The following is a 60948-nucleotide window of genomic DNA, read 5'->3' as shown; positions in this document are numbered from 1 at the left end:
AAAGTTCTGCTGATGCAAATTATTACCAGTACAGGCAAGGACTTGGAATCTCGTTTTGTTTAAGTTTTTAGACCCGTACGAAGTACTGGGGTCTTATGCGTTTACGCATACGTCCGTAACACGTCGAATTGGACTTCCTGAGTAAGGGGAAACCTATTGTGGTTGTCTAGAGATGCCAAATCAGTGAAAAAAAATATGTCCGTCTGTCCGTCTGTCCGTCTGCACGATAACTTGAGTAAAACGCATCCGATTTTGAAAATTCTTTTTTTTCCCGTTTGGTAATGTCAAAAGACAGGTTAAGTTCGAAGATGAGTGATTTTGGATCGACCCTTCCCGAGCTGTGGCCCAATAAGTGCTTTACGGTTTTTCGAAGATATCTCCGGACATTCAAACGTTACACTTGTAAGTGATACGTCAAATAAAAGGTATTTACAATACCGATCGACAAAAAAAAAGTTTATGGAAATCGGATGACCGACTCGTGAGTTAGACCCCTTGGTGTGGAACAGGCACAGGGCGGCAAGCAGTTTTTGCTTGTAGGTTGGCCACATTTGAACATATTTCGTCTGTTTTAGCTTTATTAGATAGGTATTGACCGTACCAATCAAGGAAAAAAAAATTGTGAAATTATGTTCTCCGGAGCGTGAGCTAGGTCTCTTGGAGTGAGCTCTTATCTGGCTACTCGGCCGTACAGTGAACGTGGAGTATTTTGTCAATATCTCGAGTAAAAATGATACTTAGAGAGTTTCTGTTAACATGGAAATAATTTGTTATGTGTGTGGGGTTTCAGGGATTCCATATACGGACATCTATATATACCTATATACAGCTATATTGAGCTATATACAGGCATATAGAGCTATATAATAGCATATATTTATCTGTGAAATGTTTATTTATAGTGAAATATAGTTAAATATAGCGGTATATAGCTGTTTAAATAGGAATTTATGAAATTTGACTTCGTACGGGGCTGTCTATATTGCCTCCGGCAATTTAGTTGTATATGATAACAAGGCAAAGAGTGGATAATGTAAGTGATTTTAAAGGGCGAATAGCTTTTCAGTAGAGAATGAAGTAAAACAAATGAAAGAGTTTCACAGTAAAGGCTTTTGATACGAATAGGTGTTTCGTACGGGTCGGCGTTAGCTATGTTTTTTTCTGTTGTTTCATTGAAACAAAAATGCTTATGTCTTTACATAGATCAGCTGCTTTGGATGGAATGTCGAACGATTTTGAATTTGGTCGAGATAAAATGTATTGAATTCTCTCTCAAAAAACCAGCTGTCTTTCGACACGTTCCTGCTATCATCCATCGAAACGACGTCGTATCCAAAGTATATAAACATACTGAAGGTAATGCAAATCCACAAAAACTCACGGAACCCTACTTTCGGGGGAATATAATTTTTACCATGTTGGCCACTAGTTAAATTCACTTTGTTAGGTTGCATTCTTATACTCAACACAAAAAATTGTATGCAGAACAACACATTTCTACCAACATTAAAACCCGAAACTTGGGTTCCGTAAAATTTGTGATCCGCTGAGCATTTGCATTACCTTCAGTATGTTTATATACTTTGGTCATATCAGCATCACTGACAGCGCCATCAAAGTATATAAACAAAGTAATGCAAATGCACAGTTGCGTACAGATCCCTACTTTATCCAAGGTAAATATACATACTGAAGGTAACGCAAATCCTCATTGAATAGTAAGAAATACGGACCCCAAGTTCCGGGTGAATATAAGATTTGTTATGTTGCATCCGTGACGTTTGGCGTGATAATGTTGATGGAAGTGTGTTGTTTAGTATTGAGTTTTGGCATGTGTTGCAACCAGTGCCTGTATTCGCGAAAATATTTTCACGAATTTTCTCAAAGTTTTGCGATTTTCTCAAATTTTCACAAAAAACTTTTTGCGAAAATTCACGAAAATTTGACAAATTAGTGAAAATTTGAGAAATTTCGTGAAAATATTTTCGCGAATATAGGCACTGGTTGCAACCTAACAAAGTGAATTTGACTTGTGTCCAACATTATTAAGATTATATTCACCCAAAAGTAGGGGCCCGTGTGTTCTTGCGGATTTGCGTTACCTTCAGTGTTTATATACTTTGACTTTATCAGGGTAATTCAGTTTCGTTATATTGCACACATAGTGAATCCGTTTGACTCAACATTAGACGAAAATGTGATGATGGCAACATTACAAAAATGAATTCACTTGCGCCATGGCCTGATATGGAATTTTTGACACAATAAATCTAGGCCTTAAAGTGTTTCACAAACAATATAACGTAACTTATGAGAATTCTCCCTGCCCCGTAGGACAGAATTGCATAATTTTGGAATGGGATCACCGTAGGTCTTCGGAGAGCCACTCTAAACAATTTGTCTTAATGTTAATAGCCAGTGAATATATTCTGGGGAAAAAAGTGGCTTGTGAAACACAACGATCCTATATTTGAAATTGTAGCTAAAAACAGAACCGAGACCTTAAACATCCTATATATCATTTTGAATGCGTATGCGAATATAATTTGGGATAATTTATTTAATATGTTTTTTATCAACATTTTGATATACATACAAACATCTGTTATTTAACTACACAACTTAATCCAGTGGAAAAAAGTCTAAAATTTATTAAAAACAGAAGGCATTCTAAACCTTTTAATCTATCTAATACCTTTGAACAAACAACCAACCATATAACACCGAAAATAATTTTTTTCTTCTCCTGAAACATTTCACACATATTTGTTTGATGTCCAACACATGTTTCACATTTTTTTTAAGTCGTTGTTTTCGAATGTGTCTCCTCTAAAAAACACTCAATCTTTGTAAGCTGTCACTAGCGAACTAATTACGAATCGTTATATTATTATAACTATGTTTTATGTCTATACATATGTGCACCGTACAGTACATTATTGCACAAAAAGCAGCGAAAGAGTGCTGTGATACTTATATATATATAATGTTATTATTTTAGACACAGTTAGTGGTATACCAAATGTGCATATTTTACGGTATGTTGAGCTTTGCATTAAATTTTATTTTTATTTTGTTGTTGTTGTTGTTGCTACTGGAATGCTTTATTAGTGACAACAAATGCTGATTTTACATGAGAAATGACATATTCACCAAAATAAATAATAAAAAAAAAATCCCGAACTGCGAACATTTGGCATTTGATGGGACTAAACATATCAAAGATATGCTCACCGCTTTGCCATTACTTTTGTTGTTGAAAACATAATTAGGTAGGTAGAATACACAAACAAGAGTCGTATTGTCGTATGTTGCAATAAAGTGTGAACTATGCTCTCAGAGAAGGTGCGTTAAGCACCTTGTTATTCTGAAGAGTTCACAGGCTCAAAGTGACAAGGAGCAGTGACTTTTCGTTGTTTTTTAACTGTTACACTAGAAAAGTTCAAACAGCAATGTAACGAATAGCTTTTTGTTGACAAAATATTAATTTTTTTTGATTTGCATTTGTATGGTTCATGAGATAATATTGTCGATTCATACAGAGAAAATACAAATGAACCAATTTTGACAACAACAACAACAACCAATTTTGACTGAAAATGTATGGGCCATCTGTCAAAATTTTCACCTTTTGTCATAAGAAAATGACGTTTTGCTGCTGAAAATTCAGTAATGAAAATTTCTTTGTGCTTTCTCTCTCGTGTGGAGAAATAGTTATTTACATAACAAGGGATAAAAAGCCGAATTTCTTGTTTTTAATAGGTGTGTAAAAAGCCACTTTCGACCCTAGGGAAAACAAAAGCATGTTAATAGGATTTTTCTCATGTTAACTGACATTTTTTTACGAAATGGTGTCTACGTTTCTTGGAGAAAATTGGTTAAGGCGGATACACATTAGGTTTTATTTTCGTCGTATTCCCAACAATTTTGTACAAAACGAGCCAACAGAACAGTCGGAGCGTTTGCGTTAAAAAAAAAATTTCAAATAGCCCTAAAATTTTAATTTATTGAGTATAAATACACATAGGGCCTAGTATCGGCCTCAGTCCTAGGATCCAAATATATTTTTTTTTTCAACTACATTCTATTCGGCCTTTGATTACCTTCCAAATGAAACAAAAAATACGAAAAACGGATGAAATTTGCTCGAGTTATATGTAAAATACACATAGGGCCCTAGTAGCGGCCTTAGTCCGAGGACCCAAATTTATTTATTTTTCAACAACATTCTATTCGGCCTTTGATTACCTTCCAAATCAAACAAAAATTACGAAAAACGGATGAAATTTACTCGAGTTATATGTAAAATACACATAGAGCCCTAGTAGGGGCCTTAGTCCAAGGACCCAAATTTAATTTTTTTTCAACAACTTTATTCGGCCTTTGATTACCTTCCAAATCAAACAAAAATTACGAAAAACGAATGAAATTTACTCGAGTTGTATGTAAAATACACATAGGGCCCTAGTAGCGGCTTAGTCCAAGGACCCATTTTTTTTTTTCAACAACATTCTATTCGGTCTTTGATTACCTTCCAAATCAAACAAAAATTACGAAAAACGGATGAAATTTGCTCGAGTTATATGTAAAATACACATAGGGCCCTAGTAACGGCCTTAGTCCGAGGACCCAAATTTAATTTTTTTTTCAACAACATTCTATTCGGCCTTTGATTACCTTCCAAATGAAACAAAAATTACGAAAAACGGATGAAATTTGCTCGAGTTATATGTAAAATACACATAGGGCCCTAGTAGCGGCCTTAGGCCAAGGACCCAAATTTTTTTTTTTCAACAACATTCTATTCGGTGTTCGATTATCTTTCAAATGAAACAAAAATTACGAAAAACGGATGAAATTTACTCGAGTTGTATGTAAAATACGCATAGGGCCCTAGTAGCGGCCTTAGTCCGAGGACCCAAATTTAATTTTTTTTTCAACAACATTCTATTCGGCCTTTGATTACCTTCCAAATGACACAAAAATTACGAAAAACGAATGAAATTTACTCGAGTTGTATGTAAAATACACATAGGGCCCTAGTAGTGGCCTTAGTCCAAGGACCCAAATTTATTTTTTTTTCAACAACTTTCTATTCGGCGTTCGATTACCTTCCAAATGAAACAAAAATTACGAAAAACGAATAAAATTTACTTGAGTTCTATGTAAAATACACATAGGGCCCTAGTAGCTTTTCACTTCTAAGGCCCTTACTCACGGTCCACTCACCCGATTTTAAAAAACTTTTTTTTCCTGGATTGGTATTGACAATACCTATCATTTGCCGTGTCATTTATATTTCCATCGTTTATTTTGCCATAAATATCACCAAAAGACCTTAAATCACTTAGGTGGCCCTAACTCACGAAGGGCCGACCCGAATATGCCCATCTTCGAACTTAGCCTCACTATTTTGACTATCTTTCAGGGAAAAAAAAAATTTTGAAATCGGATTTGATTTACTCAAGATATTGACGTGACAGACAGACGGACAGACGGACAGACGGACAGACGGCCCAAATTTTTATTGCGGATTCGTCATCTATGAACATAGGCAAACACTTTGCCCTTACCGTCTGCTTCGAATTCCATCAATTACACACGGCATCGTAATCCTATAAGCCCCTTCGTACTTCGTACGGGGCTAAAAATACGACGATATTGAATGATACGATAGTTAGATGTGACGCACCAGATAACGAAGCCGAATATATGAAAACAGTTCAGAACAATCGACAAAATACTGAATATTCAGAATTCTGCGATTCTGCATATTTCGCACGAAATGAGAATACGATTTTCTCGCTTTTGTTAAATATTGCGAAATATTGTATTCTCAACTGACGGTTGCTACGAATTTCGCGCCGCGTCATTAACAATAATTGACAAAATGACACATTTTGTATAAGAAAAATGTCACTTTGTGGGTCATTGTGAATGACGCGGCGCGAAATTCCTCAACACCCAACTGACACTAGATGGTAATGTGTATCCGCCTTTAATCACAACACGCACACATAGAAAACGTATTGTTTGACTAAGAGAAAAATAGAAAATTCGAACTCCGATTTACGGTCCTCGCTTTTCTTTTGTTGGAACATCCTATTTTCTCCACTCGGTAAACAAATAACTATTCTGGCGAACCTTGTATTAGAATTGTTTCTGATTTTTTGTATTTATCTTGAATCAATAAAATTAAATCAAAATTTGAACAAAAACATTATGCCAAACTGAAAGTTGCGTATTTCCCTGCCAATTATTTTTTTTTGGAAATAAAATTAATTAAAAAAAATTTCTTTCCGTTTCGAAAGTACCTATTACCCATTTACATACTTCAGTGAGATTCTATTGAGACTAGAACAGTAAATTTTATGTTATAAACGACTTAATCATCAATCTCATCGAACCAAAGAGTTAAGTTGTAAAAACAACAACAACTGTGAATTAAATTGGACATTAAAATGTTCGATTGATTGGTACAGTTTCTTTTTATGTCGTTAGTCACTCGTCACTCAAACGCAATGCGATAAAGAGCACACAAAAAACAGCCAAAACAAGAATACATTTCTTTAGGAACTTATTTTGATGACAATATAATGGCTTAATTAACATTTAGTTTTTATATCAAAAAAACTGGGAATGGAATGAAACTGAGATATGAATTTTAATGATTCATATCAATAGATCTATACTTGGCGGTGTAAGGTGATAAAAATGTTTAGATTTTTAATGGCTCAAAGATTGCTTTCAGATACTCTATTCGAACAACGACACTAATGAATTCGCGTTTGATTAGCTTATGAATTCTACATTTTATTACTTTTGCTTGAGTAAATTTAATTTATTTGAATATTAATTTGGTGTGAATAAATTGTTGCTGCCTCTATGCGTTAAAGTGAATGACCTGGACAGGAGAACAAAAAAAAAATGAGTAAGTAAGTTGTTATAATGTCAATTCGTATGCAAAGATTAAAAATAACACCAACCTCCTATATGTATTCCTGTATTGGCTGAATTAGCGGTCTCTTAAGTTTTGCATTTTTCTATCGTTTCATTGAAATTTATTGCTTTACAGATTATATCTGACTTAGTGTCTTCTTCAGCATTCGCAAGATCTAGGACTTCATTATAAATTCACTAAATTTAGCTACAAAATAGTTAATTTTAGAGGGTGAAACATCTTAATCCAAATCGGAATGAAGCTAAGGGATCATTTATAAGTGACATCCGCTTTGTTTAGTGCTGCCAGCAGATTTAAATCATTAATAACTCGCTAAATATGCGCTCTGAAGAGTCTGATAAGGGGTGTAAGTGGTTTTGTTCACGAAAATGCATATTTATCGAGTTATTGATGATTTAAATCTGCTGGCAGCACTGAAGAAAGCTGACGTCATTATGAGTCCGTTGGGATCAAAAGTAGGTCTATTACATATGTCAAAGTGACGTTTTAAACGTCAAACATAAGAAATCTTTTAAGTAGTCAGTAATATCGTTGATTTTTCTTAAATTGTTTTTCACTACCTGGATTTTTTTTAAAAATAAGGAAGAATTAACGGCATTACCGACCGTTTAACAGAGTTTCTAATGTTTGACGTTTAAAACGTCACTTTGACGGATGGAATAGACCTACTTTTGAGCCCAACGGACTCATTTATGAGTGATACCTGAATGAATGACATTTCATTTTTTTTATTAATCGCTAATGTGACATGTCCCTTTTCAGTATTTAACTATCGACGTGACAATGCGAGTCGCATTTAATTAATGTGTTTTGACGTTTACAAAAATGATTGCGGAGCCCTGCTCTCTATGTTTTCCAAATTAAGTGAAACTTCTATAGGAGCGGAGGTCACTCAGATACATACACGCGGTTGATGTATGACACTTGACACGGTAATTTGGCATGGTTTTCATACAAAAAGTACATCTATTGTGATGATTGTCGTCGTTGTGGTGATGAGACGAATTTTTTTAATTTGCGATATGTGTGACCTCCCCAAAGTTTACAGCCTTGTTTGCGTTTGTGAACGTTGCAGAGTCTGCAGAGCAATTGTGAATTTTTCCAACAAAAAAAGGAAGTTCGACTATATAAATTCCTCGGCATCCGTTCCGCAAAACGTGTATACCGTAGCAGATATTTTGCATTTCCAAAATATTAAATTTCTTTGTAAACACGATATTGAAAGTTTATATTCATTTTTAACTTAATACACAAATTTATTGCATCGGTGTATGCTCCATAAAATTTAACTAAAATTGTTTCCAGAAACTTTTGCTTTTTCGGCTGAAATATTTTCATGATATTTTGCAGTGCTTCCGCTCATAATATTCTCGTTTTTTTTTTGCGATATTTTGTTTTTCATTTATTTTGACTTGTTTCAGAAGTTTACATATTTGTTGCAAATTTATTTTTATTTTACCAAATCATTTTGATTTTTCGCAATATTTGATGATTCTGTGCATGTTATTTCATGTGAACGAAAATATTTTGTTTTGTTTTTTCATTGTTCTTATGTTTTCGTCTCCTTGAATGAAAAATTGATTCGTTGCTTTGAGCAATACAATGACTGCTGAGAGTGAAACGTTATGCGAAACAGCAGTTTTTTTATTCTTCTTTTTATTCCGGAACACGGAAACACTCCTAGGACGGGAAACATTGTTTTCCTGAATAATGGCATCGTTCATATACAATCGAATGATGTGAGTGTATATAGCCGTTTAGTCTACTCTTTAGTTCAGATCTGAACTTACGATTCAATTCAATTATTCAATTCAAAGTATAGATCGGATGAAAGCGCCTTTTCAAGCCAGTCCGGCCCTGATAGTAAGTAATAAGTAATGCTGTTAGCATCATAATATGTAAAATTTAGGCTTACGATGTGTATTATGAGACACTCTATTGCATAATAGTACATTATGATACCGGGGAATGTTTCAAAAAACACGAGTCCAACGAGTGTTTTTGTCATATACAAGAGAGTATTACGCGTGCAATCTCTGGTTTCATACAAAGTTTTATTGTATTGGAGGAAACGACCAACTTATCGACATATTAATGACGGCTTATGAACTCTAGGTAAATAATAATGACGTCACGCATAGCCATGACAGAAATAATGTTCGGTATAATACTCCAAAAAAAAACAGTGTTTAATGTTGATATATTCACCGCAATGCAATCAATAAATATTTTTCTAGTGAAACAATGAATTCATTAATTGCTGTCCTGTCTTAAACGTCATACTAACGGGCTGGGCCAATGAAACAATTTAGATTTCATTTTGCTTTTGTCCCATTAAAAACTTAAATTAATAATGAAAATATTTACATTATTCAACAAGCTATACTCACAGTTCCAGTTCCATTTCCATCCATTCAACTAATAAACTTTTACTTACACATCGATATACATACCAACGTTGATACAAATGATAATAATTAATTTGTTTCAATAGCTAACTTCCAAGTAAAACAAAAAGTTGCGTCACTCTTTCGTTTTGTGACCTTTCGAAGTGCAAAAGTATAATCAAAACACACAATTGCAAATCGTTAACTTGTTCGGCTCGCTAGCTAACACGTATAGTATAACCCAAACGTATTTATTCCGTGACCAAAATCTATCTTATTTTCACATTTATTTTCACGCACAACTAAATTTTTCAATTTTAATATCGGGAAATGAGAAGGAAAACACAGCATTTTCCGAATGTTCTTTTTTTTTCTCGGGCAATATTTTCATGTTTTACATTATTTTTAGTTGAATTGTATAGCGGGAGCAACATGTAAAAATGTTAGGATATACGGTGAAAAGCCATAGTGGATTTACAACGTTGAGGGGCATTATGGAAATTTCTTGTCTATATGATTCGCTTATACATAGGAGATTGCCATAGTTTTACATTTAGAAAAGATAAAAAGAAAATTTCGAAGAAAAAGAAGCGAGGAAAAAAGGTGAAATGTTTTGCTCCATTTGCAGAAAATTTTTATTTGCCAAATTGCATTTATATCGGAAGATCGGTCGATTTGGTTGTTGTTCAGGAGATAACCATCATTCTTGTTGTTACAGATATTTATATTATTCGGTTGTGGAATGTGTACACTGGTGGGTACGTATATCTATACCCCAGTACAATATTATTTTAGCTATATTCTCCACCACACCAACGCTGGCGATATATATATCGTTCTATCTGCTCATAGCGTGTCAATATGAGACGAGAGAATATAGAGAAAAAAAAGGTTTTGTAATATCTCGTTCAGTTATTGAAAGTTGTTAGCCGGAGGTTATGTAAAGTGTTTTCTATTGAAATTTCAATAATATGATAGTCACTGTGTAGTCACTGCTGACCTATCTGAGCGTGGGCTAAATCGAATACATTGACCATTACGAATAGAAAAGAAAATAACGATAAATTGATTGAATGTAAATGATATCGATCTTTAATGAAGAAAATAGAATCGAGAATTTGGGTTAGTGTTATTTGATTTGAATTGAGAGATAGAAATCGAAAACATTGTGCTTTTATTGTGTGTTTCGGGCTATTGTATTGTGCTGAACAAATTCTGTAGTTTAATTACTCCGCGCGAATCGAAGTAAAAAAAAACACATTTCTCATCAATAATTAATACGGGATTTTCGGTTTCACATTTGATTTCTTCTAATCATCCAATATTACACAGGCCGTAAAATCGATCTTTGAATTAAATCGACTTTTCACGCAATTTCGAATGTTTCGTAGCATTGGAGCGCGTACAAGAATTCTATTTTACGCAATTACGTTATGTTTTGTCGCTTAGTTAATCTTGTTAAAGTGTCACAGACGGCACGCAAATTAACAGTTTTATTATCTGATCTATTACTTCATTTGATCGAATATTTTCATAAATTGGTTTCAGAAATCTTTTACTTCATTTGTTTTGAACATGCTTTTTGCTATATAAGACCTCAACCTCTTTAGTCAGAGCTTGTCGTTTATTATTACTGTCGTTGTCGATAACAGATTACAGCCGTCTGTAACAGGTACAACAGTTAAACGGTGATAGTTGACATTTAAAGCCCATACAGAAAATCTATTTTTTTTCGTCGCCCAGTGAATGCGCTGACTACTCTCAAAATTTATTCCATTTCATTTCATCTAAGGTCAAATTGGTGAAATGAAATTCTCATACATTTTTCCACACGGACAGAAAATTTTGACAAATGGCCCATACATTTTAAGGCTTACTATCGGGTCAGGTCAACCTGAAAATTTCAGGTCAGGTCAATTAAAATCATGACCTGAAATGACCTGAAACCTGAATTTGACCTGATAACTTGACCTGAATATTATCAGGTTGACCTGAAATTTTTCTAGTTTTTTCTAAATTAGTTTTGTTAATATGAAATCGATGAAATCGAAAAAGCAATTGATTCCTGATAAGGCCTATTATTAGGTTTTTATTGTCGCAGAGCGGACATGTCTTTGTAAACAAACCCAAAGGTACGGAAAGTCGTACAATCTTCACTAGGATCATTAGCTTCACTTCGAACATTTTACATTTTTTTATGGGGTCAGGAAGTAACTTCTAGGACTGAAAGCTCGTATCAGCTAACCTGATAAGATTTAATGACTCGTTGATGCCAATAAAAATTTAAAATGTTCAAAGTGTCGATACCTAATAAAGATTGTGCGACTTTTATGGATGATTTGCGTTCCGATTCAGAGGCTTACACACGCGGAATTCTGAAAACCGATATATTTTATGTTTTTGTGTTTTACGCGAGTTCTTGATTTCTCCCTTTAAAAATACATGCAAAAATAACAAAACACTGAAAAAACACAAAACTGAAAATGTGTTGGTTTTCAGAATTCCGCGTGTGTAATTCTCGAAACAAATTATTTTTTCGTTCCTTAAGTTCACTCTGATATTACAGAGAAATTGGTTAGAGAACTACCCTGGAAAGGTGAATATTGTGGGCTCAGGAACCACCTATGCGCCAACTTATTATTCCAAAGTACATGACCAATATCAGGGTACATTTCAGAACTTGCATTCTGATCACTTAACTCTAATCTGTTGGTAAATTATAACGTCAAAAACCACAGACATCTACATTACAATGGCAATTATGTGAGTACGAATGAATGATGTTTCGTAGACATAGTGAAGCTTGAATGATTTCTGGTTCGATGGAACATCTCGTCAGCGTTAGAATATCAGCTCCAGCCACAGGAACTGATGTGAGGACAAGAAATCACGAGTCATGCGACTGAGGCAGTTGAAAATGGAATTAAATACGAAACTGTATTTCGGATTAACGACTTTTATTGAAGACTTTGATTTTTTCTAAAATTCAATTTCAGGTCATCAAGTCATTTCGGGTTATTTCAGGTCATGACCTGAAAACTCAGGTCAGGTCAAAGTCAATTTCTATTTCAGGTCAACCTGACCTGACCTGTGGTAAGACTTAACATTTTCTGTTTTCAATCGAAGTCTTGATGAAGAATCTAATCCCTCAGTTGACTTTGGCAGGATTAACTGAGCGACAAAAGTTAACGTCAGCGAATTCTAGTACGTGTAGATACGTGCTCTTATTGTATTATTTATCAAAAATAATTTGTAGTCAATCGATAAATCGTAAAAGAAATGAAATTGTTGCTTGCATCGCCATGAGATTTAGTTTCATTAACTCAGAGCGCGTTCACTGGGCGACGAAAAAGTAGATTTTCGGTACGTGCTCTTGCCAAGAGCCTTTTTGTATATGTTTTGGTATAAATGTGGTTTCAATAAGATCGAGATGGACTGCCCGTTTTCCAACCCTATGGATGCTCCGTCATTAAACCTACAAATCACTATGTTCATCTTAAAATTTTGAATTTGAATATCGACAATTCATTTGAACATGTTGTTGCCACATTGTTCTACAAAACTAATTCCTGGTTCCTGGAATGTAATGAAGATTACTCACATCAATCACGTACACACAAACAGTTCTGTTTTGGCAGTTGCAATTTGAGCGCTCTAAATTTGAGTTTAATTTATTTGTTCCATTTTCTGTACCATACAAAGTCTATCAATTATAGAACGGTTGTCAATCAAAATATATCACAGGCATGTGTTACTCTACGTGTATCTGATATATCTGATGCACCCATATACTATATTACCGAACAAGGTACTCAGATGAACTTTCTTTAAAAACTATCGACACAAGTAACATTGTTACAATATTTTTCACATGTCCATACTAATGATTGGTGGTATGCGGTGTGTGGTTGTGAGATAGTTTAGCATAATATGTTCGAGATGTAGATCAAAGACTCCGAATATGCAGAAATTGAATGGAATATTGTGTGTTGACTTTTCGAATTCTTTTCAACTTTCATTTCGTGAACATTGTATGTGAACATCTATATTTGGCATTTGAACTTTTCATATTAGATAGGGGGCATTTGGTCTAGAGAAAAAAGCAGTTTGCGTGCAGGAAAATATTTTGGTTCAACTATTGCATTGATGAGGTCATTTATAAGGTGAAGAAACAAACACTAAATACAAATGAATCATGTCCGGAGCGATAGCGGAGGACTTGACGCAGTCTAACTTCCAAAAAAAGAACGAAGAAATTTTTTTGAGACGCGACAACTATATATAGGCGAGAATTTCAGTTTCTTTCCTTTGGCCTGTATCACCACAAATCCTATTCTATCTTATTCGCTTCAAATACGAGCAAAACGAGCTATCACTCGACTATGTAACTTTAAAATTGCCGGAGATACATCGTTTTGAAGTTGGTCATTTTGATAGAGAATGCACCAAATTGACTTTTCCCAAACAATCAAAATCTTTCAACTTACTCTGTATGTTTCTATCTATCTGTCTATCTATCGACGGTCGATCTCGGAAACTAGTCAGCCAATATCCATGAAATTTTGCAGGAACCTCAGGGTGGGCATAAAAATGAAATTGTGATACGCCATTACCCCAGGAAAAACCAGAATTTTGATTTATTGGCCTCGAAGTGGTTTCTGAGTGTGGTTTTCGAGGGTCGGGAACGCGTTTTCGGCTGTAGCTTAGCTGTATTGAAACCTACAGAGGCGTGTGACCCATCAAATGAAAGGTATTCGTAACACGATTCGAACAAAAAAATAATTTAAAAAATCGGGGCAGATTCGTTTGAGCTAGAGTGATCAAATTTTGAGCTACTCGAGCGTAGGATGAAAGGACTAAAATTTTTTTGGGTTATGAGAGATAGAGAATTACTTTCTTCGGCAAAGTCTCAGAGTTTTACGGGTAGAACAGAGGGGCATTTGTGAAAAATGTCGAAAATTGGAAATGGGTGGGTCAATTGGGGTTTTAGAGATATTTCTTGAATGGTGGCAGATAGAGAATTACTTTCTTCGTCAAATTTTCGATTCTCGTCAGATTTCGAATTTCGTCAAATTTTCGATTTTCGCCAAATTTTCGATTTTCGTCAAATTTTCGATTTTCGTCAAATTTTCGATTTTCGTCAAATTTTCGAATTTCGTCAAATTTTCGAATTTCGTCAAATTTTCTAATTTCGTCAAATTTTTGATTTTCGTCAAATTTTCGATTTTCGTCAAATTTTGCATTTCGTCAAATTTTCGAATTTCGTCAAATTTTCGAATTTCGTCAAATTTTCGAATTTCGTCAAATTTTCGAATTTCGCCAAATTTCCGAATTTCTGTTGTAAACAGTTATAAAAAGCAGTGTTCTAAAACTTCTAAAACGACTGATATCCCAACAAAAATCTCTTCGAGAAAAGTGTGACGCAGTCTTTGAAGTACAATTTCTAAAATGAATGATATCGCTAGAGTTGACGCTTTCAGCTTCGTTACGCAAAAATTAAATTTTACACCCAATTTTAGTTCAAACAAGCTGGCTTAGTTTTTCTCATCATCTGCCAAATAATTTTTACCAAAAAAAAAATTTGACTGGAAACAACCAAAATTTTACCAAAAAAATCTGCGTCGCAAAGTGGCAAATGTTCAGGAACAGACCAGCAAGAAAATTTATCTGCCACATGCGACGCAGATTTTTTTGGTAAAATTTTGGTTGTTTCCAGTCAAATTTTGTTTTGGTTAAAATTATTTGGCAGATGATGAGAAAAACTAAGCCAGCTTGTTTGAACTAAAATTGGGTGTAAAATTTAATTTTTGCGTAACGAAGCTGAAAGCGTCAACTCTAGCGATATCATTCATTTTAGAAATTGTACTTCAAAGACTGAGTCACACTTTTCTCGAAGAGATTTTTGTTGGGATATCTAAATGCAGAAAGTGGACTAAATTAGCGAATTATAAGAAAAATGATTTTTCATTGATTTAAACTTGGATGAAGGAAGTAGCTGATTTAAGTCAGTTGCCTGTAGTGATTTCAGGACCTGGATTCATGTCTTTCGTCAATAGTTGGACCAAGATATTCTCCTGCGCGCAAACCACCAAATGGCCCCCGTCTATCGTAAGGACAACGACAAATGATGATATTTCTTTTAAAAAAATTGTTTTGATTTTATCTTTTTATTTTTCGGTAATAACTTTCATATTCAGTCAATATGTGGGTTTTCTCATTTCTTATGCCGACAGTGCAAAGCCTGTAAATGTGATATTCTCTTAGACAACTTTTTCATACTTTGTACCAAAGTTGTATTGTCTTAGCCAAAGTTTTCAGACAGTCTATCGAACAGTTTTTATTTTGGTAACCCACACTTCTTCCATATAGTGATTGTGGGTTTTATCTGGAACTTTTACACTACAAGTTCATCGGGTACGTAGACTTCATTGAATCGTTTCATAAACCTTTCATAAACGACAAACTGTGTCGATACCATTGCGATTAAGAGCAATGGACAGTTAAGTAGTTTTCTTACAGCTGATCGAATCGATGGACTGACAGTTTTGTTTTTTTAAGCTAACACATTTGTGGTCGTCATTACGGTTTTAGACTTTCCAAAAGAATTTGTAGGCCAGAACTTTAGGGCACTGTCCATTAATGATCTTAAGAGCAAAATTTTCAGAAACGGCTCAGTTTTCTCAGAGCTGGCGAAAGTGAATAAAGCAAAATCTACTTTTTAGATTCCACTTCCAGTTAACTGTGAGCCCGAACTTTGACGAAACGGACGAAAACGATTTCATCCACATAGATGAACATAACCTAAACGTCAAATTACTTTGTAAATTTTTCGTTTAAATTTTTGTCAACTTGAAAGTTGAGGTCGTTGTGGTTAAGTTGCCTTATGTGGATGACATTTTGAAATGACCTTGGAACAAACTAATAGATCAACTCCAAGGTTGTTCGAAATGTCAAAAATCATCAACAAAGAACCTAACCTGGCAGGCACTTTGGCTTTATTGTTAAATAATGAACTTAATGTACGCCAAAGAAGAAACAATTATAATTTCACTTTTCATACATTGGAAATCTATTAAAATTAACTCTTTTGTTGATCCGGACAACACACAATTAAACGGCAGCTCAATAATTTCATTTTTTTTTCATAGAGTTGAGGTTAGGATTCTCTATGGATGACTGTGTAGCTGTCAGTGTTCGGGTTTACAGTTACACTGACTTGATCTATTGCTTCCGTACATTTTTCAAAAGGGATTCTGGTGGTGAAATAAAGTGACTCCTGTGGCAACTGAATGATTTTAACGGATAGATATGAATAAGCGTAAAAACTAACTTTATTTCTCGTAATTTTTTTTTTTTAACTTTTTCCAGAGAATGACGGATGTTTCAGATATAATTACATTTCTCAAAGCAAAAATATTCCCATGACTATCACCCGAATTACGTTCACATTTCTCGTCGACAACTTACCTATTTCTGCTTCAATTTTCCTTTGATGTCTGAGTAAATATACGCAGACGAGACACGACCATTTGGTATTGGGAAAAGAAGATAAAAGTGTAACATTGTTTATAACAAAAAAAAAATTTTAAATCAGACAACTTTGTCGAATCAGAAACCCTGAGGCGGGAGAGAATCAAACCGCTAGAGAGATACAATTTTTTTTTTTGTTTCGCACTGAAACTTTTTATTTGCAGACGGTAAAAGTTTTCCCGGACAGAACAGAGCCCATTTACAGAACAACAGAAGATAATTCAACCAAATTTTTGTTTGGCAAGAGATTAAAATTTCTTTAATTCTTCGGGGAATAGCCAAACATGCATGTATGCTGGAAGGATGAAAAATGTAAACGAATATATGTAAATTTTAAAATGTGATTTATTATCATTCATATCATTTTTTGTTGTTGTTTAAAGTTTTATACGATTTTTTCTCTTTGGCGAAATATAAATACTTATATTTGATTGATATACAAAAATATTTACAAAACATTAAATTTTTGTTTTTGTTTTTAAAAACTTTTTTTTTAAATCATAGAAGATTTTTAGGATCAGTCGTTAAATGAAAGAATTGGTTTTATAAATTAGTTTCTTGTTTCTTTTTTTTTGTTTCATTTAATTTTTGTTTTACTCTTAGATCCGAATTATAATTTCTATTTTACAAAATCTTATTTTCTATTTCTCATCTTCTTTTTTAATTATTTTTTAAAATTATTATATTTTTACGAGAACTTAATGCTTGATTTATGGAATATTTTAATCGTTTATTCAGCTCTGTATCTGTACATTTAACATCCATTTTTTTTTATTTATTTTTATTTAAAACTTCATAAAATTCTGGTGATTAGTAGCGAAGCAGTTTGTTGAACTATACAATTAAGCTTAATGCATTTTAATGTCTACAAATTTAAATTCATGAAAATAACCAACATGTTCCAGTGAAACTATGAAATTTCATTAGTTTTGTTTCCAAAAACCAGTTGAGCCCACAAATGAGCGAATGTTCTAACTCAAAGTAGCACCGAATGTTCTTTAACGAAAACTTAACAAAAACAAAAGTCTCCCGTTTCTACTACAGTTAACGACAACCGTATTTGTGCGAATAATTTTGCTTCAGTTGTTTGACCAGCTGGTAAAATCATACAGACTTTATCCGGGTTCCATAATCATTATGCGCTTGATAAGACTGCACAAATACGTTTAAGTATGGCGATTGCACTAGTGAACCAGTCGGTAAAACAGCTGAAGTAAAGCTTGAATCAAATTCGGTTGAAATTAACTGTATAACAATCAATAGAATTTATATTAAAAAAACGTTGCGTGAAAGATTTAAAAAAGAAAAGAGCAACAGAAAAGGAATACCGGGGAATAAAGATCAATTGAACCTATCAAAAATTTATGAATGGATAACAAATCGAAATTCAAAGTTCGAATTTTCGAAGCGTGAATCTTCTCTCATTTTAACATTGACCTCGACGCCAGTTAAGTTAACCTGAACCGATATCGCTCACCGTTAACACTTCATAGACTGTTATGATGATAGAGAATTGAATATAATTCGGACCAGTTAATTTACCCTGCCTAAGGGTGTGTCCAAAATTTGAATGAAAGACAAGTACCCGAAGTTAAGTTAAAGTCTTCAGTATTCTAGCTTTAATCATGACGGTCTATAGACTGTTAACGGAGAGCGAAGATCAGTTATAATTAAATGGTCTTGAGTTCAATGCCAAAAATATATGAACAGAAAGAATCGAAATTCAAAGTTCGAAAGATGTGTGGTGTTGGCTGTGTATCTTCTTCCATTTTGACCAGTTAAGTTTAACTAAGCCGAAATGTCAGATTTTGATCCGATTTCTAAATGAGACATTCTTTTGACACAGTTTCTCTAATAGTAGATTACGTATCTATGGAAGATATGATGGAAAATTGATTGTGACACCGAGCCCTGGTCGCGGGATAAATTCACCCGATCAAATTTTTCGTCACGTTACGTACACTATTTCACTCAATAAAGTAAAACAAATTTTTATAGCATGGATTAGTGTCCTATTTATGTCCCTGGAGAAACACTGTGCTGAGTAAATCTCTGTAATTATTTGGATTAATTTTGTAAAAATTGATTTTATTACTGTCCCGTTCGTATAATTTGCAAAATTTTCGTATATTCCTCTCTATTAACAGTTCTCTCTTTTGTCATTTCGAATAACATTAAAGAAAGAGAGCAATCCTCTTAAACGAAGAAGAACAGCTTAGACAAACAAAATGCTTAATTTTATGTGTGCGGAAATTTCTTATGAAACTGATGAAATTGCGAAATTCTTACAAAGCCCTGCCTGAGCTCTTAATTTTTTGTTTTTTCAATAAGCATCTAAGAGATAATATTGATAAACGAAAAATGACGAGACAAACTCAGAACTCATAACATCTTGATGTCTTGAATCGCTGCAATGAATAATTTGTATCAGCAATTAACTCTTTTTTTATGAATAAATTAGTTAAGTGAAATTGATGAGTGTGAGAGTTCTTGCAAGAACTCGAAACGCATTTGCTTATTTGAAGAATATCGTCCAGTTTAATTGGTTCAGTTAAATTATGGTTTAGTTGTTGTTGTTAGCGAGCAATGTTCGTTTATTGGAGCCATATTTTCATTTGCTCGAATTCGAAAATTATTTCGAATAAAAATTTAATTATCGTCCGCATTGGATTCTCGTCTGTGGAAATCGGAGCGCGCTCGAGAGTGGTGTGTTTCGTTTTCCATATACCGACTATAAGTTTTATGTACTTCGTGTGATACAAAATTCGATATTGAATGATTCATTACGAAAATAAAACAAAAAAATATGTTTTTCTATAAATAAAAATCGTGAAACGAAACAAAAAAAAAGTTTTTTTTCTTTCACCGAAAAAAATATATTCGATTCAACACCACACACTCGTTATAAATCGATATCTTAGAACGAACGCTGAATTTATGAAAGAACATATAAAACGTTACATAAAACTAAAAGTTATGATGATATAAAATTTGTGTGTTTTTTATGTATATTTTCGTTAGGAACGAACCCATCCGCAGAATATAGTTGTTCTTGTTTGGGTTTTTCGGTACATTCGGTATATTTATTAATATAACATTCCCGATATTTATTGGTGTTTGGTGTGTTTGTGAACAAAAATATTTTATTTTACGGATAAGTGGTTTGATTGTAATTAAAAGATAAATATTTGATGAAATTATTGTTATTGACTGTTTTTCGAATGTTTCCGCTTGTTATTTTTGATTTCATTTCAAAATATAACTTAGTTGAATGTATATATAGTGTAAGCTCCGCTTTTGCAACGAAAGTCGTTATAATTCCTCCACACACACAATTTGTAATTCCACCAAACACATTCAACTCAACTGAAAATGATTCAAATTAAGTGTAAGAACATTTTAGCGAATAAAGCAGTCTTCGTAACGATGGGAAGGGCTTAGTGTTAAACGTTAAGACTAAATTGGAAATTATATGTGCATTTTGGTGATATACGCATTTGAACTGGAATGGAAACCAAATTTCACCACATTTCGCACATGAGGCCACTTACATGTGACTTTCTGATGGTATTTTCCAAGGCAGATAATAGTGTGGAGGTAATGCCATTCACAGGCGCGGCTTAGCATATAAGTTCGATGCCAATGACATCTTTTTGTAAAACTGGTTCTATCTCCCGAATTTCTATTCCATTTTTTGCTTTGTCTGTTCACTTGGCGAAACTAACGACGAACATTAATTTGTGTAAGCTACGAGTATGAGTAAATAACTGAGCGCGTTTAATTACTAATAATGATTCATTATTAATGAATGAAAATGAAGTAAATGACAAGGTTCTGAAAGAGTACGTTAGTCTACCCACGAAAGCGGATGGCATCAAATTCGTTAAACGCACTCATTTCATATTGTGTGAAAAGTCAACTTGTCAACCATTTGTTTTTATTAACCTGTGACAGACGGCAAGCATATTAACAGTTTTATTATCTGATCTATTACTTCATTTGATCGACGATTTTCAAAGATTGATTTCAGAAATCTTTTACTTCATTTGTTTTGAACACGCTTTTTGCTATATAAGACCTCATTGGTCGGAGCTTGTCGGTTATTATTGCGGTCGTTGTCGATAGCAGGTGACAGTCGTCTGTAGCAGGTTAAGCTTAAATCGTCACATAGGCTTTTACAAACCTAATTGGCGCCACAGACAAACTTTGATGCAACCGCTTTCGTGATCAACTAAGAATTGTCTTAGATTCTATCTATGTCCAGGTAGCTCAATCGGTAGAGCATAGGACTCATACCCAAGAGGTCCCGGGTTCGACTCCCGGTGCAAAAATGCTTGCCTGGTTTTATTCTAATCACTCGGTGATTAAGCACTCGCTATTAGTTATCTAATGGCTGTACGACCGTAACAAAGTCGCAAATTTCAGAGAAATCCAATATTCGATTTCTTCGCAACAATCACGCCATATTGACATAATGTCAGTGACACAATTCACAATATACAACAGACTGTAGGATAAGCGCCGACTAGTCGCTCATTGGGAAAATGCATGAGTCATTAGTGATGGTTGTGGTCTTCGCATACCACTCGTGGCTTAGAGAATTCACAACGTATGGGACGTTTACACGGTCGATTTGTGAACTATCTGAGTCCGGAGAGAGATGATGAAAAATCACAATTCATATGATCAAGTGACTTGTGCAATAGCACTACAGGCCCACTAGAGGCTTAGGCGCTGGGCTAACCCCCTTCCCATTCAATCCAATCCAATCCAATCAAAAACTTGCTAAATGAGTAAAAACCTACAAAAGTATGACGTTAAGCAGGTGTAGCCACCTGTCAGTTAACCACGAAGGCAGTGACAGCCAAATTTCTCTGTTGTGCCAGATAGGTTTATGAAAGAGAAAGAGATGTAATAGAAGCGTTTAACAAGTTTTGCTGCAAACCTGTTCTTTCAGAACCTTGGTTGGTGTGGGGTTTGCACCCGCAAGTGGCCAAAATTGTTTGCTTTACGATGATCATACTCATTCAAACAATTTAATTAAAGCACAAACCAACGCTTTTCATTTTTCAAATTAAAGCAGGAAATTTTGGAGCATTGGACTTCTATCGAACAGAATAATCGCGGAAATGTTCTACGTGACGTTGACACCAAAGTTATATCAAAATATACAGTAAATGAATGGTGCAGCGCATTTTAAGTGGTCAAATGCGCTGCCTTCTACATTATATACCGGAATTGACACCCAATTTGTCAACAAACAAAAACGTATCCGAAAACGTATCCGTCGATATATCAGCGACTGTAATCTATGATGTTCGCTTTTCGGGAATTTTATTCAAAGTCTGTATGTTCGCCCTGTCTTTTTGAAGCTATCTATTGAATTCTATCATCATCTTGTCGCTACCGTTCGCTCCCGTATAAATATGGAAATTTCTTTAGGTGAGTTTTTACTGAAATTAATGTAAAAAAAAAATCAAAATCAAAAGACTTACATAATCGGAGAGCACAGTTTGTATTCCAACAATTTTTTTACTAAATACAAAAAATTAAAATTAATTATTTATTTGCATAAGCCAATTCTTTATTTATCACAAAAACTATGTTTTTCGAATTTCGAATTTCATTTCATTACGGCCTATTATCCACTATATCACAGTTCATAATTAGAATTAAATAAATCTACAAGTAGAAAAAAATCGGCAGAAAAAAAACCAAAAATTTATTTTACATATTCGATCAGAGTAATTCCGCTTCATCATGCGCTTAATCAATTCATTTATTCAGTCTCTATTGTCTTTTTATACGGTCGCAAAATTTCGTATATATACCTTTTTGCCTAGCACAACACAATTATTACACATAGAAAACATATCCGATTTACACCATATATGGCGATTGTGCACTATTGTTTTTGTTATTATGAGAATGGATTCGCCACGATTGAGGTCGATGTACATTTGGTGTTGCCTCACCTGCCATACCACCATTGTAGTCTGATTCAATGCTAAAGTAGATGTGTTCTGACGGTGGTCGATGATGATTTTGCGAGAGGTGTTGCTGGTCAGATTGAGCATTCGTGCTACTGCTACTGGTCGCACCACCTGTACAGCCACTCCGGCGACTCTGTCGTGGACTTGGTGTAGCTGTGGTGGCCGACGAATAGTTTGCATCATCATTTTCTTGGTAGTACGATGGTGGTGCCTGTTGCATGCACATCGCTTCGTTGTTTGATGTTTTCGGTAATCGGTCGTGATGATGAAGCGTATAATTGTTGCACGTTTGCTGGAGTTCGGCGGGTAGAGCGTATCGCAGTTTCTCCCAGAAATGTTTGTCGGACAGTTTGATGGTATTGACGACACGAGACCGGATGTACGGTAGCATTTCCAGGTCGTTTTCAGCCTCGGCGATCGCATCGTTCTCCTCTAAAATGACTAATTTCTGCGGACGATCTTTGAGTGACTCGTGCACCGCATTTCTAACTTCGTATCGGCTCCATTCGGTCTGAATAAAATTTCTGGACAACAGCACCACAACCCTTTTCGATGCCCGTGCTGATTCTAATATTTGTAAATAGGTTGCATCGTGCGACAAGTCTCTATGCTGTAAACATAATCGTAATGGTGGCGGTCTTATTTCCAGCTCAGCTGCAATTTCTCTTGTCACCAGTTCGTAATCTTTTTCCGAATACAATAGCACCGCATCGTACAATTTCTCATAGTCTTCACATGGACTTTCGCAAATTCGTACTCCGCATTTGGCAAACAACCATACACGCAACGATTCTCGGAAAACAATTGCCATAATGAAAGTAATGAAAATCAATATAAAGAGAAATGCGGCCACCAACAACGGTATGTGTTCGTTGATGGTAAGCTCTGGCAACAGTACGGAACGTCCTTCGTAAAAACCGCTGCAATCCGATGTTGAATTTAAATCCAATTCATGTTTAACGGCACCATCGATACAGTATATATCTTGCGAGTCTTCAATTATCATGGAATTGTCAGCGACAAAGGTGGTTAATTCACGGAGAAACGTACACCTACACGTCCACGAATTTCTACCGATCGACAACGATTTCAAATTCTCAAAATGCGGCTGCAATTGACGCATAGACAGCATGGATAGACGATTTCCATCGATTCGTAGTAATTGCAATGATTTTAGCGTAAAAAACGTTTCGTTTCCTATCGATTCCAGCTGATTGTTTTGTAAATGCAACTCTTTCAGCAGCAGCAAATTATTGAATTCATGTCCCAGCAACTGTTTGAGTTGATTATTCTCCAAATGAATTATTTCAATTGTGTGCAGGCCGACGAATGTACGCTTTTGTATGCGAGCCACACCGCTATTGTTCACAAAAAGACTTTTCAAATTTTTACGTCCGATGAAAGCGTTGCTCTGAAGCTCTTTTATGATGTTACCATCCAGATACAGAACAGTGGTGTCCATTGGCAGTTTTTTCGGTAGCGAAGAAGCGTTTTGTCCACCACAGTCAACCACATTCGTCGTCCATGTCTGATCACGATGACAAGTGCAATTTGTGGGACAGGTCATTTCACAGTCACATGCGTCGAAATCACAACAATGACACAGTGCAAAGCAATGGGACTCATAGTCGCACAGAAAATCATGTGAAGTCATTGTGGAAAGTGGTCGCACTGGTGATCCTCGGGAATGGGGCATGATGCACTCAATGTTACTGACATCCTTAATAAGCGGATGCTGACGACCGGTAAGATTGTTTATCGATTGCAACCAGTCCATCGAACAGTCACATTCAAACGGATTGCCACCCAGATAAAAATCCGGTAGTGATTTCGTTTCGGGTATCGGCGCAATGCGAAGTGTGTGAAGATGTATCTTAGACAAAGCATTCGAATATAAGTCGACGCGAGTCAAATTCGTCTTATCGATGAAAGTATTTGGCTGGACTGTGGCAATGAAATTGTTGTTCACAAACAGTAGCTCCACACTGTTCGGCACGGACATTGGGCCAATTTCCGTGATTCGATTATGACTAGCGTCCAACGTTTTCAAATTGATTTCCTCTTGTAACTTGTAGTAGTTGCCCAGATCTTGAATGAAGTTACCATGCAAATCCAACCACTTTAAATTGCTCGGAATGAATGCAAAGTCAAACCATTCCATGTGATTTTCACCTAAGTTCAGCCACAACAATGATGTCAGTGTTGCAAAGACACCGTTAATGTCCGATATAAAGTTTTTGTCCAATCGCAATGCTTCAATCTCTGGATTCTTATCGAACGACCCTCTCTCGACACTCTGAATACGATTTTTAGCCAAATTTAGAACGCTCAACCGTGGCAAATTGACGAACATATCCTTGGTTATATTTCCAATTTGATTATCAATCAATCGCAATCCAGTTAGTTGCGACAAACTCCGGAACGAATCTACAGCAATTTCACTGATTTGATTTTCACCCAAATCCAATGTTCTCAGCATTGATAAGTTTTGTATCGCTCGCGGCACATCTTCCAGTTGATTTGTACTTAAATCCAGTTCCTTCAAGTCTGAACAATTCTTGAATGCATTCGGTTCGATAGAACTAATTAGATTGTTGTTGAGGGTAAGCTTTGACAATACGAACAATCCGTTGAACAATTCATCGTTAATGGTATGCATTCGATTTTCTGCTAGGTTAAGTGTGTGCAGGTTGTACAAAGGTAGAAAAGTGTTGTCATCAATGTATCCGATCGAATTGTTGCGTAAATCAAGTATTTGCAGAAAGTATAAATCACGAAACGTTTTCGAATCGATTCGGGTGAGTGCATTGTGAGCCATATTCAGAACAATCAAACGTATTAAACCGGAGAAAGTGGTGTTGTCGATGTGATGACTTGATATCTGATTTCCACTCAAATCTAATATCAAAAGTTGTTCTAAGCGATGAAAGAGCCCTTTCGGTATCTCGTACAATTTATTGTGCTGTAAATGTATTTCCTGTATATCCCGAACACCCGCGAACAGTCCGTTTGGTATGACTTCTAAATTGTTGTGACTAATGTTGAATATTCGCAACGAAACTAGTCCGGATAGCGCCTCGCCCGATATATCGGTGATATTGTTGTTTTCTAAGTGTAACTGTTGCAATCGACGCAATTTCGATACGCCCCATCCTTCCGGTATCGATAACAGTTCGTTATAGCTAAAATCCAAAATCTTCAAGTCACCTTCGCCAGAGCACGGCTGTAACGATATACCGATGCTCTCTGTCGATCGAATTTTATTTTTCGTTAAATTCAACACTTGCAGCGTATTCAAATCACAAAATGCACTGTCTGGAATACTTCGAATGTTATTGTCGGCAAGATTTAATATTTCAATGTCTTTAAGAGATTTAAAACTTGTTTTCGACAGTTCCAACGTCTTTGTCAGTCCCCAATTCGAATTTTTCGTGTTCACCGTAAATTTTTTTATTGCACCTAATCCGGTAAGCGCATCGCTGCCTATTTTTTGTAATTTACATGAATCGATTGTAAGTTCTTTCAAACTGTTCGGTACACTTGAAAAAACCCCTTTCGGCAATTCACTTTCATACAAAAATCGATCACTACATTGCACAGTTAATTGATGGGCCTCATTGGCACCATGTAAATCTAAACCGACACTATCTAACGCCTTTAAGTGGCATATTACCGATTTCTGGTTATATTCCCAGTTGCACTGAGACACTGTGAAATCGACGATGGTTACAAGACCAACGAAAATCGAAATAAAAAAATGTAAATTTATCATTGTGGCACATTTGCCGTAAATCTCAGAATTTTATCCTTTGAGAAACTATTCTTAGTCACGATATATATACGGCCACTGATGGTAGAACATTATATTTGACGTTATTCATTGGACACAACTGTTTCTTTTTATGAATTTTTTTTTGTTCTTCTCTTTTAATACGAAAAAAATACGGTCAAATTATACTGTGTGTTATACAACAACTCGATACTTTTTTGTTCGTTAGCAGACGTTCTATAAGTCAACTACCAGTTCCGACGATCGTTCGACTCGTACTGAAGAACTCAACTCTTTCGCTGGCATTCACTGTTTTCTGTATACACCACCAGCAATGAAGTTGTTTGGTGAGATAATAAATGTTAAAGAGAAACACGAGAAAAATGAGAATTATTAATGCGGAGAGTTTAATGGGGATTTGAGTGCATAGTATACGCTGGAGAAACGAGTAAAAAGGTCAATGGCATTATTTGGGCTTACAGGCAAAAAAGAGAGAAGGAAACGACACTAAGACCACTACTTTTTATCGTACTAATAGCATTTTTCTGTAGAACCTTTTCAGACTCGTACGGAGTATAGGGATCTTTTTATAGGCTTAGTCATCACGAGTAATGGGTAATCTTTTCTGCCCATAGATGCCAAATGAGGATAAAAAAAGATCATTCATAAAAAAGGTTATCAGTGAAAGAACAATAGGTGTCCAACTGCTGGAGACAGTTGCGCCCGTCCCATCTTCTGAACTATGCAACCAAAATTGTCCAAATTGGTTTACAGAAAGGAACTATTTTCAGTTGCCTAACTAAGTCTCGGAACGGGTCGGGTTCGGTCAGACCGGAACCCGAACTTGATTTAACCCGAACCTAAAACATTATTTCGGGTTCAACCCGAACTTGACCCCAACTTGAATTTTCGATTTCGAAATTTTTGACTTTTTTTAGTGTAATAAACGCTCAAAATTTCGGGTTACCCGAACCCGACCTGATTAAATTTAAAATTTCGGGTTCAGTTCAGGTTCGGGTCGAACCCGAAATTGAAAATTCAGGTCAAATTCGGGTTGAACAATTTCGGGTTCAGGTCAGGTTCGGGTTAAACCCGAAATCGAAAATTTAAGTTCGAGTCAAGTTCGGGTTGAACCCGAAATCATTTTTCAGGTTCAGGTCATGAATCCGGTTCAGGTCAACCTGAACTAAAACAGGTCAACCCGAACCCGTTTCGAGCCTTATGCCTAACAAAATGGCCGACGGTAGCCATATTGAATTTTAGTGCAATGATGATACTTGTTGATAAAAGGGAAGTAATTGGTCAATTGTAGTGGTGTAGTAGTTAAATATACCTTGATATGGCTCTCTATATGGCTTAATATATAGACATTTAACCAATAACCTAACTTCGGATGGGTCGTTCAACAACATCGCCGTAAAACAATTTTAAGTGGACATAGAACGAAACGAAGTTTAAATTGGAGAGATTCAAAGTGGTCCGGACATGACTTTTATAGGCAACCAACTTCGTACGGGTCTCTTTCTATGCTATGTTATGTACTGTTATGGCTGCCGACACCTGCACATATATGTACACACATGCGCACAATTATTCATACTGGAAATGGTGTTTATATGGAATGGCTCTCTCGCTGCTAAACATGTATGACAAATATTTCCCACTTGTAGAACCGTGTATTATATATGTTAAACGAGTGCAAGTTCATTGAAAGCGGAATAAGAAATAAAACAGAACATGAAATTATTTGAAATTATTAATCAACGTTAAAGGTATATAAAGCGTTCTTTTGTGTTCTTTATTTATTTCATTTCTGTTAAGTTGGTTTCTATATATGTTTTTCTCCATGTTTCGTACATATATACATATATACACTTTAATGTTGTTTGTATATATGGATGTTATATATCCAGCACAACAGCATTTTATTTAGTTATGTGCGTTTTTCTTTTATTTCGGGTTGTTGTTTTTGTTGGTTTTCATTTTTGAAATAGGCCACAGAACGTACAGGCTTAGCGTATACGAATTACCGACAACAATACGTATATATAATTTGAGAGGATATACGTATTTAGCATAAAAATGGGCGAATGGTGTCAACGAAAACAAATTTGTAGGAGGGTTGAATAATAATAATAAGGTCACGGCTATCGATCCCAAACTTATTTTCTTTTTCTTCTTTTGTTAATATTACACTGAGTTTCATTAGCTGTAATAAGATGACGTTGATTCAGACTGTAGAACAGAAATATTTTTAGTTAAAAAATGGAATATTATTCAACCAAATCAACTACAAAAATTAGTAAACATACTGGGGTCTCTATCATTTCCAGTTAATGCTCACAGGCCACAAAACATAACGATAATAAATCTGATTAGTTGGTTTTGTTTAAAATTCGTTACACGAGCGAGAGAGAAAGAGAGAAATTTATTGAAAAGAAAAAAAAACTCCGAGAGGTGATAGTACACCATCATCGAACGGAAAGCTTTTCAAAGCTATTCTTGTTCAAATGAGAGAATTTCTTTGTGAGAATGACTTTTGATATATTTAAATGGACCTTTGTGTATTATTATTGGTTGGAGCTATTGTAAAGCTTCCAGATTTCTTTTATTGTGAATGGTAAGCTGAAGATTTTATAGGGTCAGGCTGTGAACTAAATTACTCAGGAACGTAACTGTAAATATTGGTATATCGAAAGCTGTTATAAAATTGTAGAAATATTTCTTTAAATAATCGTTAAGTAAAACTGCGTATAAAGATCGTTCTAAACCATTCAATGATTAAAAAAATCCTTCTTCAGTACTTCAATCTTTGCATTATTTTTTCTGCTCCGTTTGTTTTCTGCTGAGAATTTCGTGAAGTTTCATAGCATTGAAGTTGGTTAACAAAAAATTAGAGCGCTGACGTTAGTAATTTTATGATGAAATTGATGAAAAAATGTATTACATTTGAGTTTTAGTATCCAAACAGTATCCGATGGAAACATTTACCATGTAACGTGATGCACAGATTACATGAATTTGATTAAAAGTGAACCTGAAATGCAAATTTGTTACATGAATCTAAATTTACCTGAAATCTGAAGATCAGTAAAAGATCAGATAAATCAGATCACATATCAGATATATCTGGGATTGTTTCAGGTATAACTGGACCTGATTGACTTAAACTTTTACTGATCTTCAGATGTCAGGTAAATTTAGGTCAGATCAGTTCAGATCAGTTCAGATTAAAATATTCTCAGATTGACCTGAATATTCGGTCTCACATCACTATCTGTTCCGAGTCTTTGCATAAATGTTAAAAACGATTTCAATCAGTCAATTAACTTTATCGATTCTGTTAAAGACATTGTTGCATAATACAAATCGATTTTATTCGAGGCAACATTGTGCAATATTTACTCGTGTTTTGTCCGATGCACAATACAAATTTTGTCTAAAATAAATAGAAACATTTTATTAGACAAAAGATTTGTTATATTAGAAGATCATGCTCACGCCTTGTTAAAAATAAATATTTTGTTGCTTTCATTAGATCATACACAAACAAAATGTGATTCAAATCCCAACGAAATCTTATGTAAAAAACAGAAAAACTTTCGATTGTCTAATACAACAGCTTGTTGAGCGCATACATTGCATATTATAATATTACAATAAAAGATCGTAACAATACTCGCGGGATGATGTTTTGTTGTTGTATTTGGTGTGCCAAAAGAGAAGAAAATTTATTTCTCTACTTCCGCCGATCACGATTTTGTTTAATTTTAACAATTCGATGTTCTTGTGAAATCAAGACCATATTGGCTTTTGATATTTTCGAATAACTTCTCACTTTTCATGCATAATGTATCGGAGAAACGCTTATGGCTACTTATATATCGCAGAGAGAAATTACATAGGAAAAGTCCAATTATCTTATCACCATCTAGTGATTGCTTTTCATCTGATTGGCAATGCTAAATCAACCGTGTGTGTACGTTACGTTACGTGTTGCATATTATTATCGAAAATGATATGGTGTGTTAATGCAAAAAAAAAAGGTTTTAACAGCTAAAACGTATCATGGGCGCGCGTTAGCATAGCGCCCGTGACGCAAGTCCTATTACTAGAAAAAATTTCAAAAAAAATTGTTTGTCGTAGACTGCAGATTCTGCAGTGCAGAACCATATATACAGCAAATATTGAAGTTCTACAATTCAAATACAAATGACTCCAAATTACCATTAAAAAAAACTAGGCGTCCGTACGAGTTCAACGAGCTATCACACGTTCTTGCAGCTTAAAATTTGGCCACGCAAAAAATCTTCCAGGAAGCCCCATTTCCATACATTTTGGTCAATTTCAGTACTTTAAACGAAATGAAAAAATCCTACGTTACTTTGTTAGTCCGTCCGTCCGTCCGTCCGTGTTTCCTATCTTCTAAAGTCTTCTTTAGATTTTGTTGAAATTTTGGGAGTAGATTCTAGTCGTCATTCTAAGACATTCCAGAAAAAAAAATTTGGGGGAACCGGCCTCGTTTCGGAGCTAGGGCTCCTCGAAGTTCCCATATAGGCCCCATATAAGAACACCTTTAAGTGTGTGTGTGTGGATGGGTATGGTAGAACAAATTTGTTCGCTTTTGGTATTTGGTAAGCTCTGCTCGTTTCAATTTTTTTCCTAAATTTAGTATTTTTCAAATTTTTTAAATTTTTTGAAATTGTTTTATAATTTTCAAAATTTTTAAAATTTTTCACATTTTTTTAAATTTTTCAAATTTTTTCAAATTTTTTTAAATTTTTCAAAATTTTTTAAATTTTTTAAATTTTTTTCAAGTTTTTAGATTTTCAAATTTTTCAAAATTTTCCAAAATTTTTTAACTTTTTCAAATATTTTTAAATTTTTTAAATTTTTCTTTAAAATTTTCAAATTTTCAAAAAAAATTCCAAAATTTCTTTTTACAATTTTCAAGAAAAATTTCAAAACTATCAAAAAAAAATTCAAAATTTTCAAATTTTCAAAAAAAATTCCAAAATTTTTTTTTACAATTTTCAAGAAAAATTTCAAAATTATCAAAAAAAAATTCAAAATTTTCAAATTTTTCAAATTTAAATTTTTTTTAAATTTTTTAAATATAACAATCTATTAATTCTTCCAAAAGAACTGATATCAGTCAAAAACACTCAAAAGAGTAAAAGTGACGCAAGTCCCTGTGCATGCATACTTCCAAAACAACTGATATCGCTGGAGGTGACGCATTCTGCGCTTGTACGCAAAAACTGTAACAGCAAAAATTTGACCAAAGTAATTCTAGAAACAAAATTTTACCAAAAAAAATTTGCGTCACAAGTGGCAGATGTTGAGGAAAGTACTTTTAAGAAATTTTTTAAAATAGGCAAGAATACGTCCTAATACGTCCGAATCATCTGCCACTTTGTGACGCAAAATATTTTTGGTAAATTTTGTTTCTAGAATTTCTTTGGTCAAATTTTTGCTGTTACAGTTTTTGCGTACAAGCGCAGAATGCGTCACCTCCAGCGATATCAGTTGTTTTGGAAGTATGCACAGGGACTTGCGTCACTTTTACTCTTTTGAGTGTTTTTGACTGATACTCGTTAGCGCAAAAGTTGGTCAACACTATGAATTATTACTTTATAAGCCATATGATCAATCAAGAAATTTTTCTCACGAATAAATAATATAATGGCCACCACCATCACACTGTATGTTTTAAATGCTGCACAGTCGATCATAAATGGATACGATGGAATATGTGAAATTAGATTCCATTTTCGTAATAAATATTTAATTCGCATTGCAAAGTGAAAATGTGCAATTCGCGTATTCTGGTTTTTTTGTTGTTTTTCTTCGGTTTTTTTTTTGCGTTATTTTAATTCTTCTTTGAAATCGTGCCATACCGAAAACATTTTGCTGCACTTTTGTACCATATATATTGCAGAATACAATGCTGTGTTCCAATGCATTAAAACAATGCAAATTTATTAAAACATTTCTATCGCCGAACCTATCAACACAACCTGGAAAATGTTGTGTGGTTTTAAATATTTAAATGTCTCAGGCGCAATTTTTTTTCGTGTGTTAAACATTCTATTCCAAATCCACTTAACTCATTCAAATCATGAATTTTATCGTGATATGTCACCTCTTACGGTTGGAAAATGTTCAGTCTCGCTCTCGCAATATAATCTCTGCAATTTGTACCGAGAATTTCTAAAATAAAATATTTCGCTTGGTATTTAGTTTTTGCGTTCATTTCCTTCAGTTTTTTTTTCGTGAACCTAATTTGTATATTGAAAGATAATCAAAACAATTAGGTTCGGATATTTCAACCTTTTCGACGTTATTCTAAGCAAGTCGTTGCTCTAAGATCCGTAATTTTTTTTAATAAAATAGCTTTATCATAATAAAGACACTTGCGCTGCACTGCATTTTGTCAGCCTCTCAAAACTTGACTAAGGCCGTTTGTAGCCGTGACAAGAAGAAATTAGTTTGATCTGCCTGGGAGCTAGAACTCCATATTTTTCACGGTACGTCATAAAACAGTGTTTCGTTCGTTGGATTGATTGTGATACTTGAATCGTAAATGAACACTGCGGCCATCTTCTGTTGGGCCCATTGTGCTTTTCCTCAAACATTTACTCGTCCATAATTCTTATATAGTCATGTATCTTAGTTAGACTCCCACATCTACACAAACGAACGTCTTCCATTCAGAGCACGCAACAGTTGTCTATATATGCTAAATGAACCTCGTCATATGTCAACAATTCATTTTCTTGTCTTAGACTGTGAGAATAGACAGTCTATTCTTACAGTCCCAACTGAGGTAAATTGGTATTAAGAGCTTCTTACCCATGTATTCGGTACACTTAGTGAACACTTGTATAGGGCCATAACCTGTTTTTTGAACCTTATGCTTTTACAGTGAATTCCAAATCACACCTGTAGCCTGGCAAACCTTTTTAAGATTTCTTCTGGAGCTAATGACATCTCCGCCTAAAGTTAGACTCCACCATATATTTGTGTTATTTGTACCACCATATACGCAGATTTCATTGTGAAAAGGTTGTGTCATTCATGACTTTGTTCTGCGAGTACCAAAACTATCCAGATTATGAAGCTTGGGCTTAGTTAGATACGCTCTTGGTGGAAGGCTAGTACGCTACCACTGAGCCAACTCGCTCCCATGTTTCAAAGTTTAGACTAACTTAAAGAAAATCGGTTAATTTCAAAGGCATAGAACAATTAGAATCACACTATGCGCCGAAAAAAACAAATTGTCTGGATGCTCTAACCCAATTAACCATTGGTTTTTGTTTATAAATGGAACAGTGCCGCAGCGAACGTTTAGATGGAAATAAGTTTTGACCAACGGTACCACATTGTACAGTTTTCATTGAACATCTTTTCACATATTCCCAAAAAGTTTCGATATGAATATAGAAGGACTATGCTCTTTCCCTTTAATAACCAAAATTGTTGAATTGGGCTAAGGAATTTCGTAGGATGATGATGTCTTACGGCTAACAACAAAGTTCTATGTCCCAATTTGCCTGAAATATTTGTCGATATTACAACAAGTTAAAGGATTCCAGCGTATACGCATAATGTTTGAATAGCTTACAGCCATGAATCAAATCTATAAAATGTTATATATATCGTGAAATGGGTGTGCGATTGTGAATACCAGCGATTTTCCAATTTTCCATGTTACACAGATTGTGTGTGTTATATTATCAAGCGAAGAAACATCCATCCATCCACAAATAAAATGTTGATGGTTATCTTTAACTAATAGACCCCTCCTTTTGGCCTAGGAAACTTTTATCAGATCGAAAGTTTACAATAAAAGCTTATGTGATAAATTGGATATTTGGATGAGACTGTATAATTAACCAAAATTGTATATTATACATGCATACGCATCCTCCAATCTACTATCGGGTTTCAAAGTTTCATATAACAGAAAGATATAATTGAGAGAGTGTTTCGTATACATTCACTTCCATTTTATAATAGAAAATTTCGGCTACATTTTAGTCAAAGTAGTAGGGTGGTGGTGGTGGTGTTGTATTTCTCCAAGCAGAATTTATTTCAAATTTATAATCAAATACATGAAAATGTGGTCCTGCTTTAACCCAAATTATGCAATAGTTTTGTGCTTGAAATGGAAATGATGTGTTAAATTGGGGTAAATGTCACATAAGTTGAAGAGATTTTAAATATTTATTCGGATGGTGTAACGGACGGTAATATTTATAGACACAAAGGTCATCGCATGACCACCTGTCACAATAGCATACCAGGACAGTGACGCCTTTACCTTCTTTTAGCGTTAAGGGTGATTTTGAAATTTGCGCCAAAAATATTGATTCGGTTCTTTGATTATCATTCGTAACTTGACAGTCCTTATGGGATTTTATACCCACAAGTGTCAAGTTACGAACGTATTAGAATAGATTCCCTGCGAGACGATTCTCGTATTTTTGTAACTCATAATATTCGCAATTTGTCAGTTCCGTGTAAGAACTGTCAAGTTACGAATCCTTACGAACGCATGAGAATTGAGGCCCAGGGTACAAAATGTTCATTTAGGGCGCCAGATGTTCATGTCTTAGATGCCCAAAGTGTCCATATGGAAAAGGCGGCACTAGACCAGGAGAATTTAAAGAAGAACCGAAACCATTTTAACTCCAGAAAAATGCTAATCAACTTTAAAGCAACACATTTCAATCAATCCGTTTGGGTTAATGCTGTTCTACGTTTTTAAGTGCAAAGTTTCAAGTCAATCAAACATAAAAGTGGTAAGATAACAAAAAATACTGCTGCTGCTGTAAAATGGTTGTGGGATTAGATGAAATCACGTAAACTCAATAAAATCGAACCGCACTGAGAATTATTTTATTTTTATTTTATTTTTTTTGAACGAAAGAACTTGGCAACTCAACTCGTCTTCAATGGAAAGACGATGTTTGTCTACATTTTTTTTTGTGGGTAAATACATTTACGAATGTAATCAATGATTAAGATGTATTTGATGGATTACGTGGAATGAAACTCAGCGTACTTTTGATTAGGAAATTAGGAAATTAGCTGATATTTCAATTGAATTCTGCAAATTACATCCAGTAAAAATATTGTCTATGCAATTTTGTCACACGTCAACGACACTAGTATAAATATGCACAGACAGTTGTTGGTGATTTTACGAGGGTAAACATCAGCTGAAACGACATGCGGCACTTATTTCAAAGGCACCGACTGTATAGAACAAATTTCAGAACAAGCTGTAGACCAGTTTTCGGAATGTGCCAAAAAGCATTATAGTGTGTTGGAGACACATGATGATTTATACACCGGCTTAGAAACAGTATTCGATGAAATCAAACGATTTCAAATAAAGTTCGCGGAAGAAGTCTTTTCTTCACTCCCAAAAAACGTTTTTTTTTAATTTTCGCTGTTTTTCACACATTTCCACGACAATTATGAAAATTCGTGAAAACTCATGAAAATTAGTGACAATTTTTTCACGATTACAGGCTATGGTTCCAAGTTTTATTACGGATGTGATGTAAAGCATCCATCACAAGTTTTACAATTAAAGAAATTATTCAATCGTTTGAGCACTGTTTTGCAGGCAATGTCTTTGTTTTCTCCTTGTCGAAGCCTTAAACTTAAGGCCTTAATTCAGAAACTAGAGTTGAATGGAACAAGTGTAAAGGGAGTGGCTGCTCTTATGTATGTGGGACGAATAGAGTGAATGCAACAAAAACAAACAAAACTTATGGTCTGTGAAATGAAATTTTGACGGAAAATGTATGGCTTATCTGTCAAAAATTTTCGGCCAGAATGGAAAAATGTGTGAGAACTTCATTTCATCAACTAGCTGCATACTTGACTTTACTATTAAAAATTCAAAATATAATCATGCCCGCACGTTAGTAAGCGGGCTGACGCAAGTCCACTACCAAAAATGTTTTACCAAAAATATTTTGAGGACGGTGGAGCATATTTACAGCAACTTTTTGAATTCTCCCCCAAACTTAGATATTTGGGATCTAGGCATCCATACGAGTTCAACGAGCTATCACACGTTACTGCAGCTTCAAAATTGGCCGAGATATTGAACTTCGAAATATTGATTTTTGTATGAAAATAAGCAAAATTTTGTATTTTCAGATAACTCAAATTGCCTACGTTAGTTAGTTAGTTAGTTCCTAAGAAAAAGGACGATTTCGTAGCTCCTAAACATTTCTTACGATTTTCCTGAAATTTTGGTTATAGGTCAATCTCGGGCCCTAGATCAAAAAAAGATTTTAAAAAATGGGGGTATGCAAGCGTTTTTGGGAGCTAGGACTCCCGGAAGTTTCCATACAATGCCATATAAAAGCGTGTTTTGTGTGTGTGTGTCAGAAGAAATATTTTTTTTCAGCTAGTAATTATGAATTATGATTGGTAAATGTTGGAAAAAGTGTTTTGATTGATTTGGGTTATTTTCGTCATGAATGATGTGTTCCAAGGTTGGTTCCTAAATTTTGGACTGACAGATGATTCCTCTGGCACTTCCTAACTTCCATCGGATTTTTCGATGGATTTGGATTATTTTCGACATGAGTGATGTGTTCCAAGGTTGGTTCCTAAATTTTGGGATGACAGATGATTCCTCTGGCACTTCCTAACTTCCATCGGATTTTTTGATGGATTTGGGTTATTTTCGTCATGAGTGATGTGTTCCAAGGTTGATTCCTAGATTTTGGGATGAGAGATGATTCTTCTGGCACTTCCTAACTTCCATCGGATTTTTTGATGGATTTGAGTTATTTTCGATATAAGTAAGGTGTTCCGAGTTTGGTTCCTAAATTTTGGGATGACAGATGATTTCTCTGGCACTTCCTAACTTCCATCGGATTTTTTGTTGGAATTGAGCTGTTGTCGACATGAGTTGTTTCCAAAAGAACTGATATACGCCCAAAAACCCTAAAAGGTGAAAGTATGACGCAAGTCCTTGTTTCTACTTACAAAATAACTGATATAGCTAAGGGTGACGCATTTCGCGCCTCAACGCAAAAGTGAACCAACAAATAATTGATCCAAAAAATTAAAGATAGAAAATTTTAGAAAAAAATTGAGATGTTGAGGAAACTACTGTTAGGAAAATAGTTCAGATAGAGAAAAATGTGTCCTGGATCATCTGCCACTTGTGATGCAATTTTTTTTCTAAAATTTTCTATCTTAAATTTTTTGGTTCAATTTTTTGTTGGTTCACTTTTGCGTTGAGGCGCGAAATGCGTCACCCTCAGCGATATCAGTTATTTTGTAAGTAGAAACAAGGACCTGCGTCACACTTTCACCCTTTAGGGTTTTTGGGCGGATTTGACTTTCGAACAATGAACCGTTCTTGAATGTGCATTTACCACGTCGTGTACTCGTCCTTTTCGAAACTACTACTGTCAAATATCAGTGTCGTTGGGTTGATGAGGTGTTTTTTTGGATTGATAAAAATGTCCATTTTGCTGCATTAAAAAATGACAACAGCAAATAAAATTCGCTGCATTGTTTTTAATATTTCGAGAAAGAAATTCTCGTGCTGTGCGTACATTACATGGTACAATTTACTTACAGAAAAATATATATTGTAAAACTGAAGCCCATGATGATATTATAACAGATATGTCACAAAGGAATGCATTCACCGAATGATATATTATGAACGCATATACATACACTCATACTACATATCAAATTTAAATATTATGAGTTTTGTCAACCCTATAGCCCATATATTATATTACCTTCCCGACCTTTTCTTATTCTTCAGCAGTAGACCATATAAAATGGGTTCAGAGCTGGGTTGACTTAATGCACAAGGATGTACACGTTATATATGAACGAAATAATACGAACGACGAATTTATACGTACAAAATAATATAAAAAAAACAAGAGATAGACATTCCACTTTTATTCATTCCGTATATTGTGTTATTTGTAATAGAGGAACATAATTTACATAAAAGTCATTATGTTCAAGACACACCAACAGAGAAGAACGAATAAAAAAAAACAACACACGGAAAAAACACACGCTCCTTTCGACTCAATATTAGATACCATTCCGTTTGAATAGGCAGTATGTCAGTCAGAATAGATCGAAATTATGCGTGCTGGTATTTTTGTCGCTTTTTTATGAATGAAATTTGTATTATTATGGTTGCCTTACAATGAGCGTACACAGCATTCGATTCAACTCAAATTTATGGTAAATATTTAGAAAAATTAGCATTGAACCGAACTTAGTTGAAAGTCTTTAACAAACATAATGATTGTGGACGTCATTATATAATATTGAGCGGCACGACCAAAAGCGACTCTTTCACTCGTCACTTCCGTGGTGAGATCATTGTTTGTTCTTGAAGAGAAAAAGGCGACACAATGTTGGTATTTGCTGTTTTTGATGCGTTTATTTTTCTTTTCGACAAGACTTCGCGAATCAATTAATTAAATTAAATTTTTCTTGTTTCTCAACAAATTAATCCATTTACTAATTTTTGTTAAGAAAAAAAAAATCAAGATTCCATTCAAATTGACGAATCCTTGTACAAAATGAAACAAACGAAAACGTTCAATCTCGGCTTCCATTTAAATTCGACTCCCTAAATTATTATCACCCATAAAACTGGCAAACAAAGTTTTCTACAATCTCCCTCCCAGCGATTTTCACATTCAATATGTACCATAACATCGAAACGTTGTTGGACTTCATAATAATTTCATTATGCAAATGGTATAATTATGTCGCTTTCAATCAAAGAAATAAATAATCTACGATTTTCCTTCGAATTGGAATTTAATTTTGGTGAACAAAAAAATGCCAGTAATTAGAGCACGAAATCAAATTTTCTTTCGCTCGACATTCGCTTGTAATACTCAGTGTCAGCGCATAAATTATACTAATTGGGAAACGAGTGGCTTATTCAAAGATATGACTACAATGCTTTATACAGGTATACCCAGTCTACATTCCTCTGCAATGTACTCTTTATCATGTAACAGCACTAAAGTTTCCAAATGTTTGGCGGGAATCGCACGTAGAATTTAAGTGACTATAAACAATGCGAATCGTCTAGATGTGGATAATTGTACATTGTTCGAATATTAACCAATTGAATGGTGAAATTGCTTGTTTTATACGGCAGTGTAATTTGTAAACCAGGTGTTTGACACTTTTTTTCCGGGCGCATCATTTAAATCATTTGTGGTAAATTATGTTGTTAGACTTCTCTCTTCGGTGGTTGTGGTATAGAACTGAATTTTCTTAAAGAAATTTTTTTTTTTTTGAAATAATTGCATATTGCAGAGGGCATGGAAAATGAACATAGCTTGATGATAAGTCGTCAACGAACGCCGACAATGGCTTTTATATCTACAATGCATGACACATTATTGGAAACTAAGTTACTGAAATTAACTGAAAATTACAGAAATTACAGAAGGTGACGCAAGTCCTCACATCTTTTTCAATTTGACCAAAAATAATTTAAGAAAAAAATTGAATTAACAAAATTGTACTAAAAGTAAGAGTACTAAAGTACTATAAGTACTTCAAGCACTAAAGTACTATAAGTACTTCAAGCACTAAAGTACTAAAGTACTTATAGCACTAAAGTACTAAAGTACTTATAGCACAAAAGTACTAAAGTACTTATAGCACTAAAGTACTAAAGTACTTCAAGCACTAAAGTACTAAAATACTTCAAGCACTAAAGTACTTCAAGCACTTCAAGCACTAAAGTACTAAAGTACTTCAAGCACTAAGTACTAAAGTACTTCAAGCACTAAAGTACTTCAAGCACTAAAGTACTTCAAGTACTAAAGTACTTCAAGCACTAAAGTACTTCAAGCACTAAAGTACTTCAAGCACTAAAGTACTAAAGTACTTCAAGCACTAAAGGACTAAAGTACTTCAAGCACTAAAGCACTTGAAGCACTAAAGTACTTCAAGCACTAAAGTACTAAAGTACTTCAAGCACTAAAGTACTAAAGTACTTCAAGCACTAAAGTACTAAAGTACTTCAAGCCCTAAAGTACTAAAGTACTTCAAGCACTAAAGTACTTCAAGCACTAAAATACTAAAGTACTTCAAGTACTAAAGTACTAAAAGTACTAAAGTACTAAAAATACTAAAGTACTTAAAGTACTTAAAGTACAAAATGTAATTCTTTAATATGACTACTTTGAATTTAAAAATTTTAGTTAAAACATGAAAATATACCTAACATACAATTTAATAACAGTTGAATTAACAAAATTAACAGTTGAATTAACAAAATTGTACCAAAAGTAAAAGTACTAAAGTAGTATAAGTACTTCAAGCACTAAAGTACTAAAGTACTTCAAGCACTAAAGTACTTCAAGCACTAAAGTACTTCAAGCACTAAAGTACTTCAAGCACTAAAGTACTTCAAGCACTAAAGTACTTCAAGCACTAAAGTACTTCAAGCACTAAAGTACTTCAAGCACTAAAGTACTTCAAGCACTAAAGTACTTCAAGCACTAAAGTACTTCAAGCACTAAAGTACTTCAAGCACTAAAGTACTTCAAGCACTAAAGTACTTCAAGCACTAAAGTACTTCAAGCACTAAAGTACTTCAAGCACTAAAGTACTTCAAGCACTAAAGTACTTCAAGCACTAAAGTACTGAAGTACTTCAAGCACTAAAGTACTAAAGTACTTCAAGCACTAAAGTACTAAAGTACTTCAAGCACTAAAGTACTAAAGTACTTCAAGCACTAAAGTACTAAAGTACTTCAAGCACTAAAGCACTAAAGTACTTCAAGCACTAAAGTACTAAAGTACTTCAAGCACTAAAGTACTAAAGTACTTCAAGCACTAAAGTACTAAAGTACTTCAAGCACTAAAGTACTAAAGTACTTCAAGCACTAAAGTACTAAAGTACTTCAAGCACTAAAGTACTAAAGTACTTCAAGCACTAAAGCACTTCAAGCACTAAAGTACTAAAATACTAAAGTACTGAAGTACTTCAAGTACTAAAAGTACTTAAAGTACTTAAAGTACAAAATGTAATTCTTTAATAGGACTACTTTGAATTTAAAACTTTTATTTAAAATATGAAAATACCTAACATACAATTTAATAACAGTTGTGAGACTCTAAAAGACAGACTCTCACTGAGAAAGAAATGTGTGAGCTCTTCTTTTCACTACACACCTTAATAACCTTTCCGACTTGTGACTATTACAACATCAATTTGTCCAATTATAGTTCATAATTTTTGATCGGTCTGATAAAAACATTAAGCAATTTACTTAATGTAAAAATAATTATTTTTCATCTAAAAACAAAAACAGCGAAAAAATATGAATAACTTGCACGAAAGAATACCATTTTTACATTCACTGTAGGTAGCTGAAAAATAAAATGTAAAAAAAAAACTGAAACACTTTCAACTGCTCATAGACCATGTTACACTTAATACGTATTTAAAATGGGTTTGAGCAATTTTTTAATAATTTCAAAATTTAAAATTTATTTTTTTTGGGTTATGAATGTTCCCTAATTTCGGAGAGAATCTGTTTTACGTTCACTCAAATTTATGCAAAAAGATATGACATTCTCATTATATTCACACAATTTGGCCTGTGTGTTTTAATTGGCCAAAAAACCAGCATTAAAATTACAGTATTGTACCTTTTCTATCTGTACATTACTATCGCAGATATGTACATGGGTCTCCATATACATTACATTTTGTCAACGACAGAAAAAATATAATCTTCCTGTGTGAGTAAGGCATAGGTTGGCATATATAATAAAAAAAAGTAAATCCCATTTTCATTGTGGATCGCACAAAAAATAAACAACCCTCGAATAAAGCTCATTCCCTGGTTACATTATTTGAACATTCATATATGAAATTCTGTTATCAGCTTTACAACAGACTATCATAACGTGGCCATAAAACAACAGTATGAGAAATTTAAAAAAATAAAAATCGTTGTGATGATAGGCCACTTAGTTACAGGTCAATTGGCTGAAAATGTCATATGGGAACGACCAATTTATTTTATTTGTTTTAAGAGGGGATGACCCATTATTATGCTTCGTTTCTTTATTTGCCCAAAAGGGATGTAGTTGAAGCATTTTTATCGACAAGCATACAAGTGCACTCGACGTTTTGTTATTATTTTATTTTTAAACTTTAACAGCCAATTTTCTGGCTTATCTCGAAAGAGGAAACTGTAGTCACTTGTTTTTTTTATAATAAAAAAAGGAGAATTTCGTTCATTCTCGCAAAATGTCGTATCACATAACCAATATTTGCTTTCATTTTTGCTCCCTATGAAATATTAAATTAGTTTTATGTTACATTTCAGCCCCATTTGTTTACCCAACCAAGTATAAATATCGCTAAATAAGAGAGACGCTGCGTACATATTTTGACACATAAATATACTTTCTATTACGTATACGGTTACGTATATACCGTATATACGCAATGTAGATACATAAAACATAAATTGTGTCATTTGAGTTCCACAGAATATACTCATATGCCGATCTTTGTCATTTGGAATGTAAGATACGTAATTTTGAGATATTGATTAAAGCTTCTGAAATGACAGTTTATTTAGAATTCCAGATTGTGATGACAAGGAAAAGGTAGGATTTGAAGAACGTTTTCCCACATTCTCTTGAATTTTCCCACATTTACTCGACTTATCTTATTTTTCAATGAATTTTCATGAATTTTCTTAGATTTTCCGATATTTCAGGAAATTTATCCAAAGACGTTTATTTGGAAAATCTAGAAAAATTCAGGAAAATTCTTGGAAAATAGTCCGCGGTTAAAGGAGACTAAAGAGCGAATTGTGATAATCTTTCAAACAAAAATTGTTAAGTATTTTTCGAAATTTTAAAGACAAAGTATATTTAATCAAAGAAATGATAACAGATGGCACTGCTGCCGTCTATCCGGATTAGATTTGGTATCCACCAAGTTGAAAACTAACTATTTTGATACATTTTTGGGGACATGTAGAAGAAAAATGTAGGCTAAAAGAACCTGTGTTACTTACTTACTTAACAGCCATTTTTAACCCAAGCGGGTTTTGGGTGACTCCACAACAGCATTTAGCCATTTTTGACGATCCTCGGCAACAGCTTTCCAATTGCGAATACCCAACTCACGTACGTCCTCTTCCACGCAGTCAATCCACCTTTTCCTTGGGCGGCCTCTGCGCCTAGTGCCGTCAAATTGTCTCACAAAAACTTTCTTTGCCACTCTATCATCGTTCGTGCGGATCACGTGACAGCTTTGATGACATTAATATATATTACACACTTGTCACGAAGAAGTCGAGGCTTGCCGAGACTGATAGTAACAAGTGTGTACTCTATTTTATCACATAAACGAAAACGAGACAACAACTTAGAACTGAAGCGTAATATTTGTATTATTCTTCTAGTTAAGTAATTTTGACATCCGAACATCGCGCGTATGTGATAAAAATGTTTTCGGCACCAAAAATTTTCATGGGCTTGCTATTTGTTCTGATTCGCCGCGTATCGTCCACTTTGACTGGTCCACAGATAGAGCGTTGAATTTTTCTTTCGAAACACCTCAGCCTGTTTTCCTGTGTTGCTAGCTCAAAATCAGTGTTGCCAACACCCGTTCTTTTGTCCCACGAATATTCAACTTTGTCGCATATATCACGCCTTCATAATGTTGTCATAGGTTTCAATTTTTTCCAAAATTCAGTTGAGAATGCAGCAACGCCATCTGTTATCCATTTTTTGACTTAAATACTTTTTTACGATCTCAAGAGTTAGCCCCTGGTTTAGGTTATGAACAAGAACCTTGTTTATTTGAATACTAGACAAAGGTTGTGCTTGTTAGAAGTGCTTCAGCACCACAAGATATTGATTCACTTACACACATGACTTTCAGACCATTTTTATCAGTATTGTTCATTAATATCACTTCTAACCCATTAACCGGTCAATGGCTGCTTATAAAAATGTTTAGAACAAAACAACATAATATGCTGAAAGAGAACCTCAATCATGGTATAACTGAAGTGTACTCAATTAATAAATTAAACTTTTTCAATCAAACAATAAAAGCATTGACCAAAAATTCGAGTTTTTCATTGTTCTGTATGATATTGAAGGTTAAAAAAAAAGGTTAATAGCTTTGTTAGACCCCAAGAATTAGGTTGCATTATTGTACTCGACGAAATTCTTCTCTCACTAATTAACACAAAACATAACACAACAACACATAATACATCCCGAAATGACCTTTTACTTTAAAATCACAACTCATCTTTGTTTAATACCCAATGACAAGGCATTATTGTTTTAAAAAAAAATGAAAATAGCTTTGCATGTGGCGTGGCGTATTATTTGGGAGAGAGGCAGAGGAGTTGAATATTGTTGTTTGTAATCGGTCGGGTAAAAAATGTTACTCTTTTTTTTGAATGTTCATTTTTGGAGGGTATTGTTGGTATTCATTCAACGACCACATCTACCGCGTCATATAAATACGTACTTCAATAACCGAGAGGTAGTAATATGAATAACGAAAAATCAAAAGAATCATAAGAGATTATGGATGATAATTCGTATTTTTCGTTGTTGTTGTTGTTTTTTTTCCTTCAAATTCAAATCTTTTGTGCGTTTCCGCTTATAACGAAAAATTCTCGAGTTGTTGTTATTTTGATTTTCATTACAGATTAGCCACATTAAAATGGATCATAAAAGCCTTGCATCATTTGTTTTAAAATGGACTGTGTGTGTTGATGTTGAATTGTATATCGTATATGTTGTTCAGATGTACCCGGTCGATGATGATGGGTTTCAGATAGGGTCTTTTGTCTATTAAATGCTTCCTGCCAATCATTCAAAAATGATTTCTTATCAGCGTCATGCGCTGGGGATTTATGATTTTATTAAAACGTATTCAGTGTGCGGAGGTATATAGCACGCATCGGTTTTTATTGTGCAATTTGTCCGCACATAAAATAAATTAATTTTATGCCCAAATGAATTTTATAGATTGTGATTGCGGTGCACAGTGTATAAGCTATGCTCCGTTGTAAGAAGTTATTCGGATTCGAGATAAATGTCGGTTGATATGGGAAACAATCATGGGCGCGCGTTAGCGTAGCGCCCGTGACGCAAGTCCTATTACTTGAAAAAATTTAAAAAATTTTTTTTTGTCGTAGACTGCAGAACCATCTATACAGCAAATATTGAAGTTCTACAATTCAAAGACAAATGACTCCAAATTACCATTAAAAAAAACTAGGCGTCCGTACGAGTTCAACGAGCTATCACACGTTCTTGCAGCTTAAAATTTGGCCACGCAAAAAATCTTCCAGGAAGCCCCATTTCCATCCATTTTGGTCAATTTCAGTACTTTAAACGAAATGAAAAAATCCTACGTTACTTTGTTAGTCCGTCCGTCCGTCCGTCCGTGTTTCCTATCTTCTAAAGTCTTCTTTAGATTTTGTTGAAATTTTGGGAGTAGATTCTAGTCGTCATTCTAAGACATTCCAGAAAAAAAAATTTGGGGGAACCGGCCTCGTTTCGGAGCTAGGGCTCCTCGAAGTTCCCATATAGGCCCCATATAAGAACACCTTTAAGTGTGTCTGTGTGTATGGGTATGGTAGAACAAATTTGTTCGCTTTTGGTAAGCTCTGCTCGCCTCAATTTTTTCCCTAAATTTTTAATTTTTTTTAAATTTTTTAAATTTTTCAAATTTTTTTAAATTTTTAAATTTTTTTTTAAATTTTTCCAAATTTTGTAAATTTCTTAAATTTTTTAAATTTTTCAAAATTATTAAATTTTTTTTAAATTTTTCCAAATTTTTTCAAGTTTTTAAATTTTTTAAAATTTTTAAATTTTTTAAAATTTTAAAATTTTTTAAAATTTTAAAATTTTTTAAAATTTTCAAATTTTTCAAAATTTTCAAATTTTTCAAAATTTTCAAAATTTTCAAATTTTTCAAATTTAAAAAAATTTTCAAATTTTTTTATTTTTTTTTAATTTTTTCAATCTACTAATTCTTCCAAAAGAACTGATATCAGTCAAAAACACTCAAAAGAGTAAAAGTGACGCAAGTCCCTGTGCATACTTCCAAAACAACTGATATCGCTGGAGGTGACGCATTCTGCGCTTGTACGCAAAAACTGTAAAACAGCAAAAATTTGACCAAAGTAATTCTAGAAACAAAATTTTACCAAAAAAAAAAATTGCGTCACAAGTGGCAGATGTTGAGGAAAGTACTTTTAAGAAATTTTTTAAAATAGGCAAGAATACGTCCTAATACGTCCGAATCATCTGCCACTTTGTGACGCAATTTTTTTTTGGTAAAATTTTGTTTCTAGAATTACTCTGTTCAAATGTTTGCTGTTTTACAGTTTTTGCGTACAAGCGCAGAATGCGTCACCTCCAGCGATATCAGTTGTTTTGGAAGTACGCACAGGGACTTGCGTCACTTTTACTCTTTTGAGTGTTTTTGACTGATTGCATTTAGGCTAGGTAAAGCACATTATACGAGACTTACAGGCTTGGATATGAATTTGTTAATCAAAATCTTACATCTGTAACAGCAGGCATGGAATGGCGATATCGGGCAAATTCTGATGCGCCCCTTAGGCCTTTAGATCTTGAATTTTGAACTAAATATTACAGTCAACGGCTTCACCGAACGATCATTTTTGAGTCACCCAGTTCATGTACATTTGACGCCCGAAATGATCATTCGTTTGTCACTCAAAATGAACAGGTGGTGCTCAGAATGAATACTTGTGAGGGCCAGAAAAACATTTTGCTCAGAATGAACACTTATGGAGCAGATATAAGTATTGTTCTTGGCGCCAAAGAAGCTAAAGTCGGCACTGGTAGCCAGTCCACGCCTGTTTAACAGTGAATGATTTGTCACTCGTTTGACGATTTGACACACATGCGTCCACAGAGCAATATTAGGATGTGAAATTTACAATATAGCGATTGCCAAGTCATCCAAAACCAACAAGTCATTGGATGATATCATTTGAAGCAATATTCTTTTCGAAAGCATACATTAGTGTGCACACGACGACATAGTAAATACACACACAGGCAGGAGTGGCTGATTGCACGAGGGATCACAAGGCCTAGATTTTGGGAAGTGATTGTAAATGTTAACAAATGACGATTTACTTCCGTAGTAAGATTGGTTAGCACCAAGTTTGAATTTAAGCAGAGGTTGGTCATGAAAATCGAATTGACTCTCACTTCAAATTTATTTTGTTCATTCTAAAAAATGAACTGACCCTGCCTGTGTATTTACAATGCACAGCAGTGTTGTAAGGTTTTCTTTTTAAAATTTAGAGCTTCAATAAGACTTACTGTCAATGATTGTATCCGGTGTTCCTGTTGTAACTTAAGTCAGCACTTCACTTTCAGTTTGATTCAGCAACGGTGCATGAACTGACTGTAAAAGAAACATGTAAATTGTTCATATCAGTTACTGTGTTATAGATTAGGAAATGAATAACTTTTATCTTAATCCAAATAATAATCACTTTAGCTGCAATAACTAAAACTCCATTGGAATTCCTATGCAACAAAATGCAAACCCAAGATAAAAGTGATATAAAGTAAACTAGGAACACACTTTTTGTGTCTGGGCCCAAGTGCAGTGTTACAACACCGCCATTAACAAATATAATACCATGAGTAAAAGTCTAATTTAGATGCGGTAACTCTTCTCGAAACGAAAAAGAAGAAGAAGAAAAAAATTAACTTTTATTACGAAAATACATTAGAGTGCTCTTAAAAGTTGTTTCTTGAGATATAATTACGGTTTTAGATTGCACAGAATTTTTTTTTTGTATGCCATTGCACTGGTTTTAAGATAGCGTCAGTATTAAGGAAAAAATAATAAAGTTGAAACCACACGAACCACTAATATTAAGTTCCATTACAAGTATCTTTACCAAACGATTAAGATATATCAGTTTTTGGTGTTCTGGTTTTAATTTGTTGATAAAACAGTCATTTTCAGAATTATATTGTAAGCAGTTTTAATTGATTTTCAACTCAATTCTAAATTGAACGTTGATTTATTACACCAATTTTCGCTCACTCCAAAGTTCTAGGAATAATTTTCCGCCTGCATTATTACCTAACGTACTGATTGTGTCTTTATTAAAACGGTTCTTCAATCGTATATGTAGAATGGATCGAATTGATGTTTGTGTCATCTTGTATGGCTTTTTAGTCTCACTTTCTAGACCTAATAGTTAAATGCAGAAACAGGACGTGTAAAATTAGCGAACTATAAGAAAAATATAAATTCATTGATTTAACTCCGTATTGAATAGGCTGACGATGTCAAGTATTTTTTTTTATAGTTTAACAGTTGACAGTTGTTTAACAGTAAGCCGAATCGGAGCGAAAATTCAATTTTTCTTATAATTTGATATAGTGACATGACCAGAAACATTTAAATATTCAAGAAGGCTCTGAATTGTTCCAGTTATTCAAGTGGTATAATGACATCGAGTAGTGGTATAATGACATCGAGTAGTGGTATAATGACATCGAGTAGTGGTATAATGACATCGAGTAGTGGTATAATGACATTTCATTTCATTTCATTTATTTCATCTTAAAAAAAATTCTGTTTACATGACCTGCGTAACTCTAGTTTGCACTAAACAATTCAAAAGAGCTACTATAAAAAAGTTAACAAAAGTATAAAATCGTAAAAGCATAAAAACAAAAATTAATCACAAGACTAAACAACTCCAGCTCCACAAATATGGAACCGAAAAAGGGAAAATGTATCGAAGTACGTATGTATTCATTAGTAGAAAGCACATAATTCGACCATGGTAGTTTCATCTAGTAAGTAATTTCAAAGTAAATTAAATCAGGAAAATTTCGTAATCAATTCAACAAGAATGCCTTTAATGAACGACAAAATTGGTTTAGGCTGAGAGAATTTCGAATTTGAGGTGGCAGTGCATTAAACAACTTCGGACCAGCGTATAGCAAGCAGCGGCTACCGTACTTTGACGAAACCTTTGGCATCCTGAGCAGATAAGAATACCTAGTACCGTAGCGATTGGAGTTATCAAAAAATCGAACAGAGTGGTGTTTCAGATCATTCACGCAACAGAAAACGAATTTACAAACAGCCATCTCATACATCTGAGGAACAGTCAACATCTCAGGAAAGTGGTACATGAAAAGTGAATCTGTCGGAAACCGCATTGGCAGTTTGTGAGTTGCTTTAAGTGCTGATCTATGTAGCACTTCGAGCTCACCAATCAACGTCTTCTTGGCCGAGCCCCAAACACCGATGCAATACGTTAAGTGACAATGCACGGTGGAGAAATATATCATCCTTAGAACCCTTCTGGGTAAGAAACGTAGTCGCTTGATAATCCCAATCCGACTGGAGATCGTGGAGCTGACGTTAGAGATGTGCTGCTCCCACGTCACAAACTCGTCTAATGTCAGTCCGAGACACTTAACGGACGAATGCACCTTAACTTCCACACCTTCAAAAAACAGAACTGGAAGATCGTCAATTTTGACGCTGGGTTTGCGGAAGTGGACCAATTTCGTCTTCTCCAAGTTTAACGTAAGCTTATTTACACGAAAGTACTCTGCCATAAGAACAAGATCTTCGGAAAGGCCTGACACGTTATCAGAAGCTACTGCCGACGAAATAAACATGTTCGTGTCATCGGCAAATCCAAAGGGAGAGGACTTCATCGGTAGATCAAAGAAGTCGTTAATGAACACCACAAAAAGAAGTGGGGACAGCACACCTCCCTGCGGAACACCTACAGTCACGTCTACGGGCTCACTGTTCACGCCGTTACAAACGGTAAATTGCCTCCGGCCAGTCAGATAACTCCTCACCAAATCTAGGGCTACACCTCTGATACCTGCAAATTCAAGTTTAGCAAGAAGAAGCTCATGAACAACGGTATCAAACGCCTTAGTCAGATCTATGAACAGACCCGAGACAACCCTTCCCTCGTCAATCTCAGCGTTAATCATGCTAATCAGCTCGAACAAGGCAGTATGAGTCCCACTACCATCTCTAAACCCGTACTGCCTCATGTTAAAAAAAACAGATTGCTTAAGAAAGCCATTAATAGCACGGTGGATCACAGTCTCAAGGACCTTGTTGACTGCCGGCAGTACAGATATAGGACGGTAGTTACCGACTTCAGAAGTCAAGCCTTTCTTGTAAATGGGAACGACCTTGGCGAGCTTCAGGTCATCAGGATATGCCCCATGGGCCAAGCACAGATTGAACAAGTCACTCAAAAACGGAGAGATCGATGTGGAGCAACATTTCAAAGAGCCCACTGAAATTTCATCGAAGCCTGGCGACTTGTCAACATTCATCGACATGATTATAGAGCTAACGTCAGGAGTGGTATAGTGACATCGAGTAGTGGTATAATGACATCAAGTATTGGTATAATGACATCGAGTAGTGGTATAATGACATCGAGTAGTGGTATAATAACATCGAGTTGTGGTATAATCACATCTAGTAGTGGTATAATGACATCAAGTAGTGGTATAATGACATCGAGTAGTGGTATAATAACATCGAGTTGTGGTATAATCACATCTAGTAGTGGTATAATGACATCAAGTAGTGGTATAATGACATCAAGTAGTGGTATAATGACATCAAGTATTGGTATAATGACATCGAGTAGTGGTATAATGACATCGAGTTGTGGTATAATGACATCAAGAAGTGGGATAATTCATCTTGATGTAGAATGGGTAAATCTTAGATGTCTACGAAGTACAAAAGCTAAGAAAAGAAGAACAAAATTTTTAGTTTGTTAATCAATGATACCAGAATACATTTTAGAAGATGGGAAAGTCGTAGGACGTCTGAAATATCTTCAAAATTGCCGTTTCCATTCTATCAATTCAGAAATTACATGGAATTGCTCATTGGTATAATGACATTAAGTAGTGGTATAATGACATCGAGAAGTGGTATAATTACATCGAATAGTGAAATAATGGCATCGAGTAGTGGTATACTGACATCAAACGTACCATTCAACGTGCAAGCTTAATTCGTTTAGCATCGTGTCAGAATTATTTGTCATCCTGTTCTACCCCCAAAAGCGTTTTCACTTTCACAAATTGAACAATATTTTAATACTTCCAAGAACCATATTTGTCACACATATATGTACACAAAATGACATTTCCTCGTCACATTACAACGGGATTTTATCCACATGACATCTCTGTTAAAGTTAAATAGTACAAACAATGTGCACACAATACACAATATCAACTACCCAAATGAAATCTCCCAGCATTTGTGTATATTATAATATAACGGCAAACAAAACGATAAATGGTAACATACAAGCGGAATATGAATATATGAAGTGTGTGTGGAGTCGAGTGTAGTATTCTCCTTTTTGTTGTCTGAATTGTGGATTGGGATACGTAATACAACAGTAATTATTTAGTCGCCATGGAGATAAGAAGGGCTTTTAAACCATTCAAAATAATATCAAAACTCGCTTGAACTCGTTATATTTAACGAGGGATTTATGGGTACACAAAGTTTAACAAATATCATACTCGACAGATTATTAAGTAGAGAATTTATAATTTTTTTTTTTTGCTGCTGCTGCCTCAATATCAAAACAGTAAATACTCTGAATTCCAGGCTTAAAAGAAAATTCCATTTATTTAATTTTTGTTTCTTTATTTTTAGTTTATTTTACGTTGGTTTCGAGTTGATACGTTTCTTTCATGAACAAGCAAACAAAAAATATCAATTCAGACATTGAGAGAATTGCATGTGTTTTCATTGAAATGAACGCTGATACTGCAAAAAATAATGATGCAAATCCATAATTCTAAAAAAGTCAGAGAAACATTTCGGAACGAGTAAATTTTGCAAAAATAATGATTCCTCTGCTGAATAATGAAATAGTTAATGGCCTCTCGACCGTTCCTCTTTTTTTGCTTTGTTTGCGAAACTAAGCTTAGAGATAGTAACCTCCCTTTAAAGTAAATTCACCACTCCACTAGTAACTATTGTTTACAAGACAAATTTTTGTGACACAATTTTGTTGATCTTAAGCTGGAGAGAAATTACGGCTGTCGTTCTCTTTTCTCTTTTCTATCTGAACTCTACCATATTCTCAATTCTCTATTGTTGTTTTGTTTTCTATTTCACGCAAGGTGTCGTTGCAATATGTTTAATGAAATTACATAACAATCGTAGTAGTAGACTTGGCCGTGTTTGTTAGAAGTCATAATAAGTCGATTAGAAATCAATTTTGTCAACGTAGAAGTAGAAATGGTAAGATAATAATCTTACGTTGTACTCAAACCAGTTTAATTTGTTGTGTTCAATTAGGAACGTATAAATCAGCAGCAAAAGCTGCGGCTTTTCGACTTAATTTCGCGAAATAACAATACGTTGTACGGACGATTTACAACGGTTAATGGTGCCCAAGTAAAAGTAAACCTTTGGATGAAAATACAAAATGACTTGAATGCGATGGGTCCAAACAAAACAGTGGACCAATGGAAGAATAAGGGATGTGACCCACCCCTAACTAAAGGTGTTATTATAAAGCTCATGAAAAGTAGTTGCTTTCGCACTAATTTATTTTACCGGAAACGGATACACATTTAAAGCAAAACGTTTCCGCTAAAACGTAATTTTTAAGATTACCGCCGTCATTTTATTTCTACTGGGTCATCTCTTCTGCAACTCACGTCCCACCAAACGACAATATTGTTGTTTGTTTACATGATTGGTCATAATTTTTTGTTCATAATTTTGGTTGCTTCGACGAATATTTTAAGTCAACCGATAAGTGAACTGTTAAAAACAACACAAGAAACACATTTCCTCACAAAATCTGAATTAAATCACACCGAAATCACCGAAATTATGACATTTTCACAACAAACACTACATTTTTGTGTTGGCGATTTGTCGTTTGAAAAACTATAATCATGTTCCGATGAACGACTTTTACGATGATTTTCTTCGTTAAACCATATTTGACTAAGTTCAAGGTGGATGTGATTTGGGTGTGAAATTGAGTGGGAAGTGCTATTTTCATAGATTTTCTTTTTGTAAAATCTTTTAAATGAGACAATATTTTGAGGAAGCCCGATGTACGAGTTTCTTATTTTTCGTATTTCTATTGATATTTGACAAGAAATCGCGAATAAAATCGATAAGTCCCTCCCTTATTGTTGGCGAGATTTGAAGAAATCATATCCATTTGCAATTTGGAGGCATTAGATGGTCTTTAAGGACAAGAACTGGGAATTCGTCAAAAACCACCACGGGATCCTGTTCCTTCCCTTCGCAATTTTCGCGAATTCTCATCGTCACGCATCTTTATACCGCAGAGATAAAATCCGTTTTTGGCTTTTTCAATTTCGTCTGTCGTTTGGGGAAATTGGACATATATCGGTCCAAGATGCGTACTGATAATTTTGCTGATTTTTCTCACTGATCGCGAAACGACTGAATGACTGACGTAGTTGTGCGCATCTCTACTAGCTCTTCTTTGATAGCTCCCTCCCGCGTAGAAATTCAAAGCACACAAAACTTGTAAGTGCAGCGGAATTCCTTGCGGAATGTGTTGTGTATGTGGCTCAATTTCTCTTATTAGGTCACGGGCAAGATATTGTGGCGAACGAAATGAATGCAATTTTACCAATGATTTCTAATCCACTTATTATGACTTCAAATAAACACGGACAAGTCTACTACGACGATTGTTATGAAATTTCGCTAAACATATTGCAACGCCACCTTGTGTGAAATAGCAAAACAACGATAGAGAATTGAGAATATGGTAAGAGTTCAGATAGAAAAGAGAACGACAGCCGTAATTCCTCTCCTGAGATCAATAAACACACGAATTATTATTATTTATTGCATTCGGGTGATGTTGTGACAGAAAACATACTTACCTGTTCTAAATCAGAAATTACTCGTTAGCTGTCATTCAAGCTACATGTTGTTGTCTCGTTTTCTCTCATGCAATAACTAAAATTGCATTAATTTGTGGTGCATTTGACATTACTATACATTACTATACAGTAGATCTTGTTGCTAACACTTGTATCTGAAATTCACATCTAGTACGCAAAACAACCCTATTTACTAACTAGTTAGCAAAATAGCTATTTTAGTAAAAATCATTTGTAGAATTAAACTTTAAGAACGTAAAAACTTCGTTTGAGTTTAGTTTAGATCATGTCCGGAGCGATAGCGGAGGACTTGACGCATTCTAACTTCCAAAAAAAGAACGAAGAAATTTTTTTGAGACGCGGCAACTATATATAGGCGAGAATTTAAGTTTCTTTCCTTTGGCCTGTATCACCACAAATCCTATTTTATCTTATTCGCGCTTCAAATACGATCAAAACGAGCTATCACTCGGCTATGTAACTTTAAAATTGCCGGAGATACATCGTTTTGAAGTTGGTCATTTTGATAGAAAATGCACCAAATTAACGTTTTCCAAACAATCAAAATCTTTCAACTTACTCTGTGTCTATCTATCTGTCTATCTATCTGTCTATCTGTCTATCTATCGACGGTCGATCTCGGAAACTACTCAGCCAATCTCCATGAAATTTTGCAGGAACCTCAGGGTGGGCATAAAAATGAAAATGTGATACGCCATTACCCCAGGAAAAACCAGAATTTTGTTTTATTGGCCTCGAAGTGGTTTCTGAGTGTGGTTTTCGAGGGTCGGGAACGCGTTTTCGGCTGTAGCTTAGCTGTATTGAAACCTACAGAGGCGTGCGACCCATCAAATGAAAGGTATTCGTAACACGATTCGAACAAAAAAATAATTTAAAAAATCGGGGCAGATTCGTTTGAGCTAGAGTGATTAGAGTGACCAAATTTTGAGCTACTCGAGCGTAGGATGAAAGGACTAATATTTTTTTGGGTTATGAGAGATAGAGAATTACTTTCTTCGGCAAAGTCTCAGAGTTTTACGAGTAGAACAGAGGGGCATATGTGAAAAATGTCGAAAGTTGGAAATGGGTGGGTCAATTATGTTTTTAGAGGTATTTCTTGAATGGTGGCAGATAGAGAGTTACTTTCTTCGGCAAAGTCTCAGAGTTTTACGAGTAGAAAAGAAGGGCATTTGTGAAAAATGTCGAAAGTTGGAAATGGGTGGGTCAATTGGGGTTTTAGAGATATTTCTTGAATGGTGGCAGATAGAGAATTACTTTCTTCGTCAAATTTTCGATTTTCGTCAAATTTTCAAATTTCGTCAAATTTTCGATTTTCGTCAAATTTCGAATTTCGTCAAATTTTCGAATTTCGTCAAATTTTCGAATTTTGTCAAATTTTTGATTTTCGTCAAATTTTCGATTTTCGTCAAATTTCGAATTTCGTCAAATTTTCGATTTTCGTCAAATTTTCAAATTTCGCCAAATTTCCGAATTTCTGTTATAAACTGTTATAAAAAGCAGTGTTCTAAAACTTCTACAACGACTGATATCCCAACAAAAATCTCTTCGAGAAAAGTGTGACGCAGTCTTTGAAGTACAATTTCTAAAATGAATGATATCGCTAGAGTTGACGCTTTCAGCTTCGTTACGCAAAAATTAAATTTTACACCCAATTTTAGTTCAAACAAGCTGGCTTAGTTTTTCTCAACATCTGCCAAATAATTTTTACCAAAAAAAATTTGACTGGAAACAACCAAAATTTTACCAAAAAAATCTGCGTCGCAAAGTGGCAAATGTTCAGGAACAGACCAGCAAGAAAATTTATCTGCCACATGCGACGCAGATTTTTTTGGTAAAATTTTGGTTGTTTCCAGTCAAATTTTTTTTTTGTAAAAATTATTTGGCAGATGATGAGAAAAACTAAGCCAGCTTGTTTGAATTAAAATTGGGTGTAAAATTTAATTTTTGCGTAACGAAGCTGAAAGCGTCAACTCTAGCGATATCATTCATTTTAGAAATTGTACTTCAAAGACTGCGTCACACTTTTCTCGAAGAGGTTTTTGTTGGGATATTTTAATGTGTAGGCATCCTGTACGTTGTATTTACATTGTCTGCGATGAGAATGTAAATGAAACTTACATGTTAGGTTTTTCGATGATTTACATGCTATGCGCGATCATTTACATGCGCTGGTCGGAAATTTTTCGATGATTTTGTTTATGTTTTCACTTCACACAAACCACGATATAAATTGGAATTTACACAGGCAAAACTATTTTTTGGTACACGTGCCATCGATACAATTAAGAAAACACTAAAATCACAACTGAATTTATAGTTTAAAACAACAAAATCAAAAATTTTGCATTGAAACTGAGAATGACAACAACAAAGAAGTCAATTAAATATAGCCGAAATGGCGTGCACAACTGATGCCTACTAAATGAAAATAAAATTTCAGTTCAAAATGGTCAGAAGTGGAAAGGTTCCGAAATGCTGTTTTATGCAAAATTGTTTCGTAGTTTTCATCTTAGACAATGTAAATACAACGCACAGGATGCCTACACATTAAAGAACAGTACAGAAGAGCCTATGTGAATGAGTAATACATGTGTGCGAAATTAGGCGGTTCGCCTTCGGCTCACACGCCGCAAACATCGCACACATGTATGTATTACTCATTTACATAGGCTCTGCTGTAATCTACTATCTCCTACATGTTTAACATAACTGTCACAGTTATGGCTAAACCGTTCTCCAACGACTATAGAGCTCCACCAATTTTTCTGCATGTTCGTAAGAACAAATGAAAGCTTATTCTACGCAACGTAATTACCTTGTTCCTCCGGTTTTGTTTAAAGCTCAAGAAAACATACTTTCGGAAACAAAATTCGACTTTAGTTCTTAACTGTAATACGTTTGGAAATTGTAGCAAGGGTATTGCGGGTTACGATTTTAAACTCGATATTTTACTGAGAATATGTTTATCGCAAATTCTGGGAGTGGGATTTATAATACTCATTGCATTGGTAAACGATATTCGCACAATGTGAATGTGTTTATAATAATATGCGAATGGCAAGGAAAAGACTATTCAAATAGCTAAAGCATTATGAACGAAATAATAGCACATAATCTGTGGACTCCGGTGAAATAATTAATTTTCCATTCGGACTAACATTTTGCTGTCAGACGCCTTCGTAAATGGCTTAGCCTGTTCTCTTAGAATTTAGAATACACTCAAGTACAAAATCGACAACCGTGAATACCCCTACCAATTCGTTTCATTTAATTAGTCGTAATATTTTTCCGATTCCTAATCTGAAGTCGTAAAGTTTCTTTTCAGACAATTTGTAATGCGAACAACCAAATTTTTTTAAAACGTTTTATTGGACCAGTTTTATCATTTTTGTTTCAATCGTGTGAACGAATTGAAGCCTTGTAGAAGAGTAATTATTTTCTGGTTGTGTGGTTGATGTACACGTTATGTAAGTATAGTTCTGCATTAAAAAAAAAATATTAAAATTGCAGTTGAGCCATTAACGTTGTAGAAACAAACATAAAATTAATCTAAAATTCTCAAGAAAACATTTCAAAAAATTATGTCATTGTGCTGGGAAGCTTCCAGGGACATCGTAAAACCGAAGTACTTTGATATTATGTAATATCGAAAGAGACCGTTTTAAGCTACAGTTCACTTGAAACACTAGATTAGGATTTGCGATTTGGTAAATAAAATTGAAAATGTGTGCAGCACGTTGATCCAAGCAAATGCAGAGTTGAATATATACTTATACTTCAGTAATAATCATTGTACATTGGGAATTATTGATTACGACAAAGAGGATATAGACTTGAATATTATTCAACTGTTTTTTCGTCTGATCCACTCATCCAAACAAATCTGCTGAAACCCGGTTGAATTTAACTTGGATCGGGATACGAAAAACAACATTTTGACGTTTGATGATCCGTAGACCAGTTATTATAAACTAGTCACAAATCGCTCTACTTAAACATCTTATAGACTGTCATGATCAGAGCGAGAAAACCAAAGACCAATAAATTATAACTTGCCTTGGGGTACTTGTTATTGCAATTTTACTTGTCCGAATATATTTCCTTCACTTTCATCATAATCAGTCTATTGTAAAATAAGGAGGTGGAAGGTCACAAACACCTACCGATAATTTTGAGTAACTGGTAACGGTAACTGATCTTTTATCATCACAAAAACACTCTGGACTCTTTTAAATAATTACAGGGGTCGTTCTTGTCCTTATTTCCTTATTTTTCCTACTTTTCGAGAATTGTCCTTATTTTGTCCTTACTGTACTAATTGTCCTTATTTTCTGTTTGAATTTTTATGATTTTTTTTGTTCACAGAACAGAATCAAAAAATAGATGAAAGTATGAGTAGCTCTAAATAATTTTATTTTCTTTAATTTTCCAAAGCAACATCTGTATGGAAAAATCAAAATGTGATTTTAAAAAAAAATTTAGGCACCCTATAACTGAAACAAAAAATTGTAAAGAAAAAATCAAGCTAAACGCAAACACCATGATAGTAGGGCTCACTAGCTGCATTTTGGTGCATTTTGGAATAAAAACGTGAATTTTTTACGATTGATAAATATGCATTTGGGGATTCCAAAACGATTAGGAGACTTTGAAAAAGTGACCTCTAGCGCCATCTACACCCGGTTGAAGTTTTCGATGCAGAGGTAACTTTGATGAATTTCTGTGTAGCGGGAATCGAAGCTACGCAGGTGATATTGGTCTCAAACGAAAGCTAAGGGTTCAAAGTTTTTTTTAGTGCAAAAAAATTTCACGAATTTTCCGATTTTCCCGTAGTTTTACCGAATTTTCATAAAAATGATATTTTAAAACTGAGGTGAAACTTAAGTAATTTTTAAAATTGATTCAGAAAAGTTTTTTTTCTTCGCTATTATCGTTGCACATTCAGTTTCCAAACTTTTAACGATGAAAAAGTTTTTGGATGTTCCCCAGCAGTGGTAACTAGTTTCAGTTTTTATCGAAAATTTGATCCCTTTTGCATGGCGAATTTTTTTCGGCGAATTTTTTTTTTCGTAAATTTAATGAGACTAGTACTGGGAATGCTAGGCATGATCTAAAAACAAAATAAAACCAGTTTTTCGATTTTTAAAAAAATATTAAGTTTCCGAAATCTGCTAAAATCTGTAAATTTTCCTCCTTCGGCGAACTTTGACAGACCCTAAAAAATCCATAAACGTTTCAAACAGCACAAGATTACTTAAAATGCTATGCTGGGACCCTCAGCTTTCAAACGATACCAAACACTCTACCTCCGGATCAAAGGATGTATGCCTTGTGATGTGAGATATGTGGTTGGACCCAATTTCAAGCAAATTTCGAAATATATGAGAGGTAAGTGGTCAAAACATTGCATCAAAAATATGCCATGTTTGTGTAGTTGACCGCACCAAATTCCGTACATTTTTCTTCATGTGACAAAAACACCTTCCATGTGCATTGTTGTGTACAAAATGATGTGATTAAAATTCGTTGATATTTTGTGTTTTTATGAGTTTTTATCATTGAAATTGGTTAATATCAGTGAATTAAGAGTGAAAATGTGTCGAATAATGCGAAATTATTGCGAAAAATGTGAAAAATGTCTTAATTTTGTAGCGGTCAACTACTGCAACAAGACTGGTCAGGCATAAAAACATCCGTTTTTTAGTGGTCAGCTACTGCATCAAAAACAGTGCTTCAGTAAAATCAGTTTTTTACAATAAAAATTAATTAATTGTCAATATTTCTGATATTCTACGGAATGGGAACAGATCAAATTAAATTCTGACGAAGGAAAAACTTAGCTTCATCGAAATCATCCTGAGATACTGATGACCAAAGTTGAAAAATTGCTTAGACGGTCAGCTACTACCTCGCTTACCTTACAACTTTCTTTCGCAAATAAAATACTTCTTTCAAGCGAAATTGCTCTTATTTTCAGTTCAAAATTGTCCTTAGAATGTCCTCATTTTTGCATTTAAATTGTCCTTATTTCCTTATAAGGACGAATCGAATTTCAGTACGAGCCCTGTAATTAAAAAAAATATTTTTCAATTGATTATCCCCTGCAGAAGCACCTCAAGTAAATAAAATTTAATCCAAAATTCACGTCTCAATTCGAAAATTCCTGCATCGCCATTAACTTTATTATTTATTATGTCTAATCTGTCGAAGGTAAATTAAGTGAAACGACTCAACTAAAAAAGAACAATAACAA

General features: G+C 34.5%; 1 protein-coding gene and 1 long non-coding RNA gene across 2 annotated transcripts; one reads left to right on the top strand and one right to left on the bottom strand.

The window, feature by feature from the left end:
- Positions 1-22440: 22440 nt before the first annotated feature.
- LOC119083138 (toll-like receptor 7) lies at positions 22441-27226 on the bottom strand. Its single transcript, XM_037192778.1, has one exon. It carries the CDS (start codon positions 26641-26643, stop codon positions 22759-22761), a length of 3885 nt encoding a protein of 1294 aa, XP_037048673.1. The 5' UTR covers positions 26644-27226; the 3' UTR covers positions 22441-22758.
- Positions 27227-37951: 10725 nt separating this feature from the next.
- On the top strand, positions 37952-49666 carry LOC119083095. Its single transcript, XR_005088796.1, has 3 exons — positions 37952-37963; positions 45227-45231; positions 49533-49666. It is a non-coding gene; the product is annotated as an uncharacterized LOC119083095 (long non-coding RNA).
- Positions 49667-60948: the final 11282 nt, after the last annotated feature.

This window comes from Bradysia coprophila, unplaced genomic scaffold, assembly GCF_014529535.1.
Source record: "Bradysia coprophila strain Holo2 unplaced genomic scaffold, BU_Bcop_v1 contig_561, whole genome shotgun sequence".
Classification (NCBI taxonomy): Eukaryota; Metazoa; Arthropoda; class Insecta; order Diptera; family Sciaridae; genus Bradysia; species Bradysia coprophila.
The sequence above is the reverse complement of the archived record's forward strand: the minus strand, read 5'-3'. Positions and strand labels throughout refer to the sequence as shown.

Excerpts from the sequence above, each read along its gene's own strand:
- LOC119083138 (XM_037192778.1), bottom strand. The coding sequence starts at position 26,643 with ATGATAAATTTACATTTTTTTATTTCGATTTTCGTTGGTCTTGTAACC.